Raw genomic sequence first — 65,248 nt, 5'->3', positions numbered from 1 at the left:
AGAAAAATCAGAGATATTGCAGAAAAAAGTACAGTAATAGCAAGCCACATTACTGTCAACTATGACTACATAGTTTTGTCTATATAACTGCCAGATGACCTAGACTTCAGGCTGTTTTTAATTCCCACCCACCCACCTCAACATTAAATTCAAACGCCAGAGACAATGCTACAATACATATTGGTATGTCTTTATTTCATCAACAGAAATGGTGTCTAGACAAAATTCAGTTAACACTATCAATTCAAATGAATGGAAAAAATCTTTTTGCACGATACTGTATTTACAATGAGTAACTGAAGTCTTTAAATTTATTAGTTCATAGATAGCAATGCTGTTTTTTTTTCCAAAAAGGTAAAAATTCTTAGTAACAAGGAATAAGCATCAACAGCCATTTCATTTATACAATAAAAATCACAAGAAACCACAGTCACCTAGAAAAAAATAATAATAGACAAGCTTAAGAACTAGTACAATAAAATGATGCATTGAATTAAGTTCCATTAATCACATAGAATCTGTGTAAAAAGTATATAGAAAAACACCTGATGCAACTTGTTACAGTCATTGACCAGTTATGAGAGGTACAGAAGATTATACAGGTAGATATGTGTGAGAACTGTCCATACTGTCTGATCTGGGGAGGAAGAGGAGAGGGGTTGCATCCCCTTGCATACACTGATAAAACCCTGTTTTGAATATGGCCTCTGAAGTTTGTAAGGCATAGATAGTAGAGGTGCACTTGTAGCCCACTGGTTCTGGAACAAACTCTTGGGGGTCTCTTCACCCTTGTAATCAAAGATGAGCCTTGAACTGAATGACAAAAATCAGCACATCCAGAGATCTCCAAAGTACTGAGTAGAATTTCTGCTGATTGGAGGAGTCCAGATATTTTTTTTTTATTATTCATAACCCAAGTATTAAATATCATTTTTCAAAGAACGCCTTATCTTTTTCATAACTGTAAATGCACAAGAACTCATACTCATTACCAACAAAGCACTGAACTCTAAATGTGTGGAATAACCCAGAAATTCAGTCTGGCTCCTCAAATTTGAATTCACCTGTTAAAACAGAAAACAGGGAACTTCTAGGCTAAGTTTCTAATCCTGACTGCCTTCAAAATTAAATGGGTCATTGGCTTCAAAATCATTTGAACCATTTCAAGTTTTGAGCGATGACAGAAATGGATTTCTGGATTCTTAAAAGTTTTTTTTTTTTTGTATTTATTTATAAGGCTGCAATCCTATGCACACTTATCCAGGTAGAAGCGCCATTGAACTCAGTGAAACTTACTTTCGAGTAAACATGCATAGGGTCAAGCTGAACAAACTTTCATATAATTTATTTTATTACACTGCATAGGTGTTTAAACATTATGTAAACTGGACCTATATATAAAAGAGCTGATATTAGTGAGGCATTGATAATAAAAAGTTATCTATTTTTTTCAGTTTGAAGAAATTTGAATAATTACTCCCCACTAGAAAAAGTGGCTTTCATCACAATGGTAGAACCACATGAGCATTATAATTTAAAAACAAATACATATCACTAGTTTTATTCTGATATTTCTCTATCTATCTATCTATCTATATATAATATTGGTGGAGTGTAGGAAAATACTGTAATTCTTTTACACGGCAAGCAATGACATTCTAACTTCCAGAGAAAGTTATAATAATTTATTAGTAGTCTACAATCCACCAAACTATAGATTTTTAATATACATAAAAATTGTTTGAATGGATTTAACATATGTACAACTGTATTCTGCAGCATTATTTGATGCCTGTGTCACAAAATAATTCAATTATAAATATACATAATATAAACAAGCAAAATTACACATACTGATTTTATATTGTAGATAGAAATTAGCTACCACATTTTTAGCAGAGCTTTCCTAAGGCTACATCAAGTAACATCCTTTCTTATCTGTCTTCACTAACTCAAACTTTTTAAATGTACACATTTAAAGAGATGGCAGTGAAATAAGCGATCAAACAAACACAAATCCTGATCTTTTGTGTGCGTGTGAAAACTGCCTCTTGGAGTCATTGGTCTGAGCTAGATTGTTGAGAATTTGATGCTTGCATAGGCTTCACAAAACTACTTACTAGCCTGCTGCTCAAAGGATACTGTAGCTGTGTAGGTTAAACCTGTTAGAAATTATAGAGAATATTCATAGCTCGGGGAGAGGCTAAACCTGTCTGTTGGTTTGTTTTGAAATACAAGATTTACAGGTCACCAATAAAAGAAAAAGACCAACAGGCTTCAGGATTAGTTTAACCTATACTAAAGGCCATAAAGATTGACTGGCACACCAAAGATAAAAAATAAATTTAACTAGTTGCTGTGAGGTTAGTTATCATACTTTATTTAGGGAAGAAAAAAAAGAGCTTAAAAAAAATCACCTGAACTTCCATCCATGCAGCTTTTCACATCACAGTGATGGGAATAACTACAATTACTGAATGCAGTATTTTTGAGCATTCAAAAACACTTTTCTTTAAAACTCCCTATCATATTCTTTTAAATTTGGTGATATTGCAGTAAGCTGAATGTAATATTCAGCTGCTACACTGTCAGTAGCTGAATTGACTTTATTAAGTTTAGATAGCTCTTACCGTCTTTTTTCAAGAGACAAAAATTGGAATACTGATCACAGTGGCTTCTGTATTCCATTATTTTTTTTTTTTCAATTTTTACTTCCTTGGGAATAAAAATAGATGGATTAGATCCAAAAAAGTGCATCTTTAAAAAAGCAGCATATATTTCTTAGAAAGACTTCAAATAATTTAACTGTGTAATATATAATAGTTTTATACTACAGCATCAAACTCTGATGCTTGAGTCAGCGTATATTAGGCCTTGGACATAAATATCAGAATATTTTGGGAATCTGACTGAATTTAAAAAACAACCAAAAAAACTAGCCTTTTTGTTCCAGAATCAGGTTTCAATGAACTTCAACTTTATTCAAGGCACCCCCTAGCAAACGTAAATATTTATGTAAGTGTAATATTTACCTGACAAAAAGTAGAAGATGCCTAAATGAAATGAGGTTTTCTGGCAAGAGAAAGCACAGCAAAGGCAAATTAAAAGGAGAATATGCAGACTGGACAGGGCCAAATATATATTCTTTGTACATTCCTTACTCAGTGCAAAAGCAGCTGCTGACTAGCATGGGAACGTAAAAACAAGACCTCACATCCATTCCTTCATCACTTAACAACCAGTACTGTTCTTTGCTGCTCCACAATGCATGCTTACTTTTATCTAAAAAAAAAAAAAATTGGTCAGTTCTGCCCCCCTCATCCCCTAATTTTCCTTTAGCCTAATGCAGTTCCAATGTCTCAATTTGGGTCCAGTTCTGAAAGTAATTCTCCTAAGAAGTTAACCCAAGAATTATATGTGGTTCTGAAAAACCATACACAATAGTGTGTCCGAAGAAGCTAATATACACATTAGTCACTTCTAAATGAAAAGGCAAACATAAAGAAAGCAAAAAGGTTGAAACAACAAAGCAGTGGATTTAAAAAAACAAACAAACCAGAAGGGGAGGCAGAGGTAGAGAAGGAGTAGTAGGAGAAAAAGGCTCTGAATCAGTGAGAGAGCCAGGTCAATACAATAACTGTAGAACATGTTTTGTCCATTACATGTAAACCAATAAAATGAGGTCAAAAGTACCATTTGCACGTGAGTTGGTATTAATAGTAAATCTCTATATCAAGTGGTTAGAATCTAGTGTGAGATGCTGCCAGATGAGGCTTTTATTTTGCAACTGCTTAGCCCTGCTTATGAAATTTTATTTGAAGGGAAGGAATCTCTATGTACAATCATGCTTTCTATTTCTTCTTTATTTTCCCTTCCTACCATTTCTTTCATTGTTCGGAAGAAAAAGGTAAAAAATAGCCAAATAACAATGGGTAGTAAAATCTGGAACATCCTGAATTGTATACCCACAAGAAATACAACTTAGAGGTCACTTACAGATATTAAAACAAAAAAGTATTGAGCAATACTGCCAACAGGATAAAAAACGAAGCATTCTCAATGGCTGTGAAAAATATAATGAAATTCACATGTTGCTTGAAATCTTAGCTTCCATCACTGAAGTTCTCTGAGAAGCAGCCAAGAGTTCTGCAACTTCAACTGAATTACAAGGCCTACCCTTCATATCTACATAATTCCTCACCCCAAATATTTTATTTGAAAACTTCTAGTATAAAGTTATATTTTCAAAGGAAGTCCCCATCTAAAACATTACTCTACAGTTTGAACTAGCATCCATATGCCATAGATAAATATATGGAGAGTTAGTAATAAGTTTATTCGTTTTACACAAATGCTTAATATTTAAAGAATATATGCTAAACATATAGTATCTCCATCCTACATAGGGATGCCCCCACCCTTTTCAGTCAATAAATGTGGAATATGCAGTGTATCTACTTCCTAGTTGGCAAGAAGAGTACAATGAATGTGGAGTCTACTGCAAAAACAGGACCGGCTATTTGTCTGCATATCTCTCATTTGAAAAAGATACTGATTCCTCTGCTGGAAAAAAAATGCTGCTTTGCTGAGTGAGGGACTGTTGCTCAATGTAAACAGTATCTTTGAGGAATGTGTTCTCCGTGGTATACAGAAAAGCTGTCTGCATCGACACTGTGCCTGGTGATTCATTAAGGTCTAATACACAATAAACAGGACTAATCTGTAAATGATAAATGCTACCTTAGAATACAGCCCAGAGAAGGTTATTGTGAAAGTAAAAACTAATCTTTAAAAACAGAAGGACGGAATCCATCAGAAAGAAATATCCGGCATAAATCTTGTTGGCATGCGTTGAAATTACAGATGGAAATCAGATCATTTCCATTTACAGGTACTCCTCGACTTACGACAATGGAGCCCAGAATTAAGTTGTTGCCATCATTAAGCAAGGCATTCACTCTTCTCCCGCCTCTTCTCACTGCAGGCATTAGGCAGAGCATGGGATGTGTGTGGGAGGAGGACCTGGTTTGCTGAACGAATCGTTGTAAATTGAGGATTACCTGTATTTCAATATTTCAATAGGAAAAATGTTTTCATGAGCGGGAGTAGTTATGTTTGGAAGTAATTTTGCATAATCATTGTTCGATGCAAATCAGCTAGAGTTGAGTGAATTTTTTTATACAGGTAGTCCTCAATTTATAACCACAACTGGGGCCAGAATTTCCATTGCTAAGCAAGACAGCTGTGAAGCGAGTTGTGCCTGGTTTTACGACTTTTTAGCATGGTTAAGTGAATCACCTCAGATATTAAGTGCATTATATGATCGTTAAAGCAAATTTGGCTTCTCCAATTAACTTTGCTTGTCAGAGGTGCCCTGGGAAGATTGGAAATGGCAAGCATGTGACCTCAAGTCACTACAGCCGCTGTTAATACATGCTGGTTATGTTGCCATGGTCATGTGAGGACCAGTTGTAAGTCAAAGATTACCTGAGGTTTCAATATTTTTGCAACTATTCCTTCACTCACGTTTCATGTTTTCTAGGTTGGTCAGTATTCTATTGTTGACAAGGGATGATATTTTTCAACCTTTTAAGATTCACGATTGCTCTAAATATGGTTCTCTGTCCTTTGCCATTCTGTGAATGGACACTCTTTTTCATTTCTCAGAGCAACTGAATCAGCAGTTTTGAGCTGATGCCAGTATAGGCCAGAATAGTAAATCCTAATATATCACTGTGTTAAGGCAGCATTAAGGGGGGATTATACAGCGAAGCCAGTAGAACCATTGGAGAAAAAATAAACACTAGTAACACAAATTAAGATCTGGAGTGGAGGCCTTGATTTAAGCTTTGCTGATTGACATAAAGCCACTAAATCTAAGCAATTTTGCCTTACACCATCTTTCCTCAGCCTGGTATCTTCGGATGCACTGCACAACTTTCACTATTTCCAGTCACCATATCAAACTTGGAGAAATCTGCCTTAGTTCTCAGCATTGGAAATATACACTCAACCTTTTCTTTACCACACACCCCTTTTAAATACCTTTTGTGGCCTCAGACTATGACCACAGACCATCAAGACTTAACTCATGATTTAAATCATAAGATTTAACTCATTCTTCAAGCCTTTGTGACTCCCTGTGATGACCTGGCGGGTCCCCAGCGGTCCGCAGACCACATGTTGAGAATCACTGCACTATACCATTTAGCTTAATTTGGAAAAGAAAAAAAAAGGATAAACAAAGATAAATACAAAAAATGCCCAATTCACACTATTAAGAGGAATTCCATATTTGGCAAGACTAATAATTCATTACATAATCAACTCCTGAGGTTTGTTTTTCCTAGTTTGCTGAATTAAAAAAAAAGAAAAAAGAAGAAGCAATGAATAAAATATGTGAAATATACCAAAGTCACAACTTCATTTATGAAATGAGGTTTGATCCAAAACTCAGTGCAAGTGGCAAAATTGACCATTGCTATACAGTATCTGTGAGAAAGATAAGAATAAAACCCACTTTGCTCAAACGGGCACAAAAAGTTAGGGGTGCCACAAACACTGTCCCAGATTAAAAATTCAAAGAAGTTTCCAACATTGAAACTTTATAAATAAAGTACAAACTAGATGATATTGCTGAACAGTGAACTGAGTGGCAGGGGGAAATATTAAAACATATACAAGTTACTTCTAGCATAGACCAAGAAAGGAATGTTGGAATTTTTTATACAATAGAAATTTAAAATTCCAGTTGTTTTCATGAGGAAATTCTGAGCCATGCAGGGTTTTGTTTTGTTTTTTTGCATATGGATATATATTTTTATATATACTATATATATATATATGTATATATGTACAGTTTAGCTATAAAACTTTGATGTGTAAAGAAGCTGTCTTCAATGAAAAATTGAACATTCAGAGGAAATTCCTGAGTTAGGGTTTTGTGACATGGGCCACTGAGAAAAAGCTGCATTTGGGTCCTCAGAGGTGTTATGTCCATCCCTGTTGAATATTGAAATTAAAATACAGTAACAATAACAACAACAATAAAAAAGAATCAGACAGTGTTGCCACTGCTTTGTTCCCCTGCCTGAGCATGGGATAGCACCATAGTGAAGAAGTTAAACTCCTGCTTTGTAGAGAGGATGGAATACTTAAAAACAGTATTGCTGCTAAGACCACTGTAGTGTGCACCAAGTATGTTCTTCAATATAGACAACAAATGATCGTGGCCACTGACTGACTGAAGAGACCTTGCTAAGTGTGATGTAAAAGGTATACCGAACACTAGGTGTACTCCTTCCTAGGCTGCTCATCTGTTGTACACTTATCAGTCATTTCCTGACAGAAATCCATGGTCACCGCTTGGTTGTTCTGCTCTGGAGGGAGCTCCTGCTCAGAATAAGTAACTTGGTCAGCTCCATCCAGTCCTCTTGTAGCACATTTGTCAGAAATGTTGTTGGGTAGCCAGTGGGCTCCCAGCTGCTGCACTGGGCTTTGTTCTGAACAGCATTGCAAGCTTTCTCCAATGCACTGGGATGTCACTACATTTTGCTCCACTCCACCTGATGAAGGGTTGATACTAGCTGCTGTTGGAAGATCCATAGGCCTGAGCACAGGGCAGTATCGGTGAAGGTCTTGGATCTGTTCGGAGCTCTGCATATCTCGGCATACTTCTTGAGAAAGGCAGGAGAAATTATCTAATAACTCTCCCATGCATGCTTTCAGCTGGTTCCTTTCTGACAGAAGTTTCTCTTTCTCACAAACCTGTCAAATACAGAACAGTGTTCATTTTTAAAGAGAGGTTTGGCACATCAGGCTTCAGAATTTCAAAATCAGGTCTTAATTGATTGGCACATTATCCAGAATGAGATGCTAGAAGTCTGAAGTGTATCACTAGACAATGGAAAAGAAAAAGGCAGAAAATAGATAATAGATCTTCAAATTAATAGGAGAACCGTGGATTGGAAGAACTAATCCCGAACAAAATAAAGAGCCATATTTCTCTTGAGGCAACATTCAGCAATCAGAAACACACATATAATATGAACAGATGATGGACTAGAAAAAAGGGCTAGGATCAGGGGAAGAGAAGCAGCCAAGTCAACAGATAAGATATATGTTTGTGATCATAGAGATGACAGAATTGTCTTTAGAAAAGCTATGAATTATTAGGGGAGAAAGGCTGAGATGGGAACATTCTATCCATATAATTTTAAGGAGTTGTCCTGGATTCAATCACCCCTAAATATGATCAGAAGTTACTTGATGCATTTTGTTCAAATTTAAGCAAATCTGGAGTGTATTAAATAGAAGATGGAACATGTTTAAAAAGTCTTAGTATTTAGTACGAATTATAAAGAAAAGGCAAAATAGATTAAATGGATTTTATTAAATTTGGTTAATGATCAGTATAAGGTGAGATATTTAATAAATAATGGTATTTAATATTTCTTTAGGCTTACCAATTTGCGGATTTCACATTCTAAATTCTGAATACAGTCCAGTTTTCTCTTGCGACAGCGCTGGGCAGCAATTCGGTTTTTACTGCGCCGCCGAACATCATGGATAAATTCCAATTGCTCTGAGGTTAATTTGTGCATCTTTATCATCATCTGGAAATCATTCCTTGGAAGATCTGTGATTTGATCTACAGGAAATGGAAGTTTCACCTGGGGTAAAACAAAGGAAAAGGCAGACTGTTTATTTATTTAACAAAGAATTTAGCAGGTTCCTTGGAATAATTCTTTTATTCAAATAACATAGTTGAATATAGTTCAAATATTAACTCCTGCATTGTAGGCGACTTTAAAAAATAGCTATCCTAACAGAGTAAATGACTAGTATACAATAAAATCAGCAATACTATCAAATACAAACAGCTTGGTGCAGATAAATGAGATTTTTCATGTTCTCCTCAAAGTACAGGTTCCAATTCAAAGAACGGATGATAATTAAAATTTTATTTAATTATTTTAAATCTATTTTAACTTTTGTGTACAAATGTTTTATTTTGGCTGTTCACCGCCCTGAGTCCGAAAGGGGAAGGGCGGTATAGAAATCTGAAAAATAAATAAATAAATAAATAAAAGTATAAAGAATAAAAGAATAATCCTAAAATAAAAACTACAGTACTTTTTTTTCTTAACTGAGGTTATATATCTGTTATGCTAATTGTTGAATTTAGTTGTACTTCTTTCTATATCAATGAAACCATACATCATCCAATTTGACAGCCAGTAAATAAATCATCAGAATAAGATGTAAAAGGTTCCATGGCAGATTCAGATGCTGATACAAATCCTCAAGATTTATTTTTGTTTAAGTATTCATGCTCTTCTATGTTGTGATAAAATGTATTTATCCCATTATTAACAATATTTTTTCTACCACTATAATCAGATGACCCTGGGTGGTAAGGAAAGTCAAGGCAGTTTCACTAATAAAAGAATGATTCATAAAAAATTAAAAACCAAGTCTAATAAAATATTAAAATATTATTTTATTGCTATCATTGCTTTTCATAAAGAAGAAAACACTTTCTGTAGTTAGTAATGCATGTTTTCATAATGGGACTATGCTGCTATTATTCTGAAATAGCCTTATTGAAGCTGGGTACACTGATGCTTTAAAAGGTCTGATTTAGAGGAAAATTGAAAGCATTCAGAAGCAAGAATCTAAATGCATAAAGGACATTCAGAAGATGGCAGAATAACACAATGGATATTTTACATCCTCTTAGAGACTACTCTGGAAAAAAAAATGTTGGGAATATAGACAGATAGTTCATTAAAAATGTCAACTGAATCTGCAATATTGATGAACAAGTAAATGAAATAATAGAAAATTCTGAAAATGAATATGTAGGTGGCTTTATGGCAATATATATTTGGAATATTGTTTATGCATTGGGTTGCTCCATATCACAAAAATATGCGCAGGGAGGGAGAAAAATGTAGAAAAGTCCAACTAGTATGATCAACAGAAGACTACACTCGTTGTGCTAGCTTATATACCAACCTGAGACATGCAAAGATCTTAAAATAAAGAGATAAATCCCCCTACAATGTCTGATCAATATGTGAACTGACTGATAGCTGAGGGTATAATTAAGTTTTATTACCATGTGATGTTAATAAATATACAAGTGATGGGTTCTAGTTTATATACTTAGATATTTTTAAACAAAATACAACTGCACAAATTCATGGAAGATAGGTATTTTTAATGGCTATCAATCATAACCATTGCTTTTGAATACCTAACAGTAGAAAGTTATGAATACCTAGCAGTAGAAAGTTAACTTAAAGCTTTATTTTGAGATTTACAGAGAAATTTACTTTGCAAATGTTGTAAAATGGACACTTAATTGGTATGACTTCAGTTTCAACCTCTGGGGCTGTTATTCTTGCCTTTAATTCCTATCACAAAGAACCAATTAATTTTCAAAATCTCAGTATATCATAGATACATGTTGTCTATATTGATATGGCCAGTAGATGGCACCATGTGTTTTAAGATTCACAATGACAGAAAGACTATATTCAGGTATGGCTCACACATGCCTTCTCTAATTCAGACTTCCCAAGAGAAAACTCCTTTGATATATGAGAATAGATTTTGATAGCTTGGACACAAGTCTGCCCCTTACACAGCCATGAAAATTGGGATATAAGCAACTCTCACAACTCACTGCCTGGTGATAAATATTGCACAAGGCCATGTAGTTTGGCATTCATTAACTCACTTTTCCACAAACAAGAATACACCCCCCCCACACACACACATACGTATCATGGGCAAACAAGTATATTAATTATATTAGTATATTACTGTTCTTGTTTGTGAAGAAGTGAATGAATGAATGTCAAACTGGCCTTGTCTATGGAGATTCTCAGTTATCCAGATCATGGTTGTCCCAAAGGTGCTTTTTCAAAAGGCAATTGGACTTTCTGGTTTTTCTTTGAAGACGTTTCGCTTCTCATCTAAGAAGCTTCTTCAGCTCTGACAGGATAGTGGGGAATGGAAGGATTTATACTCCTTGTGGACAGCTGGTCATTTGCACACTTTCAGCTGTCTGCAAGGAGTAAATATATAAATCCTTCCTGTCAGAGCTGAAAATCTTCTTGGATGAGAAACGAAATCTCTTCAAAGAAAAACCAGAAAGTCCAGTTGCTTCTTGAAAAAAGCATCTTTGGGATAGATGGCCTTGTGCAATATTTTATATTTTATAGATATAGATATAATTTCCATACTTCCCCAGTTCACTATCCCATGAATATATTACTTCTTTTCACATTATCTGTCTGTGAACCTTCACCTTCTTGTCCCACCTGTGGAACTATGTAAACACAAACACAAAGCACACAGGTCGCATTACTGTGACATGAGTCACCAGAAATGGCTCACCGCCCCACAATGAAACAATGTTCTGTTAAATATACAAAGACTGACCTTAGACATGGTGACGTGGACCATTATGCTTACAGACTGCTTACTGTGATAGGAAGGGTGCCTATTTTCTCTCTTCATACATTTTAGTCTAAAACATTTAGACTCTGCCTAATTACGTGCATGTTCAACATATGTTCCCTCCTAACTCTATGGGAGGTTAGTATAGTAAGCATATGCCATTGCAACTTGGTTTCCTTCACAAGATCCCCAATATTTAGAAAAGACAGTAGATGGGACACTAATTACTTTAAAATCTCAGGGAGGGGATTTCTACTGTAATCCCTTGAATTCTACAGATGCAAGACTACTTTTACTGTTTACTGATTTTACTTTTACCATGGCTTCTGCCCTCTGAAATAATGTGCCCTTGAGGTGGAGCTCTGTCCCAACCTTCTTGGCCTTCTGAAAAGCCTTCAAAACCTGGCTAGGCCAATTGGCCTGGGCCCCCAATGGGAGCTTTAACGCTGGAGTTGGTTAGCAGATTAAGAAGACGACCCTACATCCAGCTGGTTTGTATATTGGTTCTTAATTTACCTAATTTTTGTTAATTCTTAATGTTTGCATATTTTAAAGTTCTTGTGATGTTGTAAGCCGCCCAAAGTGAGATGGGCAGTATAGAAAGCTAGAAACTGGGAGATGGTAAATTCTAATCCTGCTTTAGGCTCAAAGCCAGTTGGGTCACCTTGGTCAGTCACTTTCTCTCCGTCCTAGGAAGCCATTTCTGAACTTCTTTGCCAAGAAAACTGCAGGGCCTAGTCAATTGACAGGATCCAACAATGACTTAGAGGCACCAAATAAATAAATAGAGGTCAGTTTAAATCACATTGCAATAAAAAAGGAATATTTATTCCAAAGTTTGCATCTTTATGAGATTCTCTTAAAAAAAGGTTTTGTACTCCGCTCAATTATGCTTCCACTGTTATCTTTTGCTCAGCAGTAGATCAATTCCTCTTGTTTATACATGTTATTTACATAATCTGGCCTACTTTTGTATTTTAAAAAAAGATGTCAAACATTTGAAAGACCTTGAAGTCAGGTGCATGTAAGCTAAATAAAGAGCATGTTTGAAAAATAAAAATAAACTTTGGTCAATTTGAGCAAGAGTTTTGTGATGTGTCCAGCTGGAAAATGGTGAGGGCTAAAAAAAGTAACAGGTCTTCATGGCGTTATAAGCACCACCACCAAGTGAGAGAAAACAATTTGTAAATGTTAATGTTTTATATTTAAGCGTCTCCCTTTATATTCATTTTATAGAAGACACAAAAATATTTTTCAGATACATTATCTTTTCAAATGCTCAGCTGCACATAAGCTGGGGAGAATGTTCTTAATAAATACTTCAATTCATGGAAGCATTATATTTTATTCAGCGGTGGGTTCTAAATTTTTTTACTACCGGTTCTGTGGGTGTGGCTTATTTTGTGGGTGTGGCTTGGAAGTCAAGTGACTAGGTGGGCGTGGCTAGCTGGTCAGAGTCATTTCTGGAAGGTCCTCACACTTACGACCAGTCCTCGCAGTTACGACCCGACTCATTTGTTTGCTTTTAACACTGATCAGCTGTAGGATGGCCTTTTGAAGCCCCGCGGCAAGAATTTAAACAGTTTTTTTCCCTCTAGTCATCAGCTGGGACTCAGGAGGCAGCAATAGATTGGGGGTGGGACCAAATAAAAGGTAAGAATAACGTGGATGGGTGGGGGGGGGCGGGGGGAGAGAACTGGTTCGGTGACGTCATATTGTCACTGCTACCGGCTCGGCCGAACCGGACCGAACCGGGAGGAACCCACCACTGATTTTATTGACATGCTTCCCGTATCACAACTATTCTCAGCAAGTGGCATAGTGGATGAAATACTACTATGATGAACATACAGCTAAATCTTTTCAATCAATAAATTAAAAATGAAACTGAATAGATAGATGATCTGGGGGTTTCCTCTCTTGGGAGACTGCTATACAAGAGGCAGTCCAGTAATTCCTGAAATATACAGTAGTGTTTCCAAATAGTAATGAACACCAATCATGGGTTATGCAGGTGTTTTCCCTTAGCTCCCTAAACCAGGTAAGCTTTTGGCGGCATCTCCTGTAAAAACTAGCAGTTCCTATTTCTTATTATTGCCTGTCTGATCTGTGAAAAGCATTGTCCATGTTCGTTTGGGGGTGTATAGTTCCTTTATTTACATGGTCTAAAAGGTTTTAAAGTTAAGATTAACTCTGTATTTGGAGAGCAGTTTTAACAATGGGGGGAAAAGCATTTCAACCATAAATTCTTCATGTTTTATAATCTGAAGTTCTGAGTTGCCTTCAAAGACAGCCTCGTCTAGGATGCCTGGCAGCGATCTAATTTTTATGTTGTGAGGCATGGGGGAAAAAAGTTCAGCAAAGCTTTCTCTGGCTGAAATGAATGAAAGTCACTCAAGGAATATTCCGAATTGAGCTACCTTCTACTTGAGTACACTGTGCCCCAAAAGAAACTTGACTTATTGGTTAGCTCAATTTGCATCCAAGGACAGACATATCTAAAAATGACCACCAGTTTAAATCCTTCATAGCAAGGGAAATCACCCCACTCTTTGAAAAATAGCAGCAAACAGGTCAATCTCATTTATAGATTTCAAAAGCCAAGATGGAGGAATGAATCATTAAACTACAGAAGGAATTAAAATATAGCGCAACCCTCATTCTGACAGGTCTTTGATTCTTTCTGAGCTTGGTTGTTTTCTTGCAGACATTCATTACCCAAACTAGGTAACATCATCAGTGCTACTAATTAGCACTGATGATGTTACCTACTTTGGAGAATGAAACAACTCCAAGAAAAAAACCAAGCTCAGAGAACATCAAAAACCCCTAATTTCAACTGTTAGCTACAAATATTCTCCTTTATTGAAACCTTACTCTGTTTTTTAAACTTCCACTTCAGGGTGCATGTACAATATCCTAAACTTACCCATAGTTTGGGAGTTCAAAAAAAGCAGTGTTGTATTTGTTAATCTGTGTAAAAAGAGAACAATTTCAGAAATAAACCTCTCCTCCATGCAGGTAATGCCCTTACACTCTAGCCCAGAGACACACACTGCTGTAAACCAGCTCACTCTGACACAGTTAATGTATCATGTTGTTTGACCCTTATTCCCAAATAATGCCAACAGTCATCTAAAGCACAGATATTTCTGAAGGGCTGAGGGAGGATTTATTTGTGGTCTCCTGTGAGAAACAACTACCTTGATAGATATGGTTAGTCACAGAATGGATACAGGGCTAATCTGAGGGGACAAATAATTTATCCAAGAGACTGAAGGGAAAGCTAAAGATGGTTCTGATCTTGAAAAGCAAAACTATATATTTTACTGCAATTTTCTCTTTCTAAAAAAGGCGAAAGATTTATACGATCTGAAGAGAAACGAGATATGCAATTTTATCTTTCTAGATCACCACCAACATACTTACATAAGCCACGTATACATCTAACCGAACCCCACAATTTACACACACATTCCTTTTCTCCTCCTCCAATCTATCCAGTGTCCTAGCTCTTTTCTTACCGATTCTCTGCTTATATTTCAAAGCTTTTCAGTCAGTTTTGAGAAGAGTCTCTATTCACCACACTTAACCCCCCTCCCCCAGGCAATTGGTTACCCTGCAAAATTCGCTGCTGCTGCAACTGTCCATCATCTTCATGTTATCAGTGTTTCCAATTCCTATGGGCATTCTTGTAAGTCTAGAAGTATTCTGGTAAAATCAGATTGATGGACAGCAAGAATCATTCCTCTGTAATAGTCTCAGCCTGGAGCTTATTTTTTAAGTTGCAAATGCAGACGGAGAAAGTAAGTCTCATGACAACCAAAGGAGAGACTCCATAAGCACTACACTGCTCATAGAGGAGGGAGTCATATTCACTAAATAAAAAACAGCTTTGTTTGGAGAGCATCAGGGTGAAAGGCTGAACCTGGTCAGAGAGGAATTAGGGTTTCCAAGCCAGAGATAGACAGGAGATGTAAGTGAATCTTGGTGCATCCCAAGGTGCATAAACTGTGGTGAAATTCAGAGGGTGAAGATGAGGCAGCCAAGTCCAGAATCCATGGGGATCATGGAAATAATTTTTTTTTAAAGAGATCCCACTTTCATAGCTTAGTTACAGGTTTGGCTAGGAACTTGCTTTCATAGTTTTCATTAATATGGTTTCACCCTGACTAGCACCAACGATGCATTTTTCAAATCTGTGTGGTTCATATTTAAGTATGCCAGCCATGGGAGTTTTGATAAAAAGGCACCAAGCAGCCTCTTAAATATCCATTCAATTGGAAGGAATAAAGCCAGATATATTACATACCACTTGTGCAAGCCTGCTGATGACCCTTCAGCTATTCTGAAAATAAGCATTTCTGACTTTAGATATTACAATATGCCCTTGCTCAGCAACTGGTTGCTTTGAGATTGTTTGAAATTAAAAAGGACTCCCTAAAAGGTATTTATGACATGATTTTGAAGTTCTGATGGATATATACCCTGCTCTGTGGTTACCTGATTGCATTTTGGGCACTTGGCATTTGGCTTGCATTAATGGATGTTGGTACATACTTCCAGGAAGAAAAAGGGGAAGGAGGAGGAGGAGAGGGGGAAGGGGAGGAGAAGGCAATGAAAAAAAAAAGCCTATTGGATAAAATGAATTTACTTAACAACCACTGCGAAAAGGTCATAAAATTGGGTGTGGTCACACAGTGACCCTCTTAATGACCACAACAACATACAACTGTAATTCTGGGCTCAATTATGGTTGTAAGTTGTGGACTGTGTGTGCAGAGGCAGCTAATTGTAATTCTAGCTAACCCAAATGCTTTTGGATTGTCATTCAAGAGATCTTCCTTCTCACAGGCTAACTGAATCCTTTTGTAGTAGGTCTTTGGATCTCTCGTATAAAAGAAATTATCAACCTCAGAGATGAGGTTCACTTGAATATTAACAGTTTTTGGATGACAATCTGCTAATGCTTTTTGCCATTCCTTAAACTTCTCCATAAACTCTTTGCTTTTACTGTGAACTGTCTGAAGTTTAGACTTCACTTATAAAAATCTACAGGGAATTTCATAAAAATACCCCCTCCTCTTGTGGTTGCTTTAAAGTTACAAAAAAGGTATAGAAGAAAAAAATTTAAAAGTGGGTCAGCAAGAAAAAACAACTTCCCACTTTGCATTAATTTGTAACTGAACTTTTGTCTTCAAAGTATAAATTATTTCTATTATAAAAATTGGTTAAAGTTATGTAAGAAGTTTGACTGCTGAATTTGAAGCTTAAAGGGTATTTCTTCTTTTCTTTTAATCTTTTATTCCTGCTTGTATAGAAAGAAATGCTTAATTCAGATGATAACCCCTTTCCAAAACCTTTTGCTCTCTGAAGCTAAGGTTCTTATTTGCAATTGCATATATAATTAATTCATTGTTTTAATTGTTTATCTTTACTTGTGTCCAAATTTTGCTAGGTAGATCTGCTTCTCTTTATGTTAGAATAGTTGAATCTACTCATATATTATTCTTTTGTTGGAGTTGGAGGCAAACATGGACTACACAACAACTCCAATTATACCAACATTTACTCTATGGTCAATAAAACCATTTTGTAAGTTTGTTTTATAACACAAAAACATTAAGAATATTTCCATTTCAGTCTTTTGATATAGTTTATAATAGGCATCCATTTTAAAATATGTTTCTGTAGTGTGTTGGTTCAGCATAAACTGTAAGCAAAATTGAAACCTTTCACCTATTTCCACAATGTGCCAATTTACATAGCATCATTGTATTCAGAAATGGACATTTTACTGAGTATTACTAGTATCTGGGATTCAATCCAATTTTTAAAAAAAAACCAAACAGGTTGTGTTGTTTCTTTTAAAAAAGAACTTTATCTATTTTGTACTTGTGGGTGATAGCTCTATTACTACTAGAATTTATTTTATCCCCTCTCCCCATCTGCTGTTTTGCCACATCATGGATGTTAGGATTTTCAGATTGGATGGCACTTAACATGCTACTGAAGAAGACAGTCTCTCAAAAGTCCTAATGGTGTTTATAACATGGCTAGATTAAAATCTTCAGGACATCTAGTCGCTGATGTTGCCATACAAGAAAAGAAATTCAAAGCTGCAAAGACAGAATTATTATAGTAGAAACATGGCATGTAGGTAGCATGGACACAAGAAAGCTCGACACAGTGAAAGATGAAATGAAGCAATTATGAATTGAATGGACTGGGATCAGACATTTTCAGTCAGAAGATCACACTGGTTATTAGAGCATGAAAAGTCAAAAAGGTAAAGGAGTCCCTGCGGATTTTACTCTGCTAGTTGTTGCAGAGTATGAGGAAGTGCTCATCTGCATTTCAAGATAATTGAGCTAGCACTGTCGCAAGACATTTCTGCAGTCATGTGGCCAGTAAGATGTCATGAAGTGCTGTTGTTTTCCCACCGGTGTGGTACCTAGTTATCTACTTGCATTTGCATGCTTTTGAATTGATAGGTTGGCAGGAGCTGGGGTGAAGATGGGAGCTCGCTGTCTCAAACTTGGGCTGCCAGCTTTCCAGCCAACAGGCCAATGTCTTAATCACTGAGTCATTGTGCCACCCATTAGGGCATGAAAAACAAAGAAGAAATGGTGTTGCTTTTATAACTATGAAGGACATAGCAAGAACAGTACTTGGCTACAATGCAATCAATGATCAACTAATATTGGCTGATTTCACGGACAACCATTTAATATGATGATCACTCAAATTTAGACTCCAACCACTGATGGTGCAGAGGAAGAGGAGGTGGATGACTTGATTAAGTTCAATTTGAGATTGAAAGAACACGTCAACAAGATGTGCTGCTTGTGATTGGAATGCATAAGTGGAAACACGAAAGACAAAAATGTAGTTATATTGTATAGCTTCAGGAATTAAAATGAAGTAGGAGTCTGGCATCAATTTCTGCCACTCTGATGATTTCTTCATAGCTAACATTGTCTTCAGACTACCAAAACCAGGCCTCTATATATGAACTTTACCAGATGGAATTCAGTATACAGAAATATATTTTACTATGTTTTTGCTAAAAGAAGGTTGAGGAACTCAATTACAGCATCAAAGACATGGCCAGGTGCTGACTGCAGAACAGACCGTGTGCAAACACGAAGTTAAGCTAAAGAAGAAGAAGAAAGCCAGTCAGTTTCCACAAGGTGATCTTGAATTTATACTCTCATTTCCAAGGAGAACATCATGAATTGCTTTGTAGCCCTGAACCTCATTGAAGAAAAACAAAACAAAAATTAGAGGAATTATGGAATGAATTTAAAGAAGTAGTTAAGGATTCATATGGAAAGAGACTGACAAAAATGAAGAAAGAGAAGAAAGCAAACTGGATGTAAGAACAAACTCTGGAAATTGCCAAGAGGAGAAGAGAAGCCAAAGCTAAGAAAGACAAATCTCCCAGAAAGGAACTTAACAGTTTCAGAGAGCTGTTAAGGACAAAAAAGCAGTATTACAACGAATTCGGTAAAGATACTGAAGATGAGCACAGACATGGAAAAATAAGGAAAGTCTTTCAAAAGGTCCCTCAACTCAGGAGGTTAAAACCTCAGGTTGGTATGCTAAAGGATGCCAATCGACAGATAACCAACTCAAAGGACATCTAAGGAAGATGGAAAGCATCTACGGAAAGCGGTGGCGCAGTGGTTAGAGTGCAGTACTGCAGGCTACTTCTGCTGATCACCGGCTGCTAGCGGTTTGGCAGATCGAATCTCACCAGGCTCAAGGTTGACTCAGCCTTCCATCCTTCTGTGGTCGGTAAAATGAGGACCCAGATTGTTGGGGGCAATATGCTGACTCTGTAAATTTAGAGAAGGCTGTAAAAGCACTATGAAGCGGTATATAAGTCTAAGTGCTATTGCTATTGCTATACTGAAACACTCTACAGTAGAGATGGGAACATCCAGGATACCTTAGAACAGTGGTGAAATCTAAAATTTGTTACTACCGGTTCTGTGGGCATGGCTTGGTGTGTGGGGGGTAATGTGACTGGGTGGGCATGGCCAATTTTTTTTTTTACTTTTAAAACCATTTTTTCTACAACCTCTTCAGTGAAGAGGTTGTAAAAAAATGCTTTCAAAAGGCTTTGACGATCCCAGCTGAGTTGCCTGATCGGCAGAGGCTTTTTTCCTTTTAAAAGCATTTAACGATCCCAGCTGAGCCGCGCGATCATCAGAGGCTTTTTTTTTTTACTTTTAAAAGCATTTTTTGGCCGAAGAGGTTGTAGAAAAAATGCTTTCAAAAGTAAAAAAAAGCCGCTGATGATTGTGCAGCTCAGCTGGGCTTGGGGGGGGCAGGGATTTTTGCTACCGGTTCTCCGAACCACCCGCCTCCATCGCTACCGGATCGGGCGATCTGATCCGAACCAGGAGCATTTCACTCCTGCCTTAGAAGATATTCCTTATTTTACAAGACCTCTAGTACTAATAGTTAGATCAGCACTCCAGTCATTAACAAGTCATAAGGCTACAGGAATTAATGGAATAGTCACTGAACTATTTGCAAGCAACAGAGAAGAAAATGCAAAGGATCTGCAAGCCCTCATACAAAAAAAAAAAAAGGGACTAAAATTAAATATAAAGTACAGACTAAACTAATGACAGCAGGTAGAACAATCAGCCTTAGAATTGACAATGAAGCTATTGAAATAGTGTATAGATTCAGTCTTTTAGGATCAACCATGAACAGTAAAGGAACATGCTAGTACTTGGAAGAGCAGCCATGAAGGCCTTGGAAAAGATATTCAAATGCCATGATGTCTCTATTTACAAAGATCAGAATTGTGCTCCCTATGATTCACTGTGGAAGTGAAAGTTGGGCTTTAAGGAAGCAACATGGGAAGAGCTTTGAGGCCTTTGAACTTTGGTGTTGGAGAAGACTCCTGAGAATACTGTGGTTAGCCAAGAAAACAAACCAATGGATCATTGAAGAATCAACCCAGAGTTTTCCCTCTAGGAATAAATGATCAAACTCAAAATTACTTCGAACCTGCTTCGGACATATTATGCAAAGAACCAGCTTTCTAGAAAAGGCTGTAATGCTGGGAAAGGTGGAAGAAAAGATAAGAAAAGGACAACCAGCAGGAAGGTTGATGGATTCTGTTACAATGGCAGTGAGTGCACTGTTGGGAGACTTGAAAGAAGAGGTTAAGGATAGATTAGGAGAAACTCTTATCTATGTGATTGCTAGAAATCAAAAGTGACTTGATGACAATAATCAATCAATCCAGTTTATTTGTATGGCATGCTAGAAAATTCAACTATATGTATTGTGCTATATTAAATTTTGTATATATGGGCTCCAGCATTTTGCATGGACATTTTCTCTAAGATTTTGATACTGCAAATTCTTATATTCTCTTCCAAATTTTGCAAGAGAGATAAAATCTTTCAACACCCACATTTATTTTAATTCTTACATTCTAAAGCATGCACATATATGATAGTTCTTACCACTGCTACAGGAATTAGTTGGTGAGAAATGAAGTAACCGCATATAATGCTATGTTTTCTGAAGCCAAATTGGTAAGAGTTTTGTACACTGTGATCAAAATGATGATGGACCAATAATTGTTTCATCAATTGAGTCTCCAAAGCAAATAATGGTACCTACCGGTAAATGTGTTCTATAGTATCAGCAGCATAAGTTTTAAAATTTGCAATAATTCAAGCTTACTTGAGGGAGAGTCAGTGTTTCACAATGAACAAGCGGTAACTGCTCATTTATTCCTCAATGAACTGACTGAAGGAATGGATTTCATGCTGATAAGAATAATAGCAGGCTGGCTAACACATCTGTGCAGATATTATCAGTTTTGTATATGTCCCTTATGGCTTTTTCCCCTGCTCACTCAATTTCTCTCTGGTTGCTTATTAACCCTTTTAAGAGGTTTTTCGCTGGTTGCCGTTATCAAAGACATTACAGATGAAAAGCTTAACTGGGTAATTATTAGAGAGTCATATGACTTTAGGAAACCATAGAGATCAAGGATATGATTTAAGGTATACGATCAAGTCCCTTTTTCCTCTCTCTGAACAGACTATACAACAAAGTACACAAAAGTAACGTAAGTAAAACAAAGATAATGATCAAATAAACACACTTGTTGTACCCAAAGCAGAAGACTGCTTTCTCTTCCCTTCCTCATTTTGCATGGACATTCTCTTCTACTGAATTTTAGAGCTCACTCTGATCAGAATTATTTTTGTTCCAAAAGTGTGCTAATTACAGCTAGTACCAATCAGCATACTGAATTGGTAGGTAAACTGGTATGAATTAAATATAGTTAAAAAAAAAAACCCTGAGTACAATGACTAATGCTAATGATGACTGGTCCAAAACGTAAAAGGACAAGGACATTTTTATGTCTCAAGTGGGATGAATTAAATATTGTTAACAAAAACAGAGTGCAATGATTAATGCTAATGACAATTGGCCCCAAACTTAATGGAACAGGGACATTTTTATGCCTCAAGTGGGGTTGGGGGGTCGGAGGAGGGGAGGGAGAGAAGCAAACCTGCTATGAGGTATTCCCTATTTCTTAAGCCTTATGGAACCTTTTTATATTATGGCTACTTACTCTCTCAGACATATTTCCAGTAATCAATGAGCTTGACTCCATCATCAATAGAATATTGGACAAAAGTGACTATTCTCTGTATTTTGTATACAAAGAAGGCCATTAGGTTAATAATGACTTTCTGAATGGGTCACAAGAAGTGTTAGCAGGTGTACTTATCACAGATCCCTACCTCATGTCCTCTGTCTTGCACAGGACATGACTCACTGTCTGCTTCAGAGAACGATCCAGACTCATCGCTAGAGTTTGTTCCATAGGATGGCTCACATTTTATCTGGGGTCTGACTTGGCTGTATATTCCATCTCCCATCATGCTCGGCTCCTGATGCTCAGTGGCCAGGAATCGAGCTCCTTGAGAACAGGGGGAAGATGAAAACTCACACAGAGGCAGGCTACAGGGAGAACCACCGCTGCCATCCTCTGCATAAGAGTAGGAGGAACATGAACTGGAGGTCCTTGTTCTGGTTTCCAGAGGAGGAGACCGAGGACAAACTTTAATTGGCACTGGGCAGCTGGTGTTGGGCCGCATCCGTCCTGGGAAGTGGTCAGCAGTTTGTCCAATGTGAGCATAGGTCTGGCAACTGGGAAGAGATTGGCTGCTTCCTGCCCACAGACCTTTTGGCACAGTCTCGGTGAGATCTTTATCCAAACTGCTCATGCCAGAATATGAATGCACCGAAGTGTTTACTTGGTCACAAACATTTGAAGAGAATATAACAGTCCTCCTGTCCACCTCACCTTCCTGCTTACAAAGACCTTCAACAAAGCCAGGACCTCTTAGAGGTGATCCCACTGTAAAACTGGAAGCATCCTTCTGAACAGCTTGGGAGAGCCCATAACTGCCCACAAAAGGGACATAATCAGCTTTATGGTCACCCTGAGTTGTCCCCTTGTCAAAAGGACATGCTGGATTTCTGGCAAAGTGCTGTTGGGAAGTACTTGGGAAGCCATCTAAGTCTATAGTTTTTGTTCGGTTGAAGAAAGATCTTAGGCAAGAAGGAGAGGAACTGTTTTTAGACCTTCCAGCTCCATTGGGACTTGGCTGCTTTCGGTCCATTTCAACATCCTCTTCTTTATCCCTGACACCAGTCTCATCTCCAGAGAGGCAAAGTGTGATGTTTTCTTCATTGTTTTCATCATTCCTAGGCTCACTTTTAATTTGCCCGACAGCAAGTTCTGGCTTGAGGTCATCACCTGAACCTTTTTCATTGAATGTGCTTGTGAAACCTGAGGTACTAACATGTGATGCGTTGTAGACATTCTTGGTACAAGCTAGCTGGTATTTCTTATACCTGGGGTACCGTGTTACTACTTCTTTATCCAAACTATCCTTGCCATCATCCAGTATTTCCGGGTCTGGCAGCATCCCTTCCTCCTTACTGGCTCCAGACGTGGCGGGTTCAAAGTCAAAGGGCTCTGAGTGCATTCTCTCTCTTGAGCAAGATATCTTTGAAGTCTCTGACTCCATAGTTTCTTCCTCTTCTCCCTCCGAGTTCTCATCTTCATGCATCCGCTGATAGGTGAGATCCTTTTTGCACAGGAACAGGCCATCTTCATTGTTCAGCAGCTGGGTCTGAAGGAAGCTGAAGCAGGAATCCTCCAGGTTGTGCATACGTAGAAATTCGGCACAGTGGATGACCTCTTGTATGTTCTCTCTGCTGAGTAATAGCTTAGCAGTGTAGGCAAACTGCAACAATGGACCAAATCCCTTGGCAGTGACCTGCAATGAAAAACAAAACAAAACAAAAAATAGGGAAATTGCCAGCATTACCTTCAGCATTGCTATTTTTCCAAGCCCCTCTATTAGTATATTAGTCAGCACTGGAAAACACCTCTGTTAATTAATTATTTTGTCTTTATATTTTCATGTAATAGAATGATCTAAACAATACATTCAACAAATGATTCAAGGACAATGAGATTTCTAGCACTTGCCAAATAGTATTTGGTCTAGGAACATCCTGGATATCAAGTGTTTCATGAGTGCATAACTATCAATTTTACAATGTTTCACTAAAGCAGACTTTGCAATTAGAATAAAGTACATCAGCTATTAGTAAATCTATTTTTTGAAAAACTATACAGTACTTTTCAACCGAAATTACATATACAATATTTAATTTTTATTCAGTTTAGCTGGGTCAAGTTCTCTATTGCTGGAAAAAAAACTTTAATTAAGTGGCTCTTCAAAAAAAGTCAGGATCCTTGGGAAGCAGGTGGAATTTAATCTGAGTAAGTAACAAGAATAATTCTCACTTTGTCTGTGACATTTAATCATGTGTTTAGAATGATAATTTGGAGGTCAATTTCTCCATCGGCAATATGCCTAGGCTGCCACAACCATTACTAAATTACTCGGGAGATACAGCAACGATTTGGCAGACTGAGTCAAACCAGCCACGTTTCTAATTTCAACCCTCTGCTACCCCCTAGAATAAAATTTTTTGATTCATGTTCCCTGTGGAATTTTATCTCCCGAGAATACAAAACACGGTCTTGCACTTACAGAGCACACCCACTAGGTGGAAGAACTGCAAAAGAAGTAAGCTGCCCTCTAATGTATTTTTAAACAGTACAGTACTTTCTCTTGATGAGGTCTATGCAAAACATTTCACTGACTCAGAACATTCCGGTGTGCATTTTTCACTCAAGCTGAGTCAAGGCTTTCAGGCCCCTAAAACTGCAGCATTCCAGACATCTGCTCCTTGTGTTTTGCTCCAGAGGGTTTTGCATGTAATCTCTTTTGGAGGAATTGCCACACCATCATCTCAGGCACAGCTGCTTGCTTTTATACATGAGGCAAAATTCTGAAGGGAGGTGGGAGTAGGGAGCTAATTCCCTTACAACAGGCACTAGGTATGATTATTATTATTTTGAAGCACTGCAGTAGGAAAATTTACCGATTCAAGAGAAGTCTTTAAGCAAGGATTGTTGGAAACAGTAGAAATCAGTGCTAATGGTTCAAATATGTAACTTCCATAACTAAAGAAGCAAGACTTCCTGGGAACTACAAATGTTCATTAGCCAAAACCTTTGCGAAAATTGATTTGGCTCTCACCAATGTTGCTCGTATTTAGAATGCTAGAACAAGAAAACAGATATTTGAGGATCATAAAGTGGTTTCAAGGGGGAAGCTTAAAACTGTGCATATTATATGTTTATAATATTACAGCTATACACTTGAGTTGTTGCAAAAAGTTCTCCACCCTACCAAGATAAGTTAGAATTAGAATTAGAATTATTTTTTTTATTGGCCAAGTGTGATTGGACACAAAAGGAATTTGTCTTGGTGCATTGGTCATATGCTCTCAGTGTACATAAAAGAAAAGATACTTTCATCAAGAATCAAGTTCTAAGCAAACTAAGTTTTAAGCAGCATAACGAAGACTATGGATAGCATATAAAAATGACCTACAGTATTCATGATGCAAATAAAATGTACGGATTTTTAATTTTTTTTAAACATTGCATTAAAATCAATACTTCAAAGGCACTGAACTGTTGGGGTCTTTTATTAAATAAATCAGCTTTTGATGTCTATACAGATCGGATGGATTCTTATAATGTAAATTAAATCAAAATATGATTGGATGATTTTGGTTTAGAATGTTGGATGAACCCTGCCATTATGGTTTAGAAAAAGAATCAACTGTGGCTTTATTCATGTAATTATGTGTAAACATGGACATTCTAACTTGGCATCTGAGCCTTGAAAAGTGTCCATTTAGGACCAAAATGTCAAAAAGCCTCCTTTCATATCTTTTTATTGTTAATCTCTATGAATTCTAGGACACCACTTCTTATGTGAGAAAAAAAGTTTCAGGAACATGGAAATCTCCATGAACTTAATTTAGATTAGCTGTAATACAAGCAAGCCTCCCTTTTATAGACTTATAAACATCTATATGGAACTCATATAATTCTTCCATGTTGTTAGATGCTCTTGTCCACACCAAGACATAGAAAGGTAGGAGATAAAAGTTCAAATTCTTATTCAGTCAAGAAAGATTCTGACTGTCCTGAGCAAACTGCTCATTTTTTGTTTGCTTACAAGGCAGCTGAGATGATTTAAAATGAAGAAATGATATAATGATATCGTAACACTAGAAGAGTTATAGAAATTTATACCTTGAGCTAAGCAAGTCTGATAGCTCAAAGACCTTAAGTTTTTCTACCAGATTTTACTCTGATTCAGTGAAAATTCCTGTCTCTAACTCATATCTCTATGAATGTTCTTTTTTCAAATATATAACTTTTCAAATTGCTTGAGTCATCTTCAGTTATTATTTATACAAAATGTGGCATTGAAGTACAAGGGGCTTTCTGATGCAGATACTTAACAGTTAATTTTTATGCCTGCATTAAGCCCAACTTTTATTTTCTAGAATAGATTTTTTTTACCAATGGCCTGAGTAGGCATTATCACAAAGTTGCAATTTATTTAATAAAAGAAAATTCTAGAATTTAGTGAGAATTAACTCTGCTACTTTTCACACACCTCATCCTTAGACTTTGAATGTCACTTGCTTTAAAAAATTCTTTCTCTTCTTTATTAAAAGGACAAAATGTTGGTGTAAGCTTGGCATATATATGTGTATGCATATGTCTTTGCATTTTGTATTCTTAGTTTTAAAAGTTGCCATGTACATTACCAGCTCTCTAGTAAAAGTGACAGACAGATGTGTCTGGCACTTCCAAATGCAGAGCTTCTTAGATGCAAACTTTATCACGTAATTTTTGCAGATTGCAGTTAAATTGTTTGTTTTTAACAAATATAGGACATTTATATCCAGAGGGAAAGAATACATAAACTTTATGAGGATGAACAAGCTATTTTTAAAAAACAAATCTTCATTAGGCTAGAACACTTTATGGTGACTTTTAAATTATGCATCTCAAACTAAATTACCATCAGTTTCAGTATCCTTTGGCAAAAGCAAAGTGTATGATCACACTTTTTGCATAGATATAGATCACTTTCCTGAACCCATGTCCCCAAGACGTGTTGGAATTGCAATTCCCAGAATTCTCAGCAGCACTGGCCATGTTGGTTGACAATTCTGAGTGTTGCAACTTCTGAACTAGGTTGGGCAAAGCAAATATATGAAAAATAATGATGGAAAGCTAGACAATACTACCAAATCAACAGCACTTCTTTCTCCTAAATTCAGAGGGTTGGGTAGTTAGGAAAGTCAGTAAGTTTTGATGGATATCAAGGGTTTATATTTTGGAATAAATTAATAGTACTGTTTTTTCAACTTTTAAAGCCCAAACAGCAGGACGGCTGTTTATCAGAGGAAACAACATATTTTCAAAAGAACTTTTCTGGATATTAAAGAACTAAAATAATACCCTTTTGGTTGGGTGAATAGTAGGGAGCCTTCTTTCCTGCTACCTTCACCTTATGGAATGCAACCTGTTTTGAGCCCTACACTTGCCTATCTTCAGAAACCAAGATTAAGACCTTCTTCAACTATTGGTAATATATCCTGATATTTTTACTGGATTTTAATAGTCTACATTTTAAATAGCCACATTACGTACTCAATAAGTAAAATGAAAGACAAAAACTTGAAAGGCTAAATAAGTAAACGAATAATGAAGTCTGCAGATTAATTACTCATAATCTACTCCTGCTTCCCAAGTGTACATCTTTTACCTTTTCTCCCACTTAATTTAAATCCTGAAGACAGGAGCCCTTTTTAATATAATCTAAATTATCTTCAAAGAAACTAGTAATATTATGTAGACCAGTGGTGAAATCTAAAATTTGTTACTACTGGTTCTGTGAACGTGGCTTGGTGTGAGGGGGTAATGTGACTGGGTGGGCGTGGCCATTTTTTTTTATTTTTAAAACAATTTTTTACATGTTAAACCATGTAAAAAATGCTTTCAAAAGGCTCTGACGATCCCAGCTGAGTTGCCTGATCATCAGAGGGTTTTTAAAAAACCCTCTGCCAATCAGGCAACTCAGCTGGGATCGTCAGAGCTTGGATTGTCAGAGCCATTTAAAAGAAAAGAACTTTTTTTTCTTTTAAATGGCTCTGACGATCCCAGCTGAGTTGCCTGATTGGCAGGCAACTCAGCTGGGATCGTCAGAGCTTGGCTCGTCAGAGGCATTTAAAAGAAAAAAAAGCCTCTGATGATCGCACGGCTCAGCTGGGCATGGGGGATGGGGGCAGGGATTTTTGCTACCGGTTCTCCGAACTGCCCACCACCATCGCTACCTACTTGCCCAAGCCGGTCCGGGAGCATTTCACCCTGATGTAGATAGGGTAAGAATCAAAATAGAGACCATGATGTGTTGTCATCTGCGGAGCTACAAAGGAATATAGGTAGTCCTTGACATTCATTTAGTGCTATTCAAAGTTGTAAGAGCACTGAAAAAAGTGACTCACACTTGGAAGACTAAATGTTCTCCCCCTGGTCACATGATCAAAATTTGGGCATGTATTTATAATAATTGCAGCATCCCAGGGTCATGAGATCACCATTTGTGACCTTCCCACCTGGCTTCTGACAAGCAAAGTCAATGAGAGGAAGCTGGATTCGCTTAATGACTGCTTTATTCACTTAACAACTGTACTAATTCACTTAACAACTCTGTCAACAAAGGTCATACAATCAGGTGTGATTCACTTAAGAACTGCCTTGCTTAGCAATGGGAATTCTGGTCCCAATTCTGCTTGTAATTTGAGGACTACCTATAGCGGGTCATCTATTTCACATAAGAATGGTCCAGTCAGTTGGCCCAATAATTGACTATGTGCCATACCAGGAAGTACTGTGAATTACCTAGAGTGAGGGTGGGCAGCCAAGCTGGCTCAGGAATTCTGGGAGTTGAAGTCCACAGGTTGTAAAAGAGCCACATTTGCCCATCCCGACCTAGGGTAAAGCAGCACATTAAAACACTACAAAATTCAATATAATATGGTTTGTTGAGGGAAGCTATATATAAATGAACTTTTATTGGGCAGCTACCCAGATTCTCCCCATATCTTGTGTAGACAGACCACTGGTTTTCATGTTAATATTTTTATCACCAAAGTTTGTCTGAGAGGTTTATATAAATTATTTCACACCACATTGAAAAATTGTGAAATTAGGTCTTCCAATAAAGTGTTCTCTAGTCAGAGTCTGCTGGTATACGTTGCTTGAGTAGTCAGGAAGATATAGATTTTGTGCTGAGTTTTAGGGAAAAAATTACTCTTGTATCATCTCCGTCATAACAAGCATATTAAGCTGGGATGTAAAAGCTCAGTAATACAGAGATGATTAGGAAATGTGCACCTATAAAAATACCATTGAGGATTTTAAAATAAGTGCATTATTTTGAACTTGAGAATGTTATCACTCTTGATTTTAACATTTTAAACAGGGGCTACAGTTCTGGCAGCCTGTGTCATTACAGCTGCTCATCTTATTAACAGCATAAACATACTTTTAGAAACACTCAAGGAAAATAACTGCAATTAGTGCTGACTGAATGAAATATGAACAACAAAATGTTATTCTGATTCATTTACTTCCATATGATGAAAAACATAACCTTCGGCACGATGAATCATCTTATGTTTAGTAATTAGAAAATTAATATCATGATTTAGTACCTCTTAACTAAGAGAGATTTTCATTTGGCAAATTTAGTAGCTTCATAATTTACTTTCAAATACCCTTTATTTTCTAATATAAGAAGAGGACTATGCACTCAGTTATATGTACTGCAACACAGCAGGTGATGTCATGAAAGATGTAAGTCATTTTCAGGAGTAAATTACTGCAAATCCAGTGAAAAAATATCACATCAATGTACATTCAGCTATATCTACAAACTAATTTAACCAGGCTACAAACACAGGGGGGTAGGGAGAGAGAGAGAAAGATTCATGCCCGGCTATTTAGTTCTAATTCACATAGACTACAGACATTTGACTTGCTGAGTATCCTTCTCTATTTTCTATAATCAAAGCCTTTTTGGTTAATTTTCCCTGCTTTTTTGGCAGATAGCTAGCTCCTCTCTTAAGGGAGCATCTTTTTCCTTTGCAGCTCCAGGAAAAATTGGCTCTTATTTTTATGAACATAATTTATCATCTTGCTATTCTTCTTGTTTCTGCCATTCAGAGATGAAAAAGAATCAGAAAAGGACTAAAAATTTAACAAGTATGTTTTCAAGCAATCATTCTAAAGTGGTGCACAGAATCTGAACATGTAAGCTGGAATAAATGTTAGGATAAGTTGACTTCATTTTTAAGTACTTTGAACGATTCTAGTAAACCACACAAAACTCAATAATTAAAGTTACTTTTTATCTTCTCTCATAGCTTTAGTCAATCTTGTGACACTTAATATTCTTCATTCATATAAAATTCATTAAAAGCTTGCATAGGAGAATATTTTAGGGATATTCCTGCAGAAGCAGCAAAATGTACATGGCTCTTGAATCAAGGATTATGAAGCAATTTGGTTCATTTTAAATTTATTTAGATGTTTGCCTTTTTAACACAGATATGAGTCATAGCGTATTTATACCTGAACTGATTCTGAAAAGGAAAATAAACCAAAATCTAAACGGATGATGTTTAATGGCAAATTGAGATATAGTGAGTTTAGGATATGTTCACAGGAAAATTGGGTTATTTTAGACACTGACAACAGATCTGTAAGGACAGCAATTTAGAACTGTTTTGGATAGTGACATATAGATTTAATAAATAAATACATTTTTAAAAATGAGGTGCTTCCAAATCAGCAGTCTTTAGGCCAGGGGTGTCAAACTCAATTTCATTGAGGGCCACATCTGGGTTGTGTTTGACCTCAAGGATGTGTGTGGCTGAGGTGGGCATGGCCAGCTTGTGGTGGCCTGGGCCGGATGCATTGTCTCCAATGGAGGAAGGCGAGACCAGGAAGAGGACCAAACCTCTGTCCTCCAGAGGAGCCTCGCTGTCCCTCTCAGGCCACATGAAGACCCCTGGAAGGTGGTGCAGGCTATCTAGAGCCTTAGGTAGAAGCCCCCCCAAGCTCCGTTTTCACTGGCAGAGGACTGCAGAAGGCCATTGCGGCCGGGAACAGAGCCCAGGAGGACCGCACATGGTCTTCCCAAGCTCCGTTTTTGCTGGCAGAGGCACCATGGGCTGGTCCTTTGCTGTTTCCAGGATGGCCCCGCGGGCCAGATCTAAGCACCCCGCAGGCTGGATCTGGCCTTGATCCTGTTCTAGACTATCAAAATAAAGGCATTCTTTGGCTATTTTCCCCTTGCTATTCTGTCCCAGAAAAATCAGAAGAATAAAAGAAAGTCAGAAAGAGAAGGCATTTATGGTCTCTTAAATACTCCTAAAAATCTGTAAGTGCCATGCTTCAGAGAAATTACCCTTAACCAGAACCACTCAACATCAAGACAATACAAGGCACTACAGAACAAAAGTTCTCTTTGTTCTGCACACTATTGAAACCAGCAAAATGTATGTGGAGCTGACTTAGCATTTTTCTTCTTGAAGGTTTCTTTTCTACCATTTGCTCTATTGTTTCTCAGTTCCTTCAATTTCCTCTTATTTAAGCCAGTAAATTCTCCACCACTCTATTATTGTTTGCCATTATTTCTTTTTCTACAGTTTTTGTACCTCCCTGTCTAATCTCACTGCATTCTTATAAAAGACCATAACAAACATGATACAGTCTGAGAAATAAAGCCAAAATAGACCATAATCCAGGCTGATTATACAAATATTTTACTATGAATTAGGACGCATGTCAACTTCTTCTAAAACCTCACTGCTGCATTTTCTGCACAGAAAGTAACTCAATCTTTTACAATCCACGTGGCTTTCTTTCTTTCTTTTATTCTCCTTACTTCAATTTCTTTGACAGCATAACTAGGTCAAATATGGCTCATTCTGAAGTCATTGTTCCAGAGTCAAACTGTACTTGGGTTCAGCTCCAGCTCTGTGACTTGCAGTTTTATTCCATTTGGGAAGTAACTATGTCACCCCTGTAGATATTTCTAATTTTAGAATGCTAAAGTGCATTGAAAGTATACTTCTATTGGAAAGGCAATGCATTTTTAATGTAAATACAGAAAAACTCTGAAATTATATATTTTTTCTAGCACAGTGATTTCACCCGAGATCTGCCTGTGAAGTAGAAGCTAAGAATTTCCCTTAAAGCTAGAGAAATCTTTTTTTTTTTTAAAGGCCAAAATAGGCAGAATTTTAGAAATTGCAAACATTTATTTTTATCATTCTTTCCTATATTTTTTTGGCTTGTGATTTCATTATAATCTTTATCACTATGCGAAAGACAATACTATAAAACTAAAATTTAAATGTTTTAAGAGTTCAGCGATAATTCTGTGCTCCAGTAAGTGCTGGTGCACCGATCTACACATCGCTCCTGCATGTTTGAAAGCTAGGCGAGCTACTTTTAATGGCATCTCCCACTCCATGGAATTAGGCAGGCCCAAGTGCACAAGGATAACCTCCCAGCAGAAGAAATACTTTCAGAAGTGCTGCAAAAGAACTCAAAAGGAATGGCTTTCAATGGGAGCACTTTGGTGGCAATTTAGTTTAGCTAATCCAATCTCAGGAAAACAGATCTACTGAACTACTGAACAGAACTACTGAAGTTCCCAAGTTCAAGCAAAAATGTTTACATATTCAGCAAGCCAAATCCAGACATCTAACTTCCATTCCTTGAAAGAAACAGCATGTCCAGTTACTTTTAAAAGTATAACATATATTTATTCATAATCTCACATTTTGCATTATATATGCATTATCAAGGCAATGGAAACAGTTAACATCACCACTTTCTAGTGTGTGGTGAAAAAAGTTCTATACATATAAAAAGAAAAACAACACGCACTTCCTTTCATGATTAAGTAAGATAAGGTGGGAAGCAGTCCAGCAGTTATTTCAAAAATTTACAACAGGGACAAGAGCATGTTGAAGGGGCACGGGGAAAAAGAAATGGATGTGGCTATGGCACTGTACATTTCTTCATAGCAATAATATTCAGAGATTCTATATATAAAAAGCATTAATATACAAGATGAGACGTGGTGGCACAGTGGTTAGAATGCAGCATTGCAGGCTAATTCAGTTTACTGCTAGGAGTTCGATCCTGACCGAATCAAGGTTGATGTAGCCTTTCATTCTGACTCTGTAAACCACTTAGAAAGGGCTATAAAGCACTATGAAGTGATATATAAATCTAAGTGCTATTGCTATCTGTAGTTACCACCACAAAAAAATGATACTAGCAAGATCCTTATTTAAGAAAGGCTGTAGCCAACTTCTGCTTGGGAACAGGGAAGTTGTTTACATGGAAGGAAAGAAGACATGAATACAGGCTGGGCCAGATCATTTGATCGGGATGGTATTATAACTGCTAGTTACACTCCTTTGGTACAAAACAGGAGCAATTAAAAAAAAATCACACCTCATTTAATAAATAGAGCAAAGTCACTGGTCTGAAAAACAAAACAAAAAAAATCTTACTAAATCAGAATCCAAGCTAACACCAAGACTGTTGCTAATAAATAAAAGACCTTTGGGAAGAGTGCTGAGTATACACCAGATCTATTTTCAGCCTGCATCAGCAGCTGCTACCCCTGGATCACATCTTTATTCATACCCCAACACTATACGTAATCACTGGAGTGCTGCAACCAGTAAGATAATGAAAGAGCCCAGCATAAATCTGTTCTTGAGTGGAATGCTAAATGAGAAAAATAATACAAAAAGGGGAGGGGGGAAATAAACCACATTTTCAAGTCATTAAGAAGAAAGACTTTGACATATGAAGTGTTGCAGCCATTAATAGCACTTATCATATAGAGTGGAGACAAAGAGACAGATTAATCAAACTGACAGAACCGGGACATTTTATGCTAATGTGGTCTCTTGGGTTTTCGTTTGTATTCCTCTGTGCCTGAAAAACTGATACTATTACAGGGGAGGAAACTGGAAAAACAACATGCAACAGATCATAAAAATTCATATGACACACAGCAATACTAAAAGTATTGAAAAATCAAGTGTGGGGACCAGGGCAGAGGAACTGCTTGTGATAAGGACACAAACATGTTTAGGAGTGCTTTCTTATTCATATCTAACAACAGTTTCTCTCATTCCATGTCTGAATCACTGAAAAGACAAAGGAAGGCAAGGGATCTGCTGGTCAAAAAGATGTACTGGGAGGAAATGATAAGGCAGTTTTACTTATATCAATCATCTCATACTCTATAATAAAGGAAAGTTGTTAAAGAGTTTTGTTAGTGTTGTGTTTTGAGAGCTAAAGAAGGCCATAAGAGAGAGGTAATGTAATTGTTTTGTGTACAAGAAGTGCCAGGCTCCAATGCCACTGTCTAGGAAACTAGTAAAGACTTCTTCCAAAAAAATAAAATAAAAAAATAATAATAATAATCTCATAAAGTAGTCATCAGAAAGAACAAACAATAAAATGAACTAGCTGAATCAATCATTTAATTTTGCATAAAACAGCATCCTCTATAGTTTGTACTTCAAAAAGCAAGAAAGGAAGTGAAAAGCAGTGCCAATAATGATCTGATATGACAAAGTGATAACATCTGGATTTACTGTCCTCTAAAGCAGGGGTCCCCAACCCCCGGGCCATTATTGGGCAGTGGCCTATTTAGAACTGGGCCGTGCGAGCTGTGCAGCATGTGTGTGTATGCACTGGCCCGCTGCTTGCACAATTTGAGCTGCGCACGCTGGCCCAGTTCCCCTTTCCTCCCTCACCCGGCTGCCAAGTCGCAAAGGTTGGGGACCGCTGCTCTAAAGGTTTCAGACTGTGATACCCATAATCCCTTGTTATTGTCCAAGTTGGTGGAGCGGGGCACTGGGAATTAAATTCTAAAATATCTCAGGAGGAATAGATCGCGCCCACTTGATCACATCAGTGGGATTTTAGACCATGCACTGCATTTGCTGTTTTTTTTTTTTTAAAAGCTAAAGTTGAACTTCAAAATCCGCAATAAGTCATGTGCCCCCACTGATTTTCATTGTATGTCATACTTATCCAATCTTTGAACAAAACAAAATATACACCTTCAGAGAGTTGAGCTTTATTGCTTTCACTTGAAGTATTGATGGAGGCAAACTGCCATTCTCCAAAGGCAAAGGGGGGAAGGCAAGTAAAAGTAAGAATGAGCACCTGTCAAGTTAGTAGCGGGTTAAACAAATGGCGAAGACCTCAGTAAGCAATTGCTGCAGGCGCATGATAGAATTATATTATGTTAAGTCTGTAATATCAGCATCTAGCTGTAGCTAGTAACTACAGTAAACTATGAGTGGCCTCAGGACTCATGCGGCTTCCAGCTCTCTGGAAATATCAAGTATATTTGTTCTTCTGATCACTACTGGTAAAAATAGATGATACTATTCCCCATCACCGAGAGATGAAAAGCATGAAATTTGTTGGGTAAAACCTATAATAATTTAAAATATCTAAAAAAGAATCTCCCTAAATCAATTCCACTTGGCATCATGGCCCTCATATAGGTTCATACAGGTAGGTGTTTGGGAAAACATGTTTTGCGGTATTTACGGTATATTCTACAATCATAGTTTGTATGTTCAGGATTCAAGGCTGGAATTAAAAAGATTTTAAAGAATACAGATGAATGAGACTCAAGAAAATCACTGCCAATCAGAATACATAATGCTCTCCATGGAGAAAGAGAGTAAGGTCCTTAGCCTATTTAGCTCTCTTGTAAAAAATATACATGTATCTGAGACTATGTTGTATGTAGGACTTCCTAATTTATATTTAGCCTTCTGCCTTCCCCTGCTTCTCAACATTTCCAGTCTTCCAGTGTATTTGTAATATCTTGAAATTAGGATTCATAGCTGCCCTATGGACAATTACTGTGCTTTAATTCAATTAGCAGCTGAGTTAAAGCAGCTTAAGTTGAGCTGGCAGCTTAAGTGTAGTTTTTCCTATGACTGCATTCTCACATCGACATTTTTACCTAAGAACCACTAATACGCGTTAACAGAAATTGAGCTGTTATTTCTCTTTCCCAAAGATATTATATCTCTGCCCTGGATCTATGTTGTGCTTCCCTATATATATATCACAAGGGATCTTGCTGAAGCATGGAAAGAAGAGTGGATATGACTGGGCAGATTAGTCTTGTTAGTACTATTCAGCATCAATATATTATTAATTTTAAGGTTTGCTACTTTAAACTAGGGGTGTCAAACTTGCAACCAGCGTCACGCACTGGCCACGCCCACCCCGGTTTAGCGAAGGGGGAAAAAGTTGTGATACGTTATGTGACGACGACGTGATGACGCAAATTTGACACCTTTGCTTTAAACGAATAGGAAAAACTGTGGCAAAGAATACAATTTCCAGATTGCCCAGACTGCAGAAATTCACAGAACAGGAAAAACTGAACCTGCTCCTTTGATTGCTGTCCAATGTCTGACACTAAGAAACATACCTTGTAATTTATAATGAAACAAGTCAGTTTGTGGAGAAAATACTTTTTCTATCTCAAATCAACTGCAATTAATTTCACACAATAAATATGAGCCTGATGATGAAAGAGATTAGAGGGAGTGATTGTTGTGATTCAGAGCAGGATGTCAGCAAAGAGTTTGGCAGAATGGCCTCACATGGCTATTTAAAGATCAAGCTGGAAAAAGATGGGACGTTCCCCATAGCATCGTTAAATGCAAAGTTTAATATTAGTGAATTGCACTCAAACCATTGAGCGTGCAGTCTCAAGTAACTTTCTCCAACTTGGGGCCGCTTTAGATGTATGGACTTTATCTCTCAGGATTGTCAGTAATGGCTCTGCTGAATGGCTGAGAAATTCTGTGCTACATTGTGATATTTTTCCAATCTCATGCATGATAGTAAACTTGTACACTATCATAACCTCAAAATTGTGTTATTTTCTAAATCAAACAGTTTTCCCAATAGAAGAATTCTAGCACGATGATTATTATATTGATAAAGCACTATTTTAATATATTTTGTTTTTCATATGTTGAATTCGTAGCTTTCAGGAAGCTGAACTTTCTTAAGTTCAGAATGGAACTGTGAAACTCTGCATGGCAATTATGTTTAAAATAATGTTACTTTTGGATGACACTTCACAGAGAAAATGAAGCTTTAATTGAAAAGGCATATGAAGTCTCAACATCTTTTTTTCCAGCATATCTTAGTGAAAGTTGATTTTCAGCCCCCCATAAACAAGAGTAAATATAAATTCTGACTGAATAATATACTCAGATTCTTAAGAATTGCTTTAAAAAAGTCAGTCCAAGCACTGTTGAAATATAACATACTGTGCAATTAATTCATCCCACTAATTTATAATTAATATTCTAAAAGGGATAATAAAATATATTGACACGTTTTACATGTACTTGTTTATTGACTGCCTCCTTTAATGACTGTTCAAAATTATGAATGTAAAAAAAAAAAAGCTTTGTGACAAATTGTTACATTTACCACTCTAGTCACATGGTCATCATTGGGCATACTGCAATGGCTCCATATTTATGGTTGTTCCGAAGTCTCATAGGTACATGATCACTATTTGTGTGCTTCACAAGCTTTTGACAAGTAGTGTTAAGAAGAATGTGGAAATAAAGTCACACATTTTGCTTAATGACCAAAGGGGAAGTGAAGTCGTAAGCCTGTCATGGTTATGTGATTTTCAGCTTAGAGATCACAGCACTTAGGGATGCATTTGCCAGTCTCATTTGTGGTCACCTAAACTAGGACTATATGCAGATACAATCCAAGTGCACAATGATGCATGGAACAAAGGCACTGTATGTGACATGATAGGAGTATATTCAATTGGGCATGGTATTGAATGTATGAATACAGGTTTTTTTCTGTCTCTCATAATGTTAGAACTCAGGGTCAATCGTTAAACTAAACTTGGAATGGTTCAGGTCTGATTAAACAATAGATAAATTATGAAACTCACTGTAATTAGATGTGATGAATAGCAATTTATACTTTATCAAAAGGCAATTGGAAAAAATTAGCCTATGAAAAGCTATTTGTTTTTACTGGTTTTTAAATATCTTTGGGGTCACAAGCAACGTATTTTAAATGCCAGTGCTAGGTAACAATGACTTCTAGCACGCCTGTCCATGCTTGTAAATTCCAAAATGGATCTGGTTGATCACAATGGAACAGACATGCTATAGTGCCATAATGGCGAACCTATGGCTCGCATGCCAGAGGTGGCACGCAGAGTCCTCTCTGTGGGCACACATGCAGAGGCCAGCTTCTCTTCCGGGTTCTGTTGCATGCACCGGAACTCAGAAGACTCAAGTGCATTGGGGAGAGAAGGAATAAATGCCTTAGCTTCCCAAGTGTCATTCTCGTATTGAAGAGATAACTCACTCTACTGGAATGCTGCTTTGATTGACAAAGGCTCTTCAAGCTATAATGGTGGAAAATCAACGTACTTAATTTTATGAAGAGCTTTCGTGGATAAAGTTTTTAATTGCAGACAGTTTCGAAATGCAAAAACATAGTGGTTAGTGCTTATTGTAAATAACACTACAATTGCATGGGGATTATTACTTCTCATTATCTGTGTGTGTCTGTTGACACACTCTAAAGCTACATTAGCAGATGTTTATTAAACCACCTAGAACTTTTTTTTCTCATTCAAGCCAGGTGTCATTCATCCTGTATTAACGTGATTGAGTTTCCTTCCTAAAAGTACTTCCCTCTGATAGGATTTATCTTATTTAATTTGGGCATTTCTCCACATTGTCAAGTTTATTTGGAATCTGGCTTTTATTAGGCACGGGTACTTCCACCGCACACTGTTTGCATGCCTCAATCTCTCACAATATAGTCAGAAAGTGATTTGTTATCATCTTCACTTTTGTAGAACTGAAAGCACTAGAGCAAAGAATACCAAAAGCCAATTAAGGTTTCCTCTATCTGCCTAGCAGGGAGAGCACAAAGGATGCTATTTAATCAGTTTTCCTGCTCCAAATGACTGCAGATCCTACAGTAATAAAAATTCTCTCAACCTCCAACTCAATACAAAAAGAAAGTAAATTTTATTTTATAGTGCTTTATCTATAGAATGTGTTTGGCACACATTTAATGCATTTATCTGGGTACTTGCAAAACAAAACAAAACAAAAACCCCTGATTGAGCACCAGGAGGGAAGCAAAACTGCTGGTATGCAATTATTTCACCATTACAGCTTGCAAGAAATTTTAAATTCAGGAGGAGGAATTATAGTGACATGCCAGCAGTTTTGTAACCAGATGCTTCTCCCAATACATATAATCCTGATTATGTATTGTGCAATGATTGAAGCAGGCTAGGGAATAGATATATAGTAAACAATGCTTATAAACTGGCACAAGGAACAGTGAAGTCCTGTATCAGGAGAGGGAGAAATAATAGCGGTTTTCTTGAGTCTAGGAGCAAAATAGACTTTAGAAAACTTTATATTTTACAGAAAACAGCATCTTTGTTTTGATTTGAAACAAATCAGCAGAGCACCCCACCCCCAAAAAACTTGAGCTCCAAAACTCAGCTGATAGTTTGCTTTTATATACAGCAAGTTGAGAATTGGTATAAACTCTTAAGCAGAGATGAATAATCTCATCTAGTAAGAAATGGTCACAGCTTTTTTATAGCTTACTTCAGACATGTTTGGACTATTATCCTTATTGTTCTTGAAGACAGCTACAAAACACGGCTCTTTGGGAGAGCATATGGAGACAGACCATCATAATATCCTGAATAGGTTGGTTGTAATTAGCTGTTACTTAATTATTAGGAAGTTGTATACTACTCAGAGTCAGGGGTCTTACAGAGGCCCCCATATTGGAGAGAACTCAAAATAATTTGTCAAGGAGGATGCTGGGGGTAAACAATTCCACTCTGGCGGCAGCCGTCGCAGCTGAATTGGGACATTTTTCACTGCACACCTACACAATTACTAGGGCGGTAGCCTACTGGCTAAAAATGACTCAGATGGAAGCCAGCAGACTTCCCAAAATCTGCCTAGAGGAACAGCAGATTTCAAATCCTCAAAGGTATTCCTGGCTAACTCGGCTGTCAGAAATATTGAATCGATATGGCATAGGGTTCCCGTTGTGTGACACACTGAAGCAAGTTAAACAACGGATTAAAGATATACATGGGCAAATGGACATGGCAACTCTTTCAACTAATCACTCCCTTAAGCTTCTGACAGCAATTAAAACAACTTTTACCCTGGAAAAATATTTACATCTAGAAATGCCATCAGTGGAGAGAGAGCTATTTGTCAAGTTTAGATTTGAACTTATAGATACCAACGTCAAATTCGGCCGTTACCGGAAAATCCCATATGACGAAAGAACATGTATATGTGGGGAAAACGTTGTGGAGGATACAGCGCATATAATATTTGAATGTAGGTTGTATGAGGAAATAAGAAAACAATATCTGTCCCCAATTATAGATAAATTTCCCCACTGGAATGTAAGGCATAAATTATCATTTCTATTGAAAGCAGACTCTCCTCCCCTGGTAAGGGCTATTACTCGCTATCTTAAAAGGATGACAGCAATATGAGCCAGTTATATCGAAAATAATTTCATTGATTGTAAGAAAGATGAGCTGAGTTAGAGAGGAGCTATCTTATTTGGGTTATCTAGTTTTGGAAATCTAGTTATTGAACTTCGATATTGTTAAATTTTAAATGTCATATATCATATATTTCAGACTGTTATTTCTGTAACTGTCTGTTTTATCTTTTTCTTTTTCTTTTTTTTTTGAAAAGGCCTTTGGGCTATTCAATAAAAAAAAGGAACTACTCAGAGTCAGTTGACCGGAGCGGCATATAAATCTAAATATATATAAATACAGGTAGTCCTCGACTTAAGAGCACACCTGAACCTAACATTTCTGTTGCTAAATGAATTTTGCCTCATTTTACCATCTTTCTTGCTACAGTTGTTAAGTGAGCAGTTGTTAAGTTAGTTATACAGTTGTTAAGTGAATCTGGTTGACTTTGCTTATCAGAAGGACACCAAAAGTGGCCACATGACCCTGGGACTCTGCAACCATCATAAATAGGATTCTGATCAGGGGTGGGTTCTAATGTTTTTTACTACCGGTTCTGTGGGCGTGGCTTATTTTGTGGGCATGGCTTGATGATCATGTGACAATTCTTTAGGATTTAGCAGAGGTACTGGTCTACCAGGCTTTTAACTGCTTGCAGAGCTGTACCGGTCTACCCATTTGTTTTTGGAGGCACCGGTCTACTCATTTGTTTTTGGAGGCACCGGTCTACCACCACACTGCCTTTTAACACTGATCAGCTGTAGGGCAGCCTTTTGAAGCCCCACGGCAAGAGTTTAAACAGTTTTTTTCCTTCTAACTGATCAGCTGGGACTCGGGAGGCAGCAATAGATTGGGGGTGGGGCCAAATAAAAGGTAAGAATAACGCGGAGGGGGGGCGGGAGAGCCCAGCTCCAGAACAAAGAGAACCGGTTCGGTGACGTCATATCATCACTGCTACTGGCTCAGCCGAACCGGGCCGAACCCACCACTGATTCTTATCATGTGACCATGGGGATACTGAAACAGCTGCAAGTATGAAAAACGGCCATAAGTCACTTTTTTAGTGCCGTTGAACTTCAAACAGCCAGTAAATGAACTGTTGTAAATCGAGGATTACTTGTACGTGTGCATAAAAAAGTCCTTAAAACTTTAGGAGTATCCCTTCAATTCCTCTACCTAAGCTTTTTGTAAAAAATGCTAGACAGCAATGAAAACCAAGCCAAAACCCTGACCCACCTGTCACTTGGGCTAAAGATAATTAGTTAGTTCTTAATAGCAGCATTGACACTTAACAGCAGTATTAATTCATCAACAAGATCAAGCTTTATTATGTGATCACCTATTTGGCTTGCTTATTGTCCTACATCTGCCTTAAATGCAATCTGGACCTTCTCCCCCAACACCCGGTCAATCTTACCATCTATGGCTCTAATCTGCATTCTTTTGCAATAAAAGTCAACATGGGAGGTAAGTATACAATAGTGTTTTGTCTTGACACACAGGCAAATTGGGAGAGAAAGGGATTGCCAAGCAGCTGGTCTTTTGGGTTGCCAGATTGCAGACAGGGGTGTGAGATGGGTGTAACATTTCAAAAGTTACAACATGAGGAAGAGTTCCCTAGCATGTGGTAGGCTACAATATAAAGCATGAAGAAGAGCCGTGGTGGCGCAATGGTTAAAATTCAGTATTGCAGGCTAATTCTGCCGACTGCCAGGAGTTCGATTCTGACTGGCTTGAGGCTGATTCATTCTTCCATCCTTCCAATGGATGGATGGTACAATGAGGGCCCAGATTGTTGGGGCAATATGCTGACTCTGTAAACTGCTTGCCTTAGAGAGAGCTGTAAAGCACTATGAAGTGGTATAGAAGTCTAAATGCTATTGCTATTTTATATAAACGAATTGTGAAATCTTGGGATGACTTATGTCATTTTGCTCTTAGGCAGTGATGCTTTCTTTCCCAAATTCTCATAGAGCAACTGCTTCATCATTCCCTTGTAGAACTGTGCTTGGTAACCATAGCCCTCTGATTAATTAGCAGGTCATATCTTCTTCACCTTCTGAAGGAAAGAATGCCTGCCTTCTTTCAGCCTGAGAGCAGTTCATTTCTGCTCCTTTGCTAATGAACCACTTTTATGTGGACAGTGGTTTATTAGCTTGTACCTGAATGACCCAAGACTATTACTTGCAATGGAGCTAATTCCTTTTGTCTGACTCTGTCAAGAGCAGGGGAAAATGAACCTAGTGTTATCTCCTTCCACTCAGCTTTCAACTCACTATGACTAATGCAGCTTTGCTTTAATTGGCAAAGGGAAGACAATCCAATGACTCAGACACCACTATAAACAGTACTGACTATTTCTAAAGTAAAAGTACCATGGCACCACAAATGACTCAATCATTTCCTAAGAATTATTACTTATAGCGATGAAGCCACATTAATTAGATAATGGCTGGCTGCCAACTAATATTGGCATGACCTACTATATCCTTGGCTCACAGCCATGCATGTCTTTCTATCACATTTTTTTCCTCTCTGGTAATCTAGATGGGAAGTGGGAAATATTCCCAATTGCTACTTTAATTCTTATCATGAATGAAAAGATTAATTAGAATGTCTTGTCAAAAGGAATGGGTTCCACATGTAAATAAAGAAAAATGAAATGGAACAGAGATCAAATGAAGACTATAATTTTAATATTCTTAGAAAATGACTGATTTGAATTTAACAGGGCTCAATTTCAGCACGCATTTAGAAAAGGATTCCTCCTTTTCCATGTGCACAAGAGTGTTGTAAAATCATGAATCCACTTTTTTAAGGAGAAGGAAGTAGACCAAGATACATACCATGTATTTTTAAAATACAAGATTAGGGTTTTATAAGAGACTTAGATTTCAATCTTATCCAGCATGTAACTCCCATAGAATTAAATAGAATAACTGCATTTTATATGCCTAATTGGGTCCGCATCCAACTAGCAAGACTAGCATAAAATATTAATTTATTGCATGTCCTTAAGGATTAATGCATTTAATATTTCTTATCACTTTTGTATTACAATAATCTTATGACCTTCGGTTTTATTCTGCAGCTAAGACAATAAATCTTGTCAAGAAATGGAAAGGAGTTAATTGTGACTGAGATCACCTTTATCAACTTGAAGGAGACACAACTTTGCTAGTAGCGATACTTCTGATGAGTACTTTGTGATTTGTTTAAAGTGACAATTCATATCTGAACTGGGATATGAAAAGGCTGGGATATGAAAAAACTCACTAATCCAGTTTAAAAGGAGCTTTGGTCAAAATATTTTGAGATCACAAAAAAATTAAAAGAGCTTCCTATCCATAATCATCATAAAAGGCCAAGTAACAGAATTATTATTAGCTGAATAACAAAAACGAATAAACAGAGATCAATCTTTAAAAAACTACTGTAAAAAGACCAACACAATCTACACGTGGTCCAGCCTCATTCAATGGAAGCCTTGCTGAGTGCCTTCTTCTCTTTTCTAGGTCTTCTACAGAGAAATGCCTACTGATAGCAAGTATACAGTGTTTACAACCTTCTTATTCCAAGTCATATTGCCAAAATCCAGAGGATGTCATTATGGAAACTGGATTGAGGATCTTTCACCTGTTTTTTTGGTATGACATAACATGTTCAACTTTGATTCTAGCATTAGAGAGGATCTTTCTGACTTTGGACAACAGATTGGACAAGAAGTGATGGTCTTTTTGACCCTTAACATAATATTATATGCAATAATAGCTATTGCAGGTAGAGAACTAAGTTAGAGGCAGGATGCACAACTAGAAAAACTAAAAAAAAAGATGGCAAATGCATGAATGAGAGTAGAAAGAAATTATGGTAGGAGAATCTTCAGATGGTTTTGGTGGGAAGAAATCCTGGTGTATTTCCAGATCTTTGGTATTAATTGACTATGCTGACACACATTGCATAATCTATTTTTCCACATAAAGTAAATTCTTGGATAAAAATGAACAAATGCATAATACTAAATTTACATAATTTACATATATGGTTACACCCTATTAAGATTGCAACTTTAGAAATCAGATGCAATGTATTTCATGTCATAAAAATATTTTTAATTAATTGGGAGTTTGATAACATGCTGATCTTTAGTGTGCCTGGCCTATTTAATTATTGAATCTGTCAACACATGAAGCCTATTGGGAGGAATATAAAAGATACCTTACATTATGTACTTTTCAAGCAAAGAAGCTTAAGCAAGCATTCTTTCAAATATTTTCAAGTATTATGCAATTACATACAGCCAAGCAAAAGTGTCCCAGTGACCCTCTCTTAACCTGACCAATCTGGGCTTGCAAACTCTTTTCCTTGACAGAGTACTGAACTTGGAAAAAGAATTTGCTGAGTGCACTGTTCTCTTTGATGTTTTGTATTAAATGTTTTCCCTTTCCCCTAATTCCTCTTGTCCAATCTGGGAAGTTATTTTTCAAGGCAGAATTTACAAAGCACTGAGTAAATTACACCTGCACAATAGTCAATTTCAACCCCAAATCTTAGCAAGCCACCTCTTTCCTTTAGCAATGCACCCAGGTACAAAAACATCCCAAGGGATCCCAGCACTTTGGTAGGGTAAAAATGTTTTTGTGTGTTTAAAGTCTCACGGAGGTCTTTCAAAGGAAAACTGAACTAGTGAAGCAGAATTAATCATCCTGCTTCTGGTTTAGCTTTGAGATGCTTTCTTCCCTAAAGCGCACAGCAATTTGGTTTAGGGTGGTCATGTTTTTACATGTTCTTTTTAAAGCACTGGACGAAGGATTCACTCCGTCCATTGTGCTGCTTGGACCTCTTCCTGCTTTCCCTCTTCCTTCCTTCTCGTTTGATGTTTCCTTGCTCCTGGCAGGCTGTTTCCTTTTGCTTTTGCTCTCTAACCCTGGAGACCCAAGGGTGCTTGTTTCAGCATCGCATCCCACTCTCCTTCTCAGGATTAACACACCCTCCAGCAGAGTCTGATTTGAGCAACATGCAGAGCTTTGGGAATTATATTTAAAAACCTTCAGGTTTATCTGATTCCTAAGCAGTTGGGCACAAAAGAGAGCAGCTTGTTTTCTCTCCTAGCTACCCAGTTTGAAAGGCTGTTTTTCAAGTGACTGATGAACAATGGCATACTATACCTCTTCTGGCAGGCTGACAACCAGGTCATTTTCTGTCTGCCCGACTAACACCTGCAAGAAGTATTCGCTGCATGCAGCCAGCACAGCCCGGTGGGCTCGGAATTCTTTGCCCTCCACAATCAAAGTCACGTCACAGAGAATATCCTGCTTCCGTTGGTCATTGAGGCATAGGAGGATATTGGTACAATGGACTGTTGACTCATACACATACATGGGGGATTCAGTCTTCTCATCCACAGACATTCCGTTCACACCCTAAAATAGAAGCAACAAACAATAAGGGAGAGATAGAGGGCCAAAGTGAGTTATTACAGTGCTTGCAAAAAAAAAAAAAAAATCAAAAGGAAGATTACATCATGATTTCTGCACCCTGCATAGTTGAGCCAGCTCTCTGCAGAACTGCTGATCAGCATTTTAATTCTTAGCTGCAACAAAGAATTCAAGAAATCTCTCTCTCTCTCTAGAAAGACAATTGCATTATAGGCTTTTTACTCAACCCACTTAGTTGGTTTTTTTTTCTTCTCCACAGCGCTGAATGAGAGGGATGGAGTTTAAGAAATGTTGAAGGCTATTATTAAACACCGTTTTAATAGTATAAGCTGCCTGGAGAAAAAAGAGGATAGGATAAAATCTTTGTAAAACAAGAGTTTTCAACCTATCGTTTTCTGGTATTTTAGAATTACCAGCGCTTAGTGGCATTACAGGAAACTGTGGTTGAAATTTTCAACATTACTGTAGGTCTCCAATTTCAAGGGCAAGTTGGTTGTGGATTTTTGCATTCAAAACACAGATTCCACCCCTTAAAATGACACATGAGCCGCTCACATCTTATTATACTGATTCAGATAGAGAAGCCAACAGAATTATGATATAACTATGCTTAAAACCCTAAAATACAGCTTGCAAAGATTATCTCAGTTATCTTATATAAAATCTGAAAAGTAGAGCTGCAATTATTCAGTGGGGCTAATGGAGGAGGCCTGAGGGTTAGTGGTTTGTGTAACTACATCTTGAGAGTTTGTAGGAGATGAAAGTTGAATTGGGAACTTCCTGGCCCAGACCAAATGCATTTAGGCATTGCACTGAAACACATACTTACATGGAAATAAGCATCCCTGAAATTCTATGATATTTAGGCTGAAGTAGACCTGAAATGTACTTCTAAATGCAGAACTTTAATAGAAATAAATACAGGTAGTCCTTGACTTATGACCACAATTGAGCCCCAGAATTTATGTTGCTAAGTAAGAATTTTGTTAAGTGAGTTTTGCCCCATTTTACGACTTTTCTTGCAACGTTTGTTAAGTGAATCACTGTAGTTGTTAAATTAGTAACACGGTTGTTAAGTGAATCTGGCTTCCCCATTGACTTTACTTGTTGGGAGGTCGCAAAAGAGAATCGCAGGACTCTAGGACATAAATATGAGCCAGCCGTCAAGCATCCAAATGTAAATCACGTGACCATGGGGATGCTGCAATGGTCATAATTGTGAAAAATGGTCATAAATCACTTTCTTCAGTGCCAATGAATGGTCACTAAATGAACTGTTGTAAGTCGAGGACTACCTGTACTTCAATAGAAATAAATGCCAGTCACTGGATATAAACTTATAAGCAAGTCTGTGATACTGACAAAAGAACAAAATAATAGGAGACAGATCTTAAGAAGGAGGCAAGACTGTAGCGTGGCAAATATATATAACATTTAAAAGCTTTACAAAAGAAATATAGCATAAGTATTATTCAAGTACATGTATTAGGAAACATCTAATGTAGTAATATGCTGCTTTTAAAAAACGGGCATTTTTTAAACAGGCATCTCCCCATATTCAGGGGAGTGAATAAATGTGTATTGCAGTGCCATGATACAATCTCCACCCTTTTAATACTTGCTTTGTGACACTGCATGCACACACACAAGAACTAGAGCTTTTATCACATCATTTCGTACAATGAAATCTCAGTTTGCTGGGGACACTTGTAAAGCGCAATTGTGTTCTTGATTGTTTCACTGTACTTTGTCTATATAAAATAATATAAAAAGGCTAGATAATTTCCCTCAAAGAAACATTAGGCAGATAAAACATTAAGCAGAACAGATCATGAATTATTTGGAAAGGTCTTTATGAAACTGAAACCAACTAGGTAAAAGATATTAGCCTAATTGAAACTTAGGGAAACTACCATTTGCTTAAATTTAAAAAAATTATGAATTGGACATGGCCTGGAAAAATCAGGCTTATTTGTTTTACTCTTATAGCTCTATTGTCTTATTTTATAATAATATTAAAATAGATCCTATTTTTTTAAAATGGAGTAAGACTATTTAAAACTATTGCATCATCCTTGTGACTGTTTTCTTCTCTGCACCCTGGCAAAATGATTGATACAGGGAAGCTTCCCTATTTGCAAGATAACTACCATAAAAGGCATAATCAGTTACAAATACTGCCTTAACAAAATGCAACTGACACTTCTTCTAATTGTCTTTCTTCCTTCAAAAAATTCCAAACACCCTGCTTAGCTTTGTCTTTTTCCCAGGAAATTAGAAAGCATCAGCCTGAAGCCATTCATCATTTTTATTTCCAAAGAAATTATTTAGAGCCAAGCCCGTTCATGGAAATAAAGGTAATGCTGGAAGGCTAGCAACATAGGAAGAGGAGGAGGAGAAGGCTTTGATAAAGATGTGTAGGGAATGCTTTTCAAATTTGCAGATATTAAACTGGATGGGGTAGCAAACAGAAAACAGAAAATAACATTCAAAACTACCTTATTAGGTTAGAAAAATGCACTGAAAGTATTTGAATAAAATTTAGTTAAGTCAGACAGACACTTGCGAAACGAAAGACAAATGTCTGTAACAGGAATTTGGCTTGGTAATAGCAACATCTTCTACTTGTAGCAATAGCACTTAGACTCATATACCGCTTCACAGTGCTTTTACAGCCCTCTCTAAGTGGTTTACCGAGTCAGCATACTGCCCCCCAACAATCTGGGTCCTCATTTTACTGACCTCGGAAGGATGGAAGGCTGAGCCAACCTTGAGCCTGGTGAGATTCGAACTGCCAAATTGTAGGCAGCCGGCAGTCAGCAAAATTAGCTTGCAGTACTGCATTCTAACCACTACACCACCTTGGTAGTTGATTGCAAATTAAATATGAAACAATCAAGTGATAATTTTAAGTCTCAATCAACAGAGGTGTAATTTCAAAATCTGAAAAAAATATAGTTCCACTTTATTCTAGTTTGGTCAAACTCCATGCTAAGAATTGCATTTAGCAATTGGCATGGTTTCAGAGAAAGTAATAGGAGATTTAGGGTCTAGAACCTGGGTGCTATGAAGATGGAGTGGGATTTTAGCCTTGAGAAAATACTACCGATGGTGGATATGACAGCACTCTGTAAACATTTGAAATGAGCTCATTCTCTTTAAGTTCTCTTTGTTCTTAAGATAGGAAGGTAGAAGAACGGATTTTAGAAGATAGGATAAAGAAGAATGAATTTTAGAAAATAGGATAAGCATGTTAGCTCCCCAAAATAAGAGGATATGAGAATGAATCTGTTTAAAAGAAAGTATACCCAAGAGGAGAATAGGCTGCCATTCCTGCACTGGTAAAATGGTTGGATTAAATAGTTTAAATGACTTCTTCCATCCCACTGATTCTATGATACCAACAGGAAGACAACTTAAATGCAGCATTTGGATTTATTCATGCTTTTCAAGCCATGTAAAATTAGCTATGTAACTAAAATGTGTAACTGAAAAAAGGCAATAAAAGTTATTACACATTGGCAGGATAAAGACCAAAGAGGAAGACACTCTAAAAAAAAAAGCATTAATAAGATGTGACATCATTCTATAACTAACAGACTGGAAACTAAGTTAATGAAAAGTTTTTTCTTCTTTGAAAGTAAATACTACTAAACTATAAGGGTTAAAATCAAGGACTCAGAATATGTAGTCACAGCAGCAAAGATTTCTATTCTTCAAGTCATTTTCTAATCCCATATCCAATTTCACCTCTTGCTAAGAAGTGTTATTGTGGCTGTTTCCAAAACATCCAGATGATTCAAACTGGGAATGGTTCAGAGTGACAATGAAGGCTTCCAGAAAGCAGCACACATTGAACAAAAGACACTCCACATTTCTGGCTGTCACCAAGACTGAAATGCTGATATCAGGCAACATCATAGTGAGGCTGCCCTAAGAACTTTTAAATTCAACCAGAAAAGAGAAATCTACCATTCTCTGTGTTAATGACAGCGGGTTCTGGGTAGGTGAGGGGAACCAGCAACTACATATAAATGTTTGATTAGTAATGCAAGGCAAAATCCATGAATAAAAGGAATTGTGGGAAATTAAAACGCAGCCTCCCTTCCCGTGGGAAGGCATGAGCAAAGGAATATGCTGAAACATTGACAAGTTGACTGAGAAGGTCAAGTGCTAATATTGCCTGCACCAGAGCACCTATCAGAATGTATTAGCTAGCAGGGCCTTTGGTTTGAAGTCCCAGCAGATATCGGCACCAGAATGACTTTGGCTATATCAAAAAAGCTCTTCAGGGTTGGATTTGGTTAGCACTTGGATGGAGGAACCCAGCAAACCCTGGATCCGTGATGGGGAACCTATGGCACGCGTGCCATAGGTGGCACGCGGAGCCATATTAGTGGGCACGCCAGCTCAGCTCTGGGGTGCATGCACATGCCGGCCAGCTGATTTTCGGGCCTTCTGGGCCCACCAGAAGTAGGGAAACAGGCTGTTTCCTGCCTCTGGAGGGCCTGGGGGCGAGGTGGGGAAGGCCCGTTTTTCTTTCTTACCTGGCTCCAGATCCTCTCTGTGTATCTGGGAAGGGCGAAAACCTCCTAGAGAGGCTCCTACAGACTCCTAGAGAGGTTCTGGAGGCTGGGAACAGCAAAAAATGTCACTTCCTGTCCCACTAAGAGTTGGGAAATGGGCCCTTTCAGCCTCCGTAGGGCCTCCAAGGGAGTGGGAAAGGCTGTTTTCGCCCTTCCCAGATACACAAAGAGGATCTGGAACCAGGTAAGAAAGAAAAATGGGCCATCATGTGCCAGGAGCGGGGGGGAGGGGGGTTACGCACGCATGCGTGTGGGCACGTGCGCACACGACCCTCCCCCGCCCCCCCCCTCCTGGCACGCGATGGCAAAAAGGTTAGCCATCACTGCCCTGGATTGTCACAAAATATCCCAGAAGGAAGCTGTGGTAAATTACTTCTGTACCTTCCACAAAACTAGCCAGAGATATCCAGGTAGTTTATTTATTAATTGAATTTGTATACCGCCCTTCTCCCTAAAGGGACTCAGGAATATTTTGAGAGACTCATTCACTTCACTTACACATCTGGCACAGGAGAGTCAACATATAACAGCATATAACTGGAGTGAATGAATGAAGGGATCTTTATTTATGGTAGTTGTAGAAAGACTTTTCATACAAAATAGCTGGAGGTTGAAGAACATGTTAGAGAAATGTCATACATGGTATCTTGAATTAAGCAAATACCCTGTTTCCCCAAAAATAAGACATTCCCTGATAATAAGCCCAATTGGGCTTTTGAGCGTGTGCGCTAAAACAAGCCCCCCAAAAATAAACCCTCCCCCAAAATATTTAACCGCATGCGCGGCTGGTCCCCGCCATTTCATCTGGTTACGGTTAGGGAGACAGAAGTGGAAATCAGATAAGATGACAAGAGGAGCCCCGTCTTGCTCCACATGCCCCAAAATAATAAGACCTCCCCGAAAATAAGGCCAAGTGCTTATTCCGGGGTTTAAAAAAATATAAGACATGGTCCTATTTTCGGGAAAACACAGTAGTATCCTCTTTGAAATATTTCTATCACAGTTACACATGTTTATATAGACTATTTTTAAAGGAAATATGAAGCCTATACATTAGATTCTGGAAAAATAAAGATCTATCTAATATGCAAAGAAACTTTTTATTTCTAATTTCATAATTTAACTTTGCAGCTCTGTTAATATCTTTAGGGCAGAAATGGAACAGTGGAAATAACCAAGGATAAATCAAAGTCTAATTGGATCCATTCCTTTACAGTATATTGTTGCCCCACAACATACTGAAATTCTGTAAATTATCTAATTGAAAAAGAAGTTCCCACAATAGCAGGTATTCACATACAGCAGGTCAGTATATTAATCGGTTTCAAAATTCTAAATTGTAAGCACACTCCACTGCAAAATTCAACACAGGGTTTACCACAGAGTTTCTCGTCTCAAAGTTGGAAACACTCATATATAAAATATATGAATGTATTTATCTATTCATTAATTTGCATATATACAGTGCTTTCCTGTATATATGGTAACCTGCACATCGTTTCAACTGTTACTGTAATAGAGAGATTTAGAGGTTTAAAATCTTTTGTCCTAGACAGCTACATGCGAATTGTGATGGTGGGGAGGCAGGGGAAGATCAAGGCAAAGCAAGCTATAGTTTTAATCATAACAAGAGTATCAGTATTGTAGTTCCTGGAAAATCTCAGTCATATATCAAAATGCTTACCTTGAGCAATATCATTCCTATCTTCAGAAAAGGAAAATGTAAAGTTAAAAATGATATTTCTTTTTGTTGCATTTTTAAAAAATCAATATTTCCTGTGGGACAGAATCACCCATCTGACTTCAAGATGTGAATTGGAGCTACAATTGTTCAGATGTAGTAGGTAGGATATACTCTGGATCAGCCTTCTCTAGCTACAGATGTGTTGGGATTGAAAGTTAGGATTCTTGGGCTGTTCAGAAGCTTTGGAAAGTGAGGGGGTCCTTGGTGCCCTCTGTTTTCTTGCAGACGTTTCATTACCTAAGCTAGTGTTAGTCTAGCACTGATGATGTTATCTAGTTTTGCTAATGAAATGTCTGCAAAAAAACCCAGCCAAGCTTAGAGAACACCAAGGACCCCTCATTTCAACCCTGAGCTACAAATATTTTCCTTTATTGGATTTGGAAAATCTTAGGTTGGAAAAGACTGACCCAGTTAATTTGTCCTGTACTATGTGACTGGAGTCTTCTTTTCTTCAGACGTTTCTCACCTCATTTATTGTGTGGTACTGTCCTGAAATTCATTACAAACTAAGTAACATGAAGAGTAAGTAGAGCATTAAAAACTACTAAATGTTGAACCACAATGTAATTTATAACCCTGTGAATATTTGGGTGTATTAAAAACAAAAACAAAATGAATTACTGATTACAACATCCAAAAACACAAAGGCAGAAATAATGAAATGTAATCATATATTATTATTCCTTAGCTGTTGCAAATATAAAAGAATGATCTAGATTAATAATTCATTCAGCAATAAAGTATCAGAAAGAGATAATTATACAGTACTGCAATTCTCACGCTGATTTCTGTAATTACAGATTACAACAGTATTAGGAATTTTAAAAAAGGTTAGGGAGTGGCAGTAATTTGCCATGTCATCCTCAGCTGCATAAATCACTCTTGTCTAGAGAACCAGGGATAACTGGAAATGCAATAATTGGCCAAGAAGGACCGTATGGCCTTCATTTTATGTTAACTGGCAAAGGCGTGCAGAAATATATTAGCAGCCACCAGTCATAATACATTCAAGATGTTTACCTAACTTTTATAGGCTCTATCAATGATGAGCGTCAATGGGACTAAAGATAAAGGAAATAAGAGCTAACTCAGAAGGACAATTGGACCTGATAACCCATCCCTGAAACTTGGTGTAATGATACTCATGATTAGCACATCCTACTGAATGGCTGCAGTGCATCAAAACAGACTCAACAGATACTTGTCCAGAACAGACTCAACAGAAACAGAAGCGATGTTGCATTGTAAATGCATAAAGAAAAAAAAGATAATTGGACAGAAAAGGAATTAAAACATGGAAATCTTATTCAGAGTATGAAAGAGAACAAAAGGGCATCACTGTGAGAGCTTATTATAGACTGATCGGAAAGATGCAGAAGAGGACTTTCATTGTTAGATTACCAATCTTTCAGAGAGATTTGGGAAAGGGTTAATGGGAAATTCCAATTGTTTTGACAGCTGCCTAGAATCAAAGATCCATTGTTGTCTTCTCTTGCTGACAAGTTTTGTCAGAAGGCCAACTTAAAGAGTTAGCTGTCCTAAATTTATCAACAAGGGAGGAGTGAGTTGAAGAAGCTGGGGAAACTAATATTTCGGAGAGAAAAGAGATCATGTTATCCTTGAATTCATGATAGCCAGCAGAAGAAACATTGGGGGGGAAAAAAAACCAGACCTGCATGCTAGATTTCAGAAGAGTGGATTGTGATGAACTCTGAGGGAAGATAGTAGGATTGATGGCCTGAAATCTTAAAGAAGAAACGTGTGCTAGCAAAGGAAATAGAAATAGCAAACAATTCCCTCAAGAAAGAGAACATGGGGAAATATTTGAGAAAAAACAAAATAAATACATAAGGATTCTCTAAAGTGCTGAACAGCACGATGAAATATATAAAAAATGCAATAAAAGTTCTCCCAACCACAGAATGCAAGGTAATCTCCAGAAACTGTATGAAATGTGCTAAAGCTCAAATTGGGCTGAGGCTTGCAAGAGATATCAAAAACAATAACAAAAAGGTTATTTGGGTACAGCAGAATCAAAGCCAAAGAGGGTGGATAAAGTGGTAGACAGATAAGGGATGAGGGGAAAAGGTAAATGTTTTTATTACCTATTCTGTGTCTGTTTTGTCTCAGGAGGGAGAAGTTAGCTACTTTAAATGAATTCAAGTCTCCAGGATGACATGGATTACATCCTAAATGCTATTTACCTGGCTAAATAATAGGGAGGATTGTACAACCACTCTTTGCTATATTAAAGAACTTCAGGTTGACTTGTGATGTCCCAAAAGACTAGAGGAGAGCAAATGTCATTCATGTCTTCAAAAAGAGGAATATGGAGGATTTGGGAAATTACTGACCTTGACATATTTAATGCTGAAACTTAAGCAGCAAGTTTGTGAATGCAATTAAGAAGAGCTACTATGGATTTATCATGCCACATCATGCCAGGCTAACCTTATCTTCCTTGACAGCATTTTAAAGTTTGTGACTGATGGGATGGCACATATGTAGTATACTATCTCAACAATGCCTCCAACAAAATAGCTCATGAAATTTTCATTAATACAAAGGTAAAATAAAGGCTAGATAATATTACGGTTAGACTGACCCTCAATTCTGCCCCAGGCTTGCTCATTAATGACCGTGCTTCAGTTTAGAGGGAAGTGTCAAGTAGAATGTCATGGAATAAGTTTAGATGACCCCAAAGAACAATTCCAACTCTGTGATTCTTTAATAGCTAAAATAATAATGATTTAAATGCAGAGATAAAATGATTCTATTCGTTTAATTTTTCTGATTGAAACCTGTATTTAATTCTTCACTTAAATCAAAAAGACTTAGTTCTCTCTTGCTTTGCACTCTGTTCTCAACGTCTTTTCTTGTATCCTAAAGCATAGTGTGCAGAGCACAAGGAGGGAGTGAAACAAGTACACAAAGAGACCTAATATTACAGAGTGGAAATATAACTAGGGAGTTGCTAATTGCACAAACCTAGCATAGTTTTTAACCAAACAATTGTACATAGTTTTTAAGCAGCACAACCTTACATAACAGAATCAATAACACCCCAAACAAAAAGAATGAGGTAATGACAGGGATAATTAAATTTTGGCATCATGAGCTCCTCTATCCTTGGAACTTCCATAGAAATGGGTCACTATGGATCTGTTCACAAGGCAAATCATAGCTTAAGAAATCCCCTGAAAAACTGAAAAATCAAAGGCTGGTCAGCTCAAATGGAAGACGTGGCCTTCCAGATTCTCTACACCAGCAAGTATGATTTTTTTTAAGATAGTAATTTTATTAAAATTACATTAAAACAATACAAACTAAAGAAGGTGGAAAAAAGAAGTAAAAAAAAACAAGTCTACAATAAAAAGAAAAGAAATATATATAAAAAAGGGCTTCCCTGCATACAACCCATCTCCTATCTATAAACAAATCCACAAAATCTCATCACTTCAATCCTGATTCAGTAAAAATCCATGAAGAGTTAATACGGATAACAATAAAGCTATTTTAACCTTGATCAAATAAACCAACTTTATATTCCTTTCATTTATTTCTATCAACCTTGATCTTTAGTCCCTCAAAATCATCTTCTAGAACTTGGTTTCTTTTCATTTTTTTTTCTTTGTCTCTTTTCACAAAATTCTTAAAACTTTTAACAAGCCTCTTTTGTAAATGCGATATGGAAAAATTATCCAAATAACTTTCCTGGTTTGTTATTTTGTACATTCCTTTTAATTACTAAGACATCAGCCAGTTTCTTTTGTATGTCCAGTGTAAGATCTTTTTCTAAGTCATTCTTTTGGCCTGTCAGCTGTAAATTCATTTTTGATACCGTTAGTTTCTTTTTCAGATAAAATGTGTTCTACATATCTTGTCATATCTTAAATATAAGTTTGTACTTTCAGACTCGCAAGACTTGTAATATAGCCTTAAAATAAAATAAAATTAGCTCATCTGGTTGTTCTGCCTGTCTTGTTTACCCAGGATGGCTGACATTAGTCTTGCAAATCTGACAGGACAAACTTCTCACCACCACTTTTAACCACATGAACAATCTGAAGTTTGTTCTTCACTGTTAATCAACTGGAAGCTCCTGACTCTGTTGCTTCCTAGGCAGCATGTCTTCCCCTCCTTCCCCAAGGTCATCCACAAATTCTATTTAAAAAGTTCTCAATATCCTTGACCATTTGCTATATGGTCTTGGAACTAATTGGAGTTAAGAGTCCAACAAGAACTATCTATCCTTATAAGGTATACTCTTGAAAATAAGGTATAAAATCTATATAACATGCCCTGCTCTGTAAGATGAGGTAACTGGACTCCACTTTTCTAAAAGACCTGTTTCAGAACTTTAGATAGTTCCATTATATTTAAAGAAAGCAAGAAAAAAAAGTTTCACTCACGGAATAGAAATAAACCTACTGTTTAGATTTTCATTCTGAAAAGGTGCAATAATCATTTTCTCATAAAGGCAACTTTTCAAGAAAAAAAATATGTAATTGGATATAAAGACATGAGCATGCTATTACCCTTCTTACTATTGCCTTATTAGGATGACATCCAGCTTTAAAAATGACTGCCTCATGAACACTGCTAATTATTTGATACTTCATAAACTCAAGTTGCTTGACAAAGCAATGGATATCTCTGTTAAACATAACTCATGAACTGTACATATTTTTATTAACGTTCTTTCACAGTAAGATGTGCAATTAATCACCTGCCATTTTCACTATCTTTTAACTCTTGACAGCTGGAAAATGTGTATTTGGGCTTCCGTGCAGCTATTTTCAATTACTATTTAGTGTTTTGGAAATTTGAAGCAGACAACACAAAATGCTTTCTAGCTAGAATGAGGCACTGTACCAAATTATCAGACAGAGTACAGAATGCTACTACTACGGTTAATATGACAAGATTTATTCATGAGGGAAGCAAGTTAATAGAGCTGCTTTAAAATGTATTGATCTCTTATTCAGCAGCTGTTTTTTTAAAAAAGAGAAGGTTCACCAATCCGTGCTCATGATGACAATAGTGAAGATGAGCAGATGCTTGTTTTTCAGTAAGCAGGACCATATTTCCCATGTTCATGCTTTTGGAGAACTATGCTTCCCATTTTGAACAAAATAGGTTAGAAGACTTTTCATGATAGCAATGGAAAAACCTTAACAATCACATTACAATATTTTTTATTTTAATTTATTTATATATTTAATTTATTTATTATCAGTAATTTAAGGCAGTAAACATACTGTGTTTCCCCGAAAATACGACCTACCCCGAAAGTAAGTCCTAGCTTGGCTTTTACACGTGTGCCCAATATAAATCATATCCCCAAAGTAAGCCCCAATTAAAACCCCGCCCACTCCAGGGTGTACAAGTAAAAAATAAACTAGGGTGGGGATGGGGGCGTGGAGCTGCCCTACTATTTACCTTAGAACAGTTGCAGTCAGGCCTCGCACACTCCAACACCTGCCTTGCTGGCCCATTTCTTCTGCAGCCGGCAAGGCCTCAAAGCTTTCCTGAAAGCCTCTGTAGCCGATAATAGAGGTCTGGATTGATCTGGAGCTCTGTTCTTGGCTGGAGAGGCCTTCAGGAAAGCCTTGCCGACCGCAGAAGAAGTTTCTGAAGGCCTCTGACAGCAAAAAAGAGGCCGGGGGTGATGCACGCGAGTGAGTTGAGTCAGTCGATGACCCCCCCCCCCCGAAATTAAGACCTGGTGCCTTTTTTGGTGGCAAAAAAAATGTAAGACAGGGTCTTATTTTGGGGAAACATGGTATCTAATACACCTTTATCCTGTTTTTCCCACAATAATATCCCTGTGTGGAGGGCTGGGCAGAGAGAGAGTGACTGGCCCAAAGTCACCCAGCTGGTTTTCATGGCTAAGGTGGCACTACAACTCACAGTCTCCTAGTTTCTAGCCCGATGCCTTAACCACTAGAGAACTGGCTCTCTAAGAGAAGATAACAAAATGCCAAAGACCTGCAAATAGAAATAGAATTACTGTTGCAAAAGAAAGCAATGTTAGTACCAATAGCAATAGGTGCCTTGGATACAATCCCAAAACAAGTTCAAGCACCACTTGAACACCATTGGCATTGTTAAAATCATCATCAGTCAGTTGCAAAAGGCAGTTTTAATTGGAACAGCTTACATTCTGTGATTATATCTGTAACACCATCAAACATTCACGTCTGCCTATCCCAGGTCCTTGGGAAGGACTCAATAGGTGAACAAAAATGCCAAATCCAGTCTGAACATCTGGCTGACTGTGCAACAAACCATATAGTAATTATATAATTATGTAACATAATTATATATATTATATAATTATAATATAATAATAGAACTACTTGTTTACCAAACCTGCCAGCTGCACTCGCCAGATTCTAGGCCATTTACAGGTATATCTTTTTCTTTTATTTGGATATGCCCAAAACCTTGCCCAACTCCTCTCACAACTATTTTCCCATGGGGCTTAAGCTTGTTTGGATGAACTTCCTTTGTTTACACTCACTTTTCGAATACAATCTTTTCTCTCTCTGCCCATCACCCATTTTGTGTTCCTCTTTGCTGCTGCCTGGTTTCTAATGTAGTACATCAGTGGTGGGTTGCCGCCGGTTCGGACCGGTTCTATAGAACCGGTAGTAAAACCGGAGGGAGGCTCCACCCACCCAGACGTCATCAAAATGCTTCTGCGCATGCACGCGCAGCCCCATTGTGAACCGATAGTAAAGGTAAGTAGAACCTACCCCTGTAGTACATACTACTTTAAACAGTCACCATTGGTTTCAGATTGTGTCTTGGTGTTGTAAATTGGTAGTGCAACTCAGATAGTTTCAGTGAATTGTGTATGAGTCAATAAGTACACGTTTGCATGTTTTCTGTCATTAAGAGAAAAGGAAAGGCAGTTTCTTTCTTTAAACCTTGTTCCTATCTTTCTGGTAGGAAGAGAAGAAAGAAGATGATGGAAGTGAGTACCGGTAAAAGTAATTATTTCTGCATTAACCAGGCTGTCCTGCTTGAGTGGGATAGACCTAGTGGTGACATAAGTTACAGCTTCCTTACAAAGGTTTTTAATGTAGTGCACAAGAAACCATTTAAAATCCAATAATAACAAATACAAGAAGTCCTCAGTTACCAACAATAATTGGAATCGGGAAATCTGCCATAGACTGTAATATAGCAATAGCATTTAGACTTATATACTGCTTCACAATACTTTACAGCCCTCTCTAAGCTGTTTACAGAGTCAGCATATTGCCCCCAACAATCTGGGTCCTCATTTTACTGACCTCGGAAGGATGGAAGGCTGAGTCAAGCTTGAGCCTGGTGAGATTTGAACTGCTAAATTGCAGGCAGCCAGCAGTCAGCAGAAGTAGCCTGCGGTACTGCATACCAACCACTGCTCTACCGTGGCTCTTATATCCAGGGCTGTGGAGTCGGGAGATAAATGTTCCGACTCCGACTCCGATTCTTCAGTTTTTTTGTACTTCCGACTCCGACTCCAGGTACCCAAAATTTCCTCCGACTCCGACTCCGACTCCACAGCACTGCTTATATCTAATATTACATATGTCTAATATATCTAATATCAACTTACAACAGCAGTTCCAGTAGTTCCAGTTTATTTATCAAATTAGAGATGGTCCACCTGACTTACAGAGCGACTCTGTTGCAGTTGTTAAGCAAATCCCACACGATTTCAGCATCTTGTAGTCACGTGATCGCCATTTGCTACCTTCTGCCAGCTTCCCCATTGATTTTGCTTGTTGGAAGCCAGTTGTGAAGTTTGCAAATGGCAATTATGTAAGTGCAGGGCATTTTGATGTTGCAATTGTGAGCCTGTTGTCAAGTGTCTGAATAGCAACCACATACCTGGCCTGGCCTAAATCTTCCCGCTTTTTAAATGTGGAAATTTTAAATTTTAAATTCGTCTTATTTATAGGGTCATGGGTAAGGCGTTTTAAATTGGGGAGCCATTTTGGATTTAATTCTGTTTTAAACATATTTTAATGTTTATATTGTATGTTTTTTAATTTTGGCTGTTCACTGCCCCGAGTCCTTCGGGAGAGGGGGCAGTATAAAAATCTAATAAATAAATAAATAAATAAATAAATAAATAAATAAATAAATAAATAAATAAATACATACATACATACATACATACATACATACATACATACATACCTGAGGGAATGTTACAATAGCCACAATTACAAGGATTTATCGTAAATCCCCCTTGTTCTTTGAATGGTTGCTGAATAAGTGAACATTAAATGAAAACTACTTATATATAAATTAATTGCTAGCTTCCAGGAATTAAGATACTGTTTTAAAAAACAGAAATGCTCTTAGTTTTTAAAAGCAGTTGATGGCTTCTGACCAGGGTTAGAAAACCAAGTGCCTTCCTTCATGACTTTGGACAACAGCCAAAATCTGTATAGGATCACATTTTTAAAAATAGCACCAGCTTTCCTGTTTTTGGCACTAAGGAGGAATGTCCTTGTAATACTGTTGCACTGTCATAATTCTAAAAACTATGTGCACACAGCTGGCAGAACAAGTTTTATGATGCAGTCATTAATATGTAAAATGCTTTCATATATTTTGCCCTAAACAGCCAACTTAAGGGCATCTTCTGACATTATGTGGGGCTGGGAAATTTGTGGTCCTCCAGACTTTTCTGAACTCCAAATCCCAAGAGTCTCATTTACCTGGGATATGGCAAGCTGCTATTCAACATTTGGGGATTTACAAGTTCTTCATCCTTACATTAGGCATGTCTCAAAATGAATGGCAGAAAGCAGTGAGAAAATAAATAAGACAACTTGGTAATGCTAGGACTGCATGGTTGTGTAAAATAAGGGAACATCTGTGAGGCTAACATGGTGCTCCATGGGATTAAAGATATTAAATCTGATCATGCTTATAGGCACATCTCATAGAAATATCAAGAATATAGGTTGTCCAGATGATACAATTCTGCTGCAGAAAATGTAGAAAAATATGATTTAAAATAAATTATTTAATAAGTTTTTGTTTGGCTTCCAGATTTTGGAACCCAACATTTTGGCTGTCCTGACTGACAAACCTTTATCAGGAAAGAGATAAGAGAGTAGCATGAGGTTGATTTTCCTGGTTCACTAGTGGCTTTTGACAGCATTAATCATGCAACATTGCTGAAATTGCTTAACGCATTGTAAGCCGCCCTGAGTCTCCAGAAAAGGGCGGCATATAAATCGAACCAATAAATAAATAAAGAGCCTTGGTACTACAGTGGTTTAAAGCACCCTGTTATTAACACAGCTGCCTGCAATTTACTGCTGGTTCGAATCTCTCCAAGGCTCAAGGTTGACTCAGCCTTCCATCCTTTCTAAGGTAGGTTAAATGAGGACCCAGTTTGTGGGGGCAATAAGCTGACTTTGTATAAATATACAAAAGTATGAAGGCTATTGCTTAATGCACTGTAAGCCGCCCTGAGTCTCCGGAGAAGGGCGGCATATAAATCAAATTAAAAATAAATAAATAAATAAATAAATAAATAAATAAATAAATAAATAAATAAATAAATAAATAAATAAATAAATAAATAAATAAATAAATAAATAAATAAATGGTCCAATGAACTAGAAACCTGAGGCCTGAGGAAAAATTTTCTGACAGTGAGAACAATCAACCAATGGAACAGTTTGCCTTCGTAAGCTGTGGGAACTTCATCACTGGATGCTTTCAAGAAGAGATTGGACTGTCATTTGTCAGAAATGGTGTAGGATCGCCTGCTTGGGTGGGGGATTGGACTAGATGACCTACAAGATCCCTCCAACTCTGTTAATCTAATCTTCCATTCCTACTGCTGCCACTGGACAGCGGCAATGAGAGATTTTAACTCGTCTCCACAGTTCTTTCATTGTGGGGGGCCTACTGGATTTTATCCCTTCTTCTCAATTGCTGAATGGAACACCAAGCTGGTAAGAGCTATGTGGAATCTGCTTCATTAATTCTCTCCTTTTCACATGGATCAGGAGATCTTGCAAGTTGCCTGGAAGAAATGAGGGGGTGGATGATGACTGATAAACTGAGGCGAGTCCACAAAAGATGAGGCGTTTGGGGAAGTTGGTTCTCAGGCCTAAGAACTAGGAAGGTGGTCTGTACCACACCTGTGCGAAGCAGCTTTGGTTGGCTTTAATGAAGTGATGCCATTTGCCTTGAGGTGACACTCTGCGTTGCCTCACTGCCTCCTAATAACCTTGGCCAGTCCTGGAACAAGCTTGTAGATGGTTCTGCATGGGATGAAGTGAAGCCTTATAGGTAATGAAGGCATAGGATGAAGTGAAGTCCCACTGCTTTTGAAAGTAAGCTTAACGAGGTGCTGCACTCAATATTTCACTAGAGCAAAACACCCCTTCAGTGATTTGCGTTGCTCTTTACTATACTGAATGAGATCACACTTCCTTTGATATTATTTTATTAATAAGATTCAGCAAGGCTGCGCACAGGAGTATTTGTTCATGTAGTAACAATACTATAGTAATGTTAGTTATCATATACTAATAACAGACATAGGATAAAAGAGCAACTATTACAATGACATATTACAATCAATTATAACTTCATAATCTAAATTAAAAGATCTGCCGATGTGAATCTCATTCCCTAGAAGCAATTCAGGTATCACTCTGGAAAGCGAAGTCTTGCTTCAGTGATCCGTGCTGCAATAACTTCATGATTAGATTACTGCCATGTGAACTTTGAGTGCTATTTGAAGACTGTGTGGAAGCTACAATTAGTGCATGACTGAACACAAGGACTTAATGCTAATTCTTAAACAATGCTAGCTAACTGGATCTAATTCATGATGTTGACTTTAGTCTTTAAAAACTAAAAATGTTTATGATTGAAGTATTCAAAATATCACCACTTTCAGTCTAGGTATTCAGATCAGCAGGGAGAGGCTCTCTAAATGGCCTCAACTTTGGGTTTTGCTCTGTGTGGTTATCAGGAGCACTACTTTAATAAGTGGTGTCATGTTGATGGAACTCTTTTCAAGTATAGCCAGATTCCATTTTCAATAAAAATAAAATGTATTTGTTCAATCAGGTACCAGGCTGGAAACCAGGAGACTATGAGTTCTAGTCCTGTCTTACGCACAAAGCCAGCTGGACTGCAGTCAAGTCACCTTCTCAGCCCTAGGAAACAGGCAATGGCAAACCACTTCTGGAAAACTTTGCCAAGAAAATTGCATGGACTTGGACTTGTCCAAGCAATGACTTCAGAGCAAATTATAAATTATAGTCTCTTATGTACTAAGAGAGATATGATAAATTATAAGGTTAAGTCTTCACTAAATAGCTAACAATACACCACTTTCAAGAATAAAAATATGTAGCCAACACAGTCTCAGGTTCAGCAATTTCAATATCTTGTTTGAACTGGTGTAAAGAAATGAGGGAACAAACCTATTAAGCACTGTGAATATTAAATTCATAAAGGACAACATTAAGAATACCAGAAAATCCGGGATAAATGTCTCCAAGCAGAATAACAGTACAGTTTTTTAGCCACATAAAGCAATTTACTTGGAAACTATTCTCATTTCCTGTTGCAAGCAATTCTGATCAACTCATAAAACTTGATTTAATTATAATTTCATTTCTAGAAACTGGGAATTTGAGCCTGAGACAACAGCAAATTGCTTGGGGCAACTTATAATAACCATGGAGCTCTGGTCTGAAATTACAGGTTATCTCATAGATGGATCAAAGTCTTTTCAAATTTTACAAGTTACTTGGAAACTGTGCTCTTACTTCCCATTCCTATTTAATATATCTTTCTTATAAAGCTTGACAAGGGAAAAAGGGACAATTCCTAATTGCAGTCATGTTAAGTTTTATTAAGAAAATAAAACTGAAGTAGCTTGATCACTAAATGCCAGGCATAACAGTTTCCTGTTACCTTAGCTTCCATGAAATTTCATTGCAAAGAAACTGAAAAAGAAGACACTTTTCCCATGATGGTTACTTTTCAAGGTTAAGAATGGTTGACTATGCTTTTTGGAATGCTGTTTTGACAAGAGCTGTGTCCTAAGACTTTAGCTAAAATAGAGCATGCCTTATGATTATATCACTTTGTTGTTTGTATGTGCACTGAGAGCACAAAGCCCTTGTGTGTCCAATTGCACTTGGCTAATAAAGAATATTGTATTGTATTGTAATATGAAATACTGGTATTTCAATTAAGTACCCCAGTCTGTCTCAAAATGGTATCAAATCTGTTTACCCTTTCTGAACTTCTAATGGGGGGGTGGGGGACATCTTTCATTCTATAATTCAAAATGCATTTCCTTTTCCAAAATCAGTATTCAATGCCGGTCTGGCACTGAATAAAAAGTATATTTAGATAAAATTTTATAGGTAAGTAGAAAAGTGGATAATGTTCTGTTTTATGTTTATTTATTTATTAATCAAATTAATATGGACACCCATTTGAAGGAAAGTGACTTGGAAAGAGTTTTACAGCAAGTTAAATGAATATGCAACTGCATTTCACATGACAAACTCTCTTGAGATATGAGTTTACATTAATATTTCAATGACAAGCGCTTTAGTAAGAATAGTTTATATTAATGGATTTTTAAAGATAGACGTTGGTGTAGGGGAAAATGTTATTCTCCCCTTTCCAAGATAGAAATTAAAAAAAAAAATTGTCATAGAATGTTTTAGAAAATTAAACACAACAGTATGTTTTGCATACCAGTATCAGTTTAATAATACAATTCAGTATTTACCAGGAAAAAAAAAT

At 37.3% G+C, this 65,248-nt stretch overlaps 1 protein-coding gene across 1 annotated transcript; it reads right to left on the bottom strand.

The window, feature by feature from the left end:
* Nucleotides 1–7,287: 7,287 nt before the first annotated feature.
* BACH2 (BTB domain and CNC homolog 2) lies at nt 7,288–46,087 on the bottom strand. The gene is made up of 4 exons (XM_070953956.1): nt 45,839–46,087; nt 22,266–23,813; nt 8,466–8,672; nt 7,288–7,767 (listed from the first exon to the last, which is right to left on the bottom strand). Exons 1-4 carry the CDS (start codon nt 46,079–46,081, stop codon nt 7,288–7,290), a joined length of 2,478 nt encoding a protein of 825 aa, XP_070810057.1. The 5' UTR covers nt 46,082–46,087.
* Nucleotides 46,088–65,248: the final 19,161 nt, after the last annotated feature.

The sequence above is a fragment of the Pituophis catenifer genome, unplaced genomic scaffold (assembly GCF_029215685.1).
Source record: "Pituophis catenifer annectens isolate HBS135680 unplaced genomic scaffold, rPitCat1.0.hap2 SCAF_1, whole genome shotgun sequence".
NCBI classification, from domain to species: domain Eukaryota; kingdom Metazoa; phylum Chordata; class Lepidosauria; order Squamata; family Colubridae; genus Pituophis; species Pituophis catenifer.
This window is presented reverse-complemented; position numbering and strand designations above follow the sequence as displayed.

Excerpts from the sequence above, each read along its gene's own strand:
- BACH2 (XM_070953956.1), bottom strand. The coding sequence starts at position 46,081 with ATGTCTGTGGATGAGAAGACTGAATCCCCCATGTATGTGTATGAGTCA. Across the intron at positions 8,673-22,265 it reads TGCAAGACAGAGGACATGAG|GTGAAACTTCCATTTCCTGT; the intron begins GTAGGGATCTGT and ends GTTTTACCCCAG. Across the intron at positions 7,768-8,465 it reads AATGTGAAATCCGCAAATTG|GTTTGTGAGAAAGAGAAACT; the intron begins GTAAGCCTAAAG and ends TGTATTTGACAG.